The sequence below is a fragment of the Pyrus communis genome, chromosome 12, assembly GCF_041283825.1.
Source record: "Pyrus communis isolate YQ-2024b chromosome 12, ASM4128382v1, whole genome shotgun sequence".
In the NCBI taxonomy this organism is placed as follows: Eukaryota; Viridiplantae; Streptophyta; class Magnoliopsida; order Rosales; family Rosaceae; genus Pyrus; species Pyrus communis.
In genome coordinates this window covers 19793285-19857154 of record NC_142576.1, presented here as the reverse complement: position 1 = coordinate 19857154, position 63870 = coordinate 19793285, and the positions used below count along the sequence as shown (strand labels likewise).

The 63870-nt window shown below is 36.3% G+C and overlaps 7 protein-coding genes, 1 long non-coding RNA gene and 1 pseudogene across 10 annotated transcripts; 5 read left to right on the top strand and 4 right to left on the bottom strand.

Moving 5' to 3' along the window:
- Positions 1–5100: 5100 nt before the first annotated feature.
- On the bottom strand, positions 5101–16374 carry LOC137745225 (uncharacterized). The gene is made up of 10 exons (XR_015953875.1): positions 15991–16374; positions 15518–15678; positions 15382–15428; positions 14836–14970; positions 14303–14389; positions 14073–14163; positions 13288–13359; positions 7744–7829; positions 7117–7162; positions 5101–6546 (listed from the first exon to the last, which is right to left on the bottom strand). It is a non-coding gene; the product is annotated as an uncharacterized LOC137745225 (long non-coding RNA).
- LOC148692453 (uncharacterized) lies at positions 8066–12530 on the bottom strand. Its single transcript, XM_088680849.1, has one exon. The coding sequence runs from the start codon at positions 12528–12530 to the stop codon at positions 11649–11651; it is 882 nt and encodes a 293-aa protein (XP_088536975.1). The 3' UTR covers positions 8066–11648.
- A 4210-nt stretch (positions 16375–20584) lies between the features above and the next one.
- Positions 20585–21967, top strand: LOC148692452 (uncharacterized). The gene is made up of 4 exons (XM_088681947.1): positions 20585–20866; positions 20974–21029; positions 21153–21214; positions 21408–21967. Exons 1-4 carry the CDS (start codon positions 20719–20721, stop codon positions 21826–21828), a joined length of 687 nt encoding a protein of 228 aa, XP_088538073.1. The 5' UTR covers positions 20585–20718; the 3' UTR covers positions 21829–21967.
- Positions 21968–23966: 1999 nt separating this feature from the next.
- On the top strand, positions 23967–30204 carry LOC137745608 (uncharacterized). Of its 2 annotated transcripts, none has more exons than XM_088681421.1 (15): positions 23967–24174; positions 24550–24962; positions 25249–25342; positions 25973–26159; positions 26250–26508; positions 26887–27102; positions 27181–27267; positions 27353–27487; positions 27603–27716; positions 27852–28099; positions 28235–28315; positions 28593–28824; positions 29098–29196; positions 29292–29477; positions 29632–30204. In XM_088681421.1, the coding sequence occupies exons 2-15, from the start codon at positions 24609–24611 to the stop codon at positions 29728–29730; spliced, it is 2391 nt and encodes a 796-aa protein (XP_088537547.1). In that variant the 5' UTR covers positions 23967–24174; positions 24550–24608; the 3' UTR covers positions 29731–30204. The 2 variants fall into 2 exon arrangements, with proteins under 2 accessions (XP_088537547.1, XP_088537548.1); XM_088681422.1 differs by having other exon boundaries at positions 23977–24174; positions 24558–24962.
- Positions 30205–31380: 1176 nt separating this feature from the next.
- LOC137744500 (12-oxophytodienoate reductase 3-like) lies at positions 31381–33670 on the top strand. The gene is made up of 5 exons (XM_088680946.1): positions 31381–31436; positions 32206–32336; positions 32410–32592; positions 32685–33210; positions 33541–33670. The coding sequence occupies exons 1-5, from the start codon at positions 31381–31383 to the stop codon at positions 33668–33670; spliced, it is 1026 nt and encodes a 341-aa protein (XP_088537072.1).
- Positions 33671–36992: 3322 nt separating this feature from the next.
- LOC137745162 (chaperone protein dnaJ 10) lies at positions 36993–42698 on the top strand. The gene is made up of 10 exons (XM_068485063.2): positions 36993–37302; positions 37802–37861; positions 38181–38263; positions 38415–38574; positions 38707–38836; positions 40338–40496; positions 40811–40989; positions 41079–41159; positions 41249–41407; positions 42111–42698. The coding sequence occupies exons 1-10, from the start codon at positions 37216–37218 to the stop codon at positions 42219–42221; spliced, it is 1209 nt and encodes a 402-aa protein (XP_068341164.2). The 5' UTR covers positions 36993–37215; the 3' UTR covers positions 42222–42698.
- An 847-nt stretch (positions 42699–43545) lies between these two features.
- On the top strand, positions 43546–52198 carry LOC137745158 (uncharacterized). Its single transcript, XM_068485060.2, has 15 exons — positions 43546–43787; positions 43923–44027; positions 44567–44635; positions 44835–44924; positions 45026–45109; positions 45429–45593; positions 46331–46518; positions 48094–48166; positions 48867–48920; positions 49257–49514; positions 49893–50099; positions 50240–50343; positions 51098–51242; positions 51436–51570; positions 51703–52198. Exons 1-15 carry the CDS (start codon positions 43698–43700, stop codon positions 51877–51879), a joined length of 1944 nt encoding a protein of 647 aa, XP_068341161.2. The 5' UTR covers positions 43546–43697; the 3' UTR covers positions 51880–52198.
- Positions 52096–53351, bottom strand: LOC137745159 (Integrase-type DNA-binding superfamily protein). Its single transcript, XM_068485061.2, has one exon. The coding sequence runs from the start codon at positions 53286–53288 to the stop codon at positions 52431–52433; it is 858 nt and encodes a 285-aa protein (XP_068341162.2). The 5' UTR covers positions 53289–53351; the 3' UTR covers positions 52096–52430.
- A 4421-nt stretch (positions 53352–57772) lies between these two features.
- LOC137744499 (uncharacterized) lies at positions 57773–61818 on the bottom strand (annotated as a pseudogene). The gene is made up of 5 exons (XR_015953876.1): positions 61590–61818; positions 61258–61454; positions 60849–60956; positions 58229–60756; positions 57773–57971 (listed from the first exon to the last, which is right to left on the bottom strand). The product of XR_015953876.1 is annotated as an uncharacterized LOC137744499 (transcript).
- Between the last annotated feature and the right edge of the window lie 2052 nt (positions 61819–63870).

The following is a 63870-nucleotide window of genomic DNA, read 5'->3' as shown; positions in this document are numbered from 1 at the left end:
CAGGACCGTTGATGTTCTTATCTCCCCTTAATGGCTGAAGACTGTCTCATTGAAGTGACAATCCGTATATGAGCGATAAAGAAATCATAATCGACAAATATTCACTTCCTTCTTTGAGGACCCATATTGGTATGTTGCCGTTGCGCAATTGGCACATGAAATGCACAACCAAATGCGTAAATACGATATCAGGTTCATACCTAGTAACCAACTGTAACGTCAAATAAGTTGGGTGGCAATGGGTCTCAAGGCGAACCAACATAGCTGCATACAAGATTGCATAGCCCTAGGAAGAAACCGGAAACTTGGTGCGTTCACCAAGGTCCGGGCAATCATTGAAATTGCGGTTTTATGATCACTCTGCGAGGCTATTTGGGGTGAACATGGGAATTCGATGTTCAATTATAAACCCAAAAGACACGCAATACTTATTGAAAACTATTGATATAAACTCTCGGGTATTTATCCAGTCTCCCAGACTTTATGGGATAATTAGGGTGGTGAACCCTCAGAATCGGCCAGGAAGTTTAGTAGCAATGTGTCTGGACAAACATGTGACTAGTTTGTCTATTCATCAACCAAAATCATAAGTATTTATATGGTCCGCATTTTGGTTGGATTAGTCCACATATATTCCCTTGAATCCACTGTGAAAAAAGAGTTGCTTCGTATCTTTGCGATGGATGATTTAGAAAATCAATTTCCCTAATGAGCAGGCTTGGCAAAATGTGCTTGTAGGCATAAGATCCTTACTTCGGGTAAGGAGATGCGTTGTGGCATCATTGTTCAACCTAAGTGTCCCAAAAAGTCGTGCCAAGGCAAGTAAACTGCTCAATCATTAGGTTCCAGGGCGGCTACATATGGCGTGCTCCTAATTGGGAGACAACCCATTGGCCCCAAAACAAAGCTTCAGGCCCATTTTTGGAGGTGGTGCAAAGATATTCTACTCTATTTTCCATCAATGGTTTCATTCATGATTATTGTCATCTCGAATATCCTTAAGACTCAACGACGTTCTTTCGGAACAGGGAGAATATAAAGTCTCTTAAATGGTAAGTTAGTATCATTCATACAACTAGGAGCATTCCGATGTTCTTAATCAGGTTGGATTGACCTGCAATCGTTGCTAGAGATGTGATATAGGTGTAAAATTAGTGTGCATCGTATTGCATTCATCCAGACAACTAACTTTTCCACATTCATACCTAATCACGTGTTTAATTAAATTCGGTCATATGTTTTAAGAAACATGATTCAATTAACTCATATTCGAGGACAATATCAATAAGATTATCCATAACTAAAACAAACACCAAACGTGAATCCAAGGACATAGAAAAATGTTCACAAAGTAAATGAAGGGGATTTGACTAACAAGGCCATCTATGTCAAAATTCTGCTCTTCCAATGGTGTCCGATGGAGTAAAATTAGTCTCACATATTGATTACCCGAATAGTACTCCTCAATGACATTAGTATGGATACGAACAGGTGCATAACCAATGATCTATTCCATCAAGACGGAAATAGATTCTGCAAGATTAAGGTTTGGGAATACTATCCCTTATTCTTGAAATTTTAGGTCTTAAGTACCAAGGATCATGCTTCGGGCATAATGCCACACCTTGGTAGGCCCTGATTCTACCATATGTTGAAAAAACAAACTCAAAATTGGATTGTGAGAGAGACAGACCTAGACTTGGGTTCGATAGGCTCCAGCCGAAGCTGGACGGCTCTCTTCGATAGGCCTCTGCCAAAGCAGAGCAATACCATTCGGTGCATTTCTGCCGAAGTAGGGCACCACCATTTGGTAGGCTTTGACTAAACTGGGGCCATTCGGTAGACTTCAACCGAACTGGGTCTATACCTGTCTCTCACATTTGTGGTAGTAATCAGATCTGAGAATTTGGTAAACTTCCGTTTTCTACACTGCTGCTTCAGGAGTGAGTTAGAAATAAGGAATGAAGAGTATTCTCCAGTCAAAATTTGATCGGATTTATAAACTTCATAATCGTACTCATTCATGGACGTAATTATGTTATGCTTTAGGCAATGTCTTTCATGATTAAGCAGTCTATATGAGCGAGCCAAAGAGCCATAGAATCCTTGTTCGAGAGGTATTTCCATTTGTAATGTTTCGGGCATAAGTCTTTGAATGAAGAGCATGGCAGAGGCTTATTCAGCTCTTTCATGCCATTGTTGGCTACAATGGTTTCTTTGCTACTTGATAGTCAAATAGAGATTCACGTCTTGAACCCACGTAAAGTGGTTTCGGTCAAAAAACATCCAAATCAGTGAAATCGAACTTGTTACAGTTCGGCTATCCATTAAATGGAGGGAACAAGATTATGATTGGTGTTATAGAAAATAAGATATCCATAAGCATCAAAGTTAGAACATTTGGGTTCTAAGACATGTTTTACATGAAAAACGTTGGGTTTTCATAGGTGTATTGTTTTATGAAAACTTCGGGTTTCAAAAGCACTAAATTCGAAACTACAAGTTCGATTTAGTTTATGAACGTTCAATTCATATAGGGGTACTTGCAAGAACACAGAATACAGTATACAATAAATTGTAGTGACTTTGTGGATTGCTTCAGGAACCCAAGTATGAGTGCATCAGGACTATGAAAGATAGTCAATGGTTCAAAGAAACAAAATAATTTATTGAATCGTTAATGACAAAAAGTGGACTTCAGGCCAATAATTTTGGATTAATTGTCAAATTAATAGACTGCTGGTCACTTTTAATTAATTCAATAGATCGAGACATTTGGGGTCGATCGTAGAAGCAAAAGAAAATAAAGTTTTAAGCCATATTTTGGGGTAGACAGCTGCGGGCCATTCGAAAGAAAAAAGAAACCCAAAAAATTGGTTAAGGCCATGAAATTGGGCACCAAAAATATAGGTGCGAGCAGGCTGCAGTTGGGCCGCATGAGGCTGCTGCAGGTAGCCCATCAAAAAACAAGGTTGCAAGCTTGCTGCACTCACAGGCTGAAAAAAAAATCACAAGCAACAGGCTTTCTATTGCAACGCGGGCCAGGGAGCAAAAGCCCAGCAAGGTTGGCTTCTGATGAAGTGACACATATTGGTGCAAGCTACTGGAGCTACAAGCCCAACATCGACTGCTGCATGGAGAGAGTAGCGATTGGGTCAAGTCACGTGGATCCAGGGATGCAGCTGCAGGCTGCAGAGATAAAAAGGAGGCAGGGCGAGTGTGGGTTGAAGGTAGAAGCCCAGCAAAGCTGACTTCTTATGAGGCTAGCATGGATTGAGGCTGCAAGCCCAATCGTGAAGAACCCAGGCGTTTGGTCTAGTTTGTCATACGCGCAGCAAGCCCATATTTTTTCTCTTTTTTTTTTTCTTCTGATTTCTAAGGTTTGGAAAAACACAAAATTGTTTCTATTTTCTTTCAATTTTTTGACTCACAAATTCCACATAGCATAATTGCATATTGGATGAACAAATATATATATTGACAAAATATATGAACGTATATACAATATATATAATTGAAAGAAAAATATAAATATAGGGGGTTCATGCATCATGGGGAATGTTTTCATGCTTCATGGTCGTTTCAAATATCTTAATTTATTTTAAAAGAACATGATTGGCAGAAAACAATAGAGCTTTGAATTTGTAGAAGATCCGTCTCTGATAGCCGGAATTACATCTCCAATGCGTTGTATCACGTTCAACACAGAAAAATTAGTAGGACTGACAATTTCTTGAATAAATACCCTAGATACGTTAGGATTTACACAATCACATTCCTAATTTAATAGGACTAACAATTTCTTCAATGAATATTTTTCACTTCCATACGTAAGATTTACTGCCTATTGTCGGAAGACAAAATAACAAAACATCGCATGGTTCCTTCCAGAACCCTCTCTAGGTTTCAGGATCTTTCCTCTGTTTGAGGGTGCTTCTCACCTTCTTATGTAAGCAATCCCGATCGGGATCGTGCTTCCCTTTGTTGTCGCTGGTCCTAGCTACGGCTGGGATCGGTGGGTAGCTTTTTGTTTTTGTTTTTTCTTTCTTCTCCCCTTCCATTTGCTGCTGGTTCTTCCAATTTTCTTCTATGGCTTTCTCAATTCTTCAACCCCCATGGGTATCCCTTTTCATGGCCCTTCCTTGCTTCATTTTTCAGCCATGTTTTATGTTGAGTTCGTGTGTAGAGTTCCGGTGTTGTATATATGTGGCTCGGGTGTCTCCCACACCACCACGTTCTCCTTGTTGTCTGCCATTTTTGGTGGTGTTGCTTGGGAATTTCTCGGAGCTTCTTTCTGATGGTTGGCTTCTCTCTCGCCGACTGTCTCTTGTTGTTGGCTGTGTGCAGGTAGCGCCTGTGGAGGGGATGATATGCGGTGGATGGAGGATCGGATGGCTGGCTAATTCTCTAATCGACGATGACGACCACAGTGGATGATTCTCGGTTGTTCATTTTTGTTTGGGCTTCATTGTTGTTGGGCTCTTTTTCTTTGTTTTCTTTGTTTTTTGGCCCGTTCTTTGTTTGTTTCTAGGAATAAATTGGGCATTTGTTTGGCTTGTAAGTGTGTTTGTTTTAATAAAAGTTCGTCGTTGGTAATCCTTTTGGGATCCCACTTCCAAAAAATAAATAAATAAAATAAAAAATAAAATAACAAAACATCGCTGATATTAATTTTGATGATATAAAAAATAAATATAAAATTAACATCCTGAACTTGATTAAAAGTTCGTTTGGTTGCTTTTAAATAATTTAAAGCACATACCAAGTTCTGGTTCTAACTAAGTTGTAAGTTCTAACAAATATTTTCGATTAAAAGCCCTATGTAGATAAGGGTTTTGACAAAAACATACAAAACGGCTCTAGCAATAGAGTAAAATAATTTAAACATGTAAATTTTCTGTCCGAAACCCTAATCAAACCCTAATCCACGGCTATATAGCTAATCACCTTCTAATTATAATAAATTAGTGATTCCTTTGACTTGTCATATATGTTTGTCTTTTCTCTTTTGTTTAATTCAAAGGACTTGTCATATATGAAGTAGTATTAATCGAGTTTACGTTTCAAAATTGGCCGAGTACAACTTGTCATATGTTTGTCTTTTCTCTTTTCTATAATTCAAAGGACTTGTCATATATGAAATAGTATTGATCCAGTTTACGTTTCATAATTGGCTTAAGTACAGAAATCTTTGTCTGTTTTCTGCTTTTTCGGTTTACGCCACACACTATACATTGAATCTGACCACGACTTCCTGGCTGCAATCTTGAGTCCCAAGTATCAAAGATTAGTCTAACGATTTCCATCCACGTAGTCGGCCGGCAGTATACAGAGTCTTGGACCAGGCAAATCTGACCACGACTTCCTGGCTGCAATCTTGAGTCCCAAGTATCAAAGATTAGTCTAACGATTTCCATCCACGTAGTCGGCCGGCAGTGTACAGAGTCTTGGACCAGGCAAATGCCACTTTTCCCTTGGACCAGGCAAATACCACTTTTCCTGGTCCACTTTTCCTTGGACCAAATAAAAAAATTCTTGGAGCGGGACGTAAAATAAAAACTTGATTCACTTAAAGGAGTTTTGCTCCAATAGTACTTACTAGGAGTAGTGCCCGCGCGTTGCTGCGGGATTACAAAATGTGAGTATAATATAGACAGATATGTAAAGAATGATGAAGTTTGAATCAAATGTGTATAAAGGCTTGTGAAAATGATGGTATTCAAATGAAAGTCTGTATAAAAGTGAAGGAATAGAAAAAGAAAAATATGACACATACCATTTTTTTTACTTGAAAATTTGGTCTCATTGTTTAGGTATTTTGGTGCGAATGGCAGAATTAAATCAAACATGTTGAAAAGTGAAATGATGTGTAAAAAGATGGATCAGATATATCTAGTTTGGTGTCTCTTTACAATACAGAGACACAGTTTGCTGATGTATTTTAGTTCAATCATCACTTCCATCTTTTCTCTTCAAAGGAATTGGTGCTACCTATTTATACACAATCACTTTCTTCTTTTGACCTATTGTGAACACATGGCTAACCGGTTGTTTGTCCAATGAAAGGTTTAAGTTGGACATATATAAGTATAAATGCAGGTACTCTGATTGAAGATATACTTTATACATATGTCCAACTTAAGTTATCAATGGTCAAGCAAGGAATAATACTTGTATTCAGATTAGGTAAAAAGAAGACAGTCGGTATATACATTGGTAGTAGCCAATTCCCCTGAAGAGAAAGGTTAGTAAATATTGAATTTAAATGCAAACTCAGCAAGAAAGAAAATTAGGAAAACATACCATTAAATCGTTGTATTGTGATTGAGGATTTAGACGATACCTATAAGAGGTTTTCTGTAAGCTAAACCATACAACGAAGAAGATGAATAGAAATTAGTTTTTTAAGCTGGTTTTTTTGTTTATATTTTTATTTTTTATGCATGAGCAAGAAAAGGGTAATGTATCGTAATATTAGTGGATTAGAGAGTATAATAAGAAAAAGAAACATAACCTTTGTGGAGAGTGATGTAGTTTGTGGTATACCTGCAGCAAGGTTGTGTAATCAAATTTAGTTGCGAACATTGGGAAATATAACGTAGCATAGTTAATGGTTGTTGTAGTAGTTGTATAGAGAAAATTGTGCTGCTTCAAGAGTCGATAAGTATTAAAAAGATGCAATTGTTTTCTTATAGTTGGGTAGAAAACATATACCTTAAACTTTTCAATGTGTTCTTTAGGAGTGCATTAAGGATTCAATTGAATTTTACTTCTTTTTTTTTCAATCTTGCTCTCAGTTGTGCACTCATCTGCCTTCCAATCGTTACCATTTGTTCATTATTTGTATAAATGAAAACTAAAAAGGTATAATACTCTTAAATGAAATCCCAAAATAATTGGGTAAAAGCATTTTAGATCACTTCAATTAAATCTTAAATTGAAAAGAACACTTCAATCTAAGTAAAAGTACACAAAGAAAAAAACAAAGACAAAAAAAATGTTTAAACTAATCTAGAAGCCAAAATGATCGCCCAACCTCAGTAAATTAATAATAAAATTGTAAACCCATTTAAATTCACAGGAAAATCAAAAACTTGAAATCGGTAAACATTGTACCTTGAAAGGGGAATATGCACAAAGCTCTTCGAGACTGATCCGAATTCTGACATTGGAGATTAAAGTAGAGTCTGATTATCAAGGTTTTGCAGTAAGGATCGTAAAATACATTAGGATAAAACACTTAAAATGCAATTTATATGTTTAGACAAAACGCTATGAAATCAAGGCTTGAAGAAATTTGCCCCTCCTCCGAAGATGGAGGGAGGGTGCAAATAAAATCTAAAGTTATTTCGTTGCGCAGCATTGATTGAAACCAATAATGAAGACAACTGGAAAAAAAATAAGTGGAAAGCACACTGAGTTTGTCTTTTTAAAAAACGATTAAAATCTGAAACAATCATATACACCAATCACAACAACTGAAGTTTCCTTTGTTAAACAACGATTAAGATGTAAAGCAACCACAAATACCAATTAGAAGCAACGGGAAAGAACAACAGCAACTCAACCTGTATCAGATTATGTTTCAAACATGTACAATTGAGGAAAAAAAAAATTACTCACATGGAAAACCAATTTATTTGAACCATCATAAACACAACAGATAAAACCAACTTGGCAAGGCTTATTTCAAATAAACACAAAGTAAGAATCGAAAATTACACATAGTTGTTGTAAACATACCCAAGCTCAATGTGACTGTTTTATCAATAATCTGAAGAGGTAGCATATGAGCAGGCTCCAAATTTAACAAAAAAACTTGTTGCAACCTGCAGATTTGCAAAAAAAATAGAAACAAAGATTTGACATTTTACTTCAAAGGTGAAAAATGCAAAAGAAAGGATACAATGAAAGAAAAAAATTTATAGATGATAAAAGTTTGAATTCCGAATGGAGAAAAATGCTAAATTAAGATAAAATGCATTGAGCAATTTCTAGTCTCTGTTACTAAAGTATTTTATACTGATGAAAAGCTTAAACTGGAACAATGGCTTGGTTTCTCATATTTTTTGTTATTTTTGTTTTTATTCACCAATGTTAATATACAGCTACTTTAATCATGTTGCATAAAAAAATATAAGCATTTATATACATCTCACTTAAATAAACAATTTGATCACAAATTTTGCAAGACATCTTTAAAAACTATGTTTGCAGTATAGTTGTTTGCAATATTTTCTCCATCTGGAATCAAAATTTTGAGACCTTCTTTTGATGTAACTCTAGATAATGCTACATATAATTGTCCATGGGTGAAAACAGGTTCTGGAAGATATAAACCAACTTGTTTCAAAGATTGCCCTTGGCTCTTATTAATAGTCATTGCAAAACACGGTCTAATTGGGAATTGACGTCTTTTAAAAATAAAAGGCCACTTATTCTCTATTGCTGTAAGAGTGATTCTCGGAATGAATACTTTGTGACCAATATTGTTTCCAGTAAGTATTTTAGCCTCTACAATTCTGCTAAATAATTGAGTCATAATTAATCTGGTTCCATTACAAAAACCTAAAGACTGATTTAAATTACGTAATAGCATAATTGGCATTCCTATCTTCAAAATTAGGTTATGTGTAGGTAAACCATTGAAATCCAATTTATTCAAAAATTCAACAGGATATAATGTTTCCAAATTTTCAATATTCCCATTTGAAGAACACAAAGAATCATAGCTTAGAAACACATGTTGTTCTCCAGATAACAAATCTATTATATAATTATTTATATCTGTAACAGTTGTGTTTCGAGGTGTTATAATAGCACGTTCTCTCAAATAGGCAAAATTTTCAAAAGAATTTTCAAAATTGGGATAAGTTGCTAAAAAAATTGATAAAATTGGATTTCCAAAAGAATGAACTATCAAATCTTCAGGTATTTGAATCAAAAATGTGTCTTTATCATCTGAACTATTTTCACCAATTTTTCCATCACCTATTTGTAAAATCCAATTTGCGAAATCACTGATTTTTTTCTTTTCATCAATGCTTAATCCATTTTTTGATAATCTCATGTTTTTTGTTAAATAAAAAATTTTAAAATGTAACCACAAATAAGAACTATTCAAATAAGCATTTATTATATCTTCTTTGCTTCCTCCAGGTATAACAGGTAATATTTGGCGAAAGTCACCACCTAATAAAAGAGTTTTACCACCAAAAGGAATATTATTTTGTAATCCATTTAAGTGGGACATAATGTCAGAAAGAGATTTATCTAATGCTTCAAAACAATGTTTGTGATTCATAGGTGCTTCATCCCATATAATTATATCTGTCTTTTCGATTAATGTAGCAAGGTGAGTTTTATTTTTTATTGCACAAATTGAAGAATCAGTAAGGACCAAGGGTATTTTAAATCTGGAAGGTGCTGTTCTACCAGCTGGTAAGAACAACGAAGCTATTCCTGATGATGCCACAGCTAAAACAATTTTTCTCTCAGATCTAAACTTACTTATAATAGCATCCCATAAGAAAGTTTTCCCAGTGCCTCCATGACCATAAACAAAAAATAGTCCACCTTTTTTCTTGTCTACAACATCTATAACAGAATTATAAATAAGTTTTTGACCTTGATTAAGTTGCGATTTTAAAAGTGTTTTTTTTTTTACAATTCTTCACAATCATAATTTAATTCTTCTCTTAAAAGTTTATTTTTAATTTCTAACATTTTTTTTGCATCAGGCATTGGTAAATGATATTTGGCCAAAGAACTTGATGCATTATTAAAAAGTAATTCTAACTCAAACAATATAGAATTTTTTTAATTCATCCTGTGGTATGATCATATCAGGAATTGCAAAAGTTTTTCGCAAATTGTACAAAATGTCATCATACATGTTTTGCCAATGAGTATCAAAAAGAATTTGAGGATTTCCCACATCGCAGAACAAAATTATTGTAACAAATAATTGTCTCAATTGAGGAGAAGAAGTAACATTTATAGCACTTGATAAAGCCTCAATCCATTCTTTATCATCTCCTGATAATCCCAATGATTGACAGGCAGCATGATATGAAGGATGTATAATATCATTAACAGTTCTTATATCATCAAAGCTTAATGCACCTTTTTTCAAATTCAAAAGCATTCACAAATAATATAATTCACCAGATGCAGGATGCACATATGCTATTCTACCTATTAAACCTTTTTGTTTTCTTGGTTTCCAAATTTTTTTCCTCGTATCATATAAAAATTTGAAGAAATTTGTGCATAAGTGAGTGCGCGTGCTTTGTTATAAATTTTGTTAATTTCAAACCAACTTGTTAACATTGTATGGTCAGAAGCATTTTGTTTAAGAATTGAATGGATTGATTGATCCCCACTGAAAACAATATTTTGTTCTAATGGTAAATGCACCGGTAATCGTTCCACAGAAGGTTCCCTATGATGTATAGAATATTGGAACAATCTCCAAACAGCTTCATAAGGTGATATGTATCGACAGTTTAGATACGTTAATATTTCATTATTTGGATCCTGTTGAATGACTAACCGTGCTCTATCTGAACCTTTATTTACATATTTGAACAAATATTTTATAAGCATTGATTGACAGCAGGATTCAACATTTATGTGTGCATTATATCTTAAAAGTAATTCAGCGTTATAAGGAACCACAAAACCGTTATCAAATTTGATTCCATTTTTTATGACATATTTTGTATCATCATCACGACGCCTATAAATAGGAAAACCATTGTCTTCAAAAATTGTGTCATTTTTATATGGCTTAGGAAAGTTTTTGGAACACTTATTTTCCCGCATGCAAGGAGAATTTTGATTAATATGTCCACATGGCCCATGAATCATAAATTGGTTAACAATTTCATAAAGCTGAGGATTGACAAATTTGTCTGGTAATTCAGCAGAAATAATTGAATCTATATCTGATGCCATATAACATTTAAAATCCGATTTCAACCAGATTAACATATGAGAATGAGGCAAACCTCTTTTTTGAAATTCAATTGTACAAACATCTGTTTCCAAAAATAATTGTAACAAACAAACACCCAAAAAAAAAAAAAAAAGGGTTAGCCTGATGAAGCAAAAAAAAAGAAAAAAATTTCAGATAAGGGAAAAAATAAGTTTTTAGAAACTTACTTGCCTCAACCTGTCCAAAGGGCTTTCCAGATTTAATGAAATCGAGCATATCATCAAGTTTCATATTAAATATTCTAGAAATTATATCAGGGCTGTCCTCAGGCTTGTATCCTGGTTTTTTTTTCAAATTCTCTTATGATTTCTGGCCACTTTACATTGCATGTAAACGTTATGAACAAATCAGGATGACCATATTCTCTACAAATAGTCATAGCATCTTGATAATTATTAATCATATATCTAGGACTTCCTGTGTACGAAGCAGGTAACACAATTTTTTGGCCTAAATTGTTTGCATCATTTTCACCTCTTGACATTGCATCGTAAATTCCTTTGTAAATTTCACTTCTTAAATTTTTCTGATTTTGTCTAATATAATCCAGCCTATCTTCTTCAAGTGTTGCATAGGAATCTACCAAATATTGTTGAAAAAGTCTACCACCTTTTAACAGTGTAGTTAAGTATGGATCTCATTCTTAAATCTAGTAAGCTATATAAGCTCTCATAGGTATTCTTTGTCTCTTCGTTTTTGGACCATTATAATTTTCATTCCATTTTAAATCTGGTCTATACCCATCTTCACCGTATGGAAAAAGAATAGGATACCGAAGAGCCATAAATTTTGGATTCAATTTTGTAACACGCTTTAATCCTTCACTTTTACAATCTACAATATCTCTATTAGAGTCAGATAAACCTATATCACCAACTATTAAACCACCTATTTCATCACTTGTTGGTTGATCATATTGCTTGCTATCATTTGGTTGTCTCCCTAGCAACGTAAGTTTTAAATTGGTCAGACCATCAATTTCATATTTGTCTCTTGCTGTTCGAAAAAGTTTGACCAACTCATTTGATTCATCAAACAATTTAATCAAGTTTTCCACAATTTTTGAATCAAGTTTTTTATTTTTTCCATCACAATCAAAAGCTCTAAGACGATTCTGTATTTCATTATATGTATCATAAACATATAACTGAGCAAATTTTGGAGACTCATTATCAACAGGTAAAAGAGAACCCATCAAATGACAAACTTGACCACTAATTTTAAAAATGTAAGGACTTGATCCGTCATTAATTGAGTGATCAACTTTTGCTCCCATTGAAGTAAATGAAAACATAGAGTTGTAAGCTCTAATATTTTCTCGAAATGATAAACTTTTTTGACTTCCATTTGGATCAAGCAATGAATCTAAAAAAGATGGTGTTGGCTTTGGACTTGAAAATTTAATTTTTCCTTGTTGACAACAGAGAGTGAAAATTGGTTGATTTTTTGTCCAGCTTTGTTTAAGAGACTCTTTTAACCAAAAATATGCACCGCAATACACACATTTATAACTTTTATCACCCAAATCCATATAATCGTTCACAACCCCTACAAAAAAAACATATATAAAAAAATGTAATCACTATATGGAAGTAACTTAATCCTAAAACCAAGCCTAAAGAAAACAATTATTGCAAAAAATTCAAAACTACCATTTCTATTTTTTTGGAAAAATGCCTGACCCTTCTTCATGAGACAACAATTATCAGCATCTATGATTTTTTGAATTCTATTTTCAACATTGTTGAACAAACTCACAACGTTTTTCCCTTTTTTATCAGATGTGTACATGGTTTTTTCAAGCGGGATGACATCCAACATTTCATCATCATTAACAAGCTCAATCACACAGTGGTTAGTAGAAGATGTACTGGAGGAACATTGATATTCAACTGATGAATATTCGCAAATAAATGTGTCAGTTGCAGACATAATAACATCTTCAGAATTATGCATATAACTCGCTCTACACATTCTTTTTCGCTGATGACCATCGTCAACCAATGTATTAGATTCACTATCAGTAAAGCTTTTGTTTTGTTTTATAGCATCATTTGTTTGATCATTTGTACATTTTTCAGACATGATGGAAACAAACAATTGCGCAACAGATTAAGAAAAGAATGAAAAAAATCAATAAAAATATAAGATATATATAAAAACAATAAAGATCACACAAAAACTAATGACATGTCTGAATCAAGAGTTTCATTTCAATTTAACAAATGCAAAAGAAAACTGCATTGTTAAAGTTTTAATAAATAATTCCAAAACTTTAAATAAGTTACCTTGAGGACAAAATGCCTTGGAAGGTGAGAACAAATAGCTTTAAATCCAAAATACTCAAGATTTTTCAAATTCTGTTAAAAAAAAAAAGAAAAACACATCATCAGAAAACTCATCAAAACAAATAAACACTTATTTGTTCACATGAACTATCTATTGTAATATATGATGATAGTGCACAGTTGAGTGTTTAAGTTTATTAAATAACTGAAAGTTGGGGGTGGCTGGGTACATGTTTTCCTTTCGGTTTTTTTTTTTTTTTTTTTTTGGTGTTTATTTAATATCTCGAAGTGAACAGTAGTAGTTTCTAGGAAAACAAAAGTTGAGTTAGTTATTAAAACAAAGAATACCATAGTTTACCAATGTGACAGAGAAGCACTGTGTTTGCAAGATTAGAGATGAGCGCGGATGTACTTACGCTACCAAAAAATCCAAGTAGAATTGATTACTGACTTTAACAATTAAAATCAAATACAATTTTTCAAAAATAAATGCAAGCTGATGGGTACAGTTTGTCAATGAAACGATTTGAAATCATATCTTTACAAGTAGGAGATAGCAAATATTTGCATTGCATATCTTAGTAGAATGAGTGGTTATGAAGGAGAATTAGATTTATTCAATTTCGATACAAAGAGAATTAATTAATGCAGGAACAATATTTGTGCACATTGAGAATGAAATTAACTAATTAACTTACTAACCCCTACTGTAAATTTCACACCTATACTCAAAACAAATTTTGTAACCAATATCCCAAAAAAGAGGCAAAAGGAAAGAAAAAAACCTTTGTATGGTATACTGCGATGTTATTTGTGTAACCGAACTCAACCCAACAACCTTCTTGTATACTTGGAAATTAGTTACAGATTTTATGGCTGCAGAAGAAAATCAAACAAAAAGTCTTAACTTTCCTAGAAAATTTTACTTCTTCCTAAAAAATAGAAATCCATTTTTAATCCAACAATTATCAGTGCATCCCCAAACTGGAAAAAAGCAGAAGGATAGAAAACGTACCCAAAATATAACAGTAGCGTCATAGGTGCTTCGAAATGGTCACACCTTACTTTCTAACTCATTCGTATACTTGACTTTCTTTTCCTTCTACCTTAGAGCAAATTATCTATTAGTTAAAGACCACAAAACCAAAATACTGGAAAGCCACAACTTACAACCCAAGCATATAAGATTAAGAAAAATCAGGCAAAAAATAGCTACACAGACCAAATGAAATCCACAAAACTAAGCCAAATGTAATCTGTAAAGATCTGGCACAACACAAAGACCAATTTCCCCTAATTTAATTTTGATAAATGCAAAATGATCACAAATAACTCACTCAAAAATAGGAAAGCAAAAAGACCTAAAAACAACAAAATCAAAACCTCAAAATCAGAAAAAAAAAAAAAAAAAAAAAAATGAAGAACAAAAATCGCAAACCACATAAGCAAAATTATTGAAAATAAAAAATCAACATGCATTAAAGCCAACAATAATCGGCAAAAGCAAGGAAATCAATTAGGAAAAAAGGTTTTTATTTCAAAACTCACCAATTTGATCCTCTTAGCAACGACCAGTTGGAATCGGCAACGTGGAAACACTGAATTTTGATAATTTAATCTCCAGGGCAGCGACCCAAGGAGCAGAACCAAGCCTCAGAAATTTGACTTCAGCCGGTTTTTATCCTTTGACACACGCGGACAAAGCCAGAATCAGAGAGGGCAACACAAAATGAGAGACAGCAGTGGAATGGAAAACAAAAATCCACAGGATAAACTCGAAATAGAGAGAACCTCAACAACCCCTCTCATCTTTTTCCCAAAAACTACAAACCCATATAAACCCAACAATTACAAATCCTTGTACCAAGCAGAAAAAACAGAAGGGCAAAAAACATACCCAAAAAATTACAACAACATTGCAAATACCAGAAAATCCGAGATTCGCCAACTGAAGAACAAAAATACAAAATTCTCTTTTAACAGGGAAAAGCCAAGAGAACACCACAATTAACAACAAAAGGAAACGATTAAGGTTTCATCCAAACAAAAAAAACGAGAAAAAAAAAACCGAAAGAAAACGATTATAAAATATACCTTAGTCGAATCACACTTGTCCCACAACAGGCTGGAAAGACACCGCCCTTGAAAATAGTTGTTAATCAACAAAAAATCCGGCCACAGGCTAGAAATCCCAAACAGAAAAAATGGGCAAACAGCAGGAATTCTTTACCCCAATTAGAGATCTGAAACCCTCGGAACAACGAAAGGAAACGATTAAGGTTTCTCTTTCCCCATCCTCTGCTTCCCCAAATGACGCACCTAGACCTCTCTCGCCACAGGAGTCGACTCCTCTCACAATTTAAAACCCTAAAATCCATTCGAACCCATTACCTAAACAAAGAACATCACAAAAATTAAACGATGAACTGGGAAAAAAAAAACCCAACGAAGTCCACATCTCTTTAAACGCAACAAAAGAAAACCTTTTCACAGTTTAAAACCCTAAAATCCATTCGAAGCCATCACCCAAACAAAGAACATCACAAAAATTAAACAATGTACTGAAAAAACCCAATGAAGTCTAGATCTCTTTAAACGCAACAGAAGAAAACCCGTTTTGCAAACCAACATAAAAATCTGCAAAGGAAAACAAAAATCTAAAAGAAAATCACACACCACAGAGTTATCGGAAGAAAGAAGCACCTGCGACGTTCTGAAAACCACGGTTGAGAAGAACAAAACACAAAAGCGCACCAAAGAGAAGCACACAACGGGAACCAAAAGAAAAGAAAAGCTGAGAGCGATAGAAAACCACCAATGCAAGTGAGAAACAGAAACAAAAAGCAAGCAAAATAAACCCCAAAAGAGAATAGCACGATGACCGACACGTGTCACACACAATTCCCAACTTGTCCCTGCATGAACCACCAAAAACAATAAGAAGGCATGAAAAAGCTGAAGGGCAATTCGGCCACTGGAAAAGCACCCACCCAGCGCGGGCAAAGAAGGAATTTTACTATAGAAAAGGAAGAAACCAGCGCCAAAACCCAAACAAACCAGGGGCAGATCCGTCCGGACACTATTGTTGAACAGTGCCAGAACCCAACTGGGCTTTAGTATATATATTATCACTCAGTTATATAAGTTTTCTTTTATGTAAAATTTAACTGTACAAAGATTTATTAGATCTTTATATACAAAGATTAACAATTGATCTTTTTAATTGTGGTAAAAGAAACAAATTCTCTCTTTCTTAAGAAAGAATTCACATTGATGAGAGAAGTGACTTTACATGTGCTTATAAGTGGTTCGTCTATTCCTTATATTACTAATTAGTTTTATGGTGGAACTGTTAGAGTAGAACCTCAACTTTCTTTATAGTATCAGAGCTGATTATCCCACGTGTGAAGTCCAATGGCTACACGTACTCTACGTCACCCGAGTTGTATTGTCCACATGTTAAGCTTGAAATTTCACCACAAGTGAGAAGGCGTGTTAAGAATCAAACTCACATTGATGAGAGCAAGGATTTTTCATTTCATCAAACCTTTTGAAAGCCATTGAAAGTCAAGGGCCCAAGCACACACCCAACCATGTGGTCTATATAAAACAATTCGCGGCTCTCAATTCGTTTCCCTTTCGTTAATTATTTCCATTTCATTAAACCTCTTGAAAGCCATTAAAAGCCAGAGATACCTAACAATGGGCTACATAAAAGGTCGAAGGGAACCAACTAATGCATGAGAATATATGTGATTAGAAAGCATTGTAAACACTAGTCTCTCCTTTCTCTAAAAAGTTTCCCATTTTCCCTTATATTTTAGCATCAAATTCATGCATGCAAACTAAGTAGGCCTCCTTAATAAACATACAAGAATAAGTTCTCTATAAAACAGATAAGTAAATCACATTCATGTTTTACAAAACAATAACTGGATGTAATCAATTCATATTACATATATGTTCATGGCTTTGAATTCAGCTCTAGCTAAAACAATATTTGTTCCACATGTTCATCATAATTGAAAACCAAATTAAAACAAACATTGAACTAAAATTAAGGATAGAATACACCTAGAAACGCTCCAGCAATCCCAAAGGCTTTGGATGACAGGTGCGGCTCCAAGCTCTCATTCCTTACAAAGCTGCGGCACAAAGTGTTTAATTTCTCTGAATTTCTCTCTAAGACCCCCTCTTTATGCGGCAGATGTGTGGTGTATTTATAGGGCTAGGAGGCATGGCAAAGGCTGTAAAGGAGAAGGATTACATGGTACAAACTAAGAAGGAAAATGACCATAAAACCAATTAGCAATATGGGGAGTAGCCAATCTCTTATAAGCCCATGCAAGGTCCAACTTCCCATCAATGTCGAACTCATTCTCAACATATCTGAGGTTCACTTGTTGGTGAGAGTCGGTCTCAACTATGTTTCTACAATTCTCAAGGTGGTTTTCCATCGGAATGATGTCACAGAAACTATCCACTTTTACTTCCTTACCCATTTCAAATTCGTACATTCCTTCAACATTATTCTTCCATATTCAAATGTTAGCACTCCCTCTTTGTGGTCGCTACACACGTGTGTTCCACGTCACCCTGTTGTATTGTCCACGTGTTAGGCTCGAAAATTTGCCACACGTGAGAAGGCGTGTTGAGAATGTGTCTCACGTTGATGGGATGAGGGACCTTGCATGGACTTATAAAAGGTTGGGCTACACCCCATATTATCAATTGGTTTTATGGTGGAACCTTAACTTCTTCAAGATATAGCAAGCCTAAACCTTAACTTCTTCAAGATATAGCAAGCCTAACCCGGCAGATAAACGAGCCCCCACCGTCAGAAATAAACGCTTTGCTGCCCCGATCGCTTTCCAACATGATGAACCTCTTCCTAAGTGCGCTGAGCACCATAAAGAAGAAGAAGATGATGATAATGAATATCCATGGTATGCTAAGCACCAGAATGATGAATTAACATAAGGAAGCTTTTCAGCACCCGAATGAAAAACATGACGATAATGCTTCTCGGCACCAAAATGAGAATGAAGAGCATGAGGATTCTCCTTAAACCCAGCAAAAGCAAAAATCAAAACAAGAAGAACATGATGATGCCAGTTAATTGACGTATTGGAATCCTTTTTTCTTTCTTTTTTCTTTTGGCTAGAAGGATGAAAACTGATTTTGTATAATTTAATTAGTTACTTACTAGCTAGTTACATGTACGAGAAATTTATTTTGAAAGGATTTATAGAATAGACTTTTATTTAGTAAATACATGCGTGCAAACAGCTTTACAAATTACAACTTCATGCAAAAAGTTAAATGAGGAAAGTCCTAATTATCTACTAAAGTCGCCTTATTTTACTGTATAAATGTACTTGTCATATACTCAAAACCTTTCATTCTCTTTAATGATCATCGTTTAAAGGTCATCTCTAAAAAAATCATTTGATTTGGTGATAGTGTAGTTACTCATATGAATCAAATAAATTTTTGGCTTTTTAGCCAAAATGGTCCTGAGATTTGCACAACACATCACTTTGGTCCCTGAGATTTCAAATCAATAGAAGTGGTCCCTGAGATTGTCCACCATCCATCATTTTTGTCCTTCCGTTAAAAATTCCGTTAAGTTTCCTAGAGCTCTTAGCTGAAAGTTTGGGTAATTTTCAAAGTTTCGTAGCTTAATCATTTCTTAACCAAATTCGACCCATAATATATCAAAATGAAAATAGGAAAGTGTAGAATAAGATTATACCTATTTGGAAGCCCAATGATTGCCGAAGATGGTCGGAAAATAGCCTCAAGTTGACTAGTCCGAGGGAAAACTGGAAAACTCGCCGGAAACTGGGTAAACTTTAAAAGTCTATTCTATAAATCCTTTCAAATAAAATTTCTCGTACATTGAATAATATCGAAATCATCAAGCCGTGAAATATGAAATGTAAAAGCGTTTAATCAATTTTATTCTAAAAGTGTTCCAGTTATGGATAATAACAAAATAGACATTATGGTGGGGTTGGCGGCAACAATGCTTAAGTGGTGTTGTTGGTTGCAACAATGGTGGGAGTATATATGTTAGTAGGGGCGGTGGTGGCAAAGGCAGTTGTGGTGGCGGCAATGACAACATTAGTGGTGTCATGGCAATGGTGGTGTAATGATGGTGGTTGTAGGGGTAGGTGGTGGCATTCACTTATAAGGAAAACATGTGTGTGTAGAAGGATAAACAATGTATTTTTTTTTTAGAACTAATGAAGGTATTACAAAAAATAAAAATATTCATTCACGTTCAGCTCTCTTTTTATAAAAGTAGTTTTCATAAGCAACGTACTTGCTGCTTTTAAAAGTTGTTGTCCGCAACCATAACTTTTAAAAATAAGCAAGATTCTTAATTATTAGCACACTTTTTATTGATTAATTTTTTTATTGCTTAACTTTAAAGTGAAACAATTTTTCATCAACAAACGTGGCCTAAATGCAATAAAAGAGGCTTGGCTGTACTAACATTTAATTAAGAGTAGGTCCAAATTTTTTTTTTTTTTTTTAACAAACAATATTATTTACAGTAAGGGAGTGAGAGAGTGGGCTAAGCCTCACAATGGGCTAGCAATAATGTGGTTCAAATTCGCTTTTGACGATAATCGAACCTAAGGTCTCTCACTTACAAGTGAAGAGGAGTACTACTAAACCGTATTACTAAGTCGCGAGTAGGTCCAAATGTTAAAAGACCAAAATAATTCATTCGACTCCTAACCTTTATAGCATCAATTTTAATGTGGGAAATGATTAACACACATCTTTTTTAATTTCTGACAAACACCTATTTAATCTTGTCCGTTATTTTTGTGTAATCTATTCAATCTAACAGTTAGAAATGGAATAAAAATATGAGAAGCTAAAAAGTGTGTGAAAATATCCCCCTTTTAACCGTTAAATGTTCAGATTGCAATCTAACTCTTAGTTGATCCTAGGTTGGATCAGAATAACCCATAACCAGGTTTTAATGGGCCAGGCCGACTAATTCCAGGAGTGGGGATATCTGAATTTGATGGGCCGGCCCATGTTAAAAGTTCCCATAAGAATGATAATCCAAAAAGAAGAAGTCCAAAAAAGAGAAGAAGAAAAAAAAGGTCGCACCTCCAACGGTCGAAAAACGATTTAAAAATCTAATTGCTAGCTCTGTTTTCTGGCGTTACAAATCCCTGTAGCTCCTTCTTAAACCCCTACTGCTTTTCCCCTGCCTCAGTCTCTTACTTTTTCACCCTTCCGTCGACAAATCTCCACAGAATTTCTCGGAATCCGATCAAAATTTTACTCAATTTTCTTTAATTTTACATTTCTCCTTGCAAACCCTGTTCGATTCGTTCTTAGCATAATCCATTTCTAATTATTCTTTCTTTCTTATTCTTTCAAATTTAGGCTTCTCAAGAGAAAATGGAACCGGAGAACATTGACTGGAGCAGCGTAGAATCCGTGTTCGTCGAAGATGAAACGTACGAGAACTTCGAAGCGCCTAAGTGGGTCGACCTCTCTTCCCCAGATGAGCTCATGGATGATGATCAAGACTGGTTCTGCACTCCTGGTAGGACCCAATTTCTCAAAAATCTGTTTAGTTTCTAAGTGTGACAAAAAAAAATGACACTCAATATTGTCTGTTTCATGAACCAATGTTCACTTTGTGAGTTGCAGATTGCAAGCATTCGAAGGCTGCTGAAGATTTTGTTAAACCGGCACGTAATCTGAAGGTTGTAACTGATAAGAATTTCCTTTTCACTGATACAGCAACAAATAATGTCTTAATTGGGATGTTTATGTAATAATCGACTTGTGAAAAGTTTGCTAATTGGTCCAATATTTTTTTCATCCAGGTGAAGCTTATGAGATCTTTAACCATTTCTGAAATCCTTCCTTTTAGGGAAAGGAATCGAAGGTATGATCACTTACTCTTTATATCTGTTTGGTTTCCGAGAAAGTTTTAGGGAAGAAATTAGTGTGATATTCAACCAACATCACATGAGATAAATTCAGTAATTAACATTCGTTTACAAATGTGGCGACTGGCATTACACTTTCTTTTACTATTGCCAATATCAAGTGTTGTATTTCTATATCTCTCTCACCAGGGATATGAAGGCAAAGGGGACAAATTTACCAAATATGAAGACCGAAAATTCGAATTCTTTTAGCAATGTCCATGAAGAAAGTGAGAACAAGAATCCCAATATCCCATCTTCGATTCCGCGTTGCAAAACCAAATCAAAGAAAGCTTCAGTGAATCCAAGCAGTGAGAAGAAGAAACAAGTTGATGAGTCGTCATTTCAAGATTCATCAAAAAACGGCAGGAAGCCGCAGCTAAAGACTACATTCTCCGCGAGTAATTTGCTTGGCGGGCGTGAAATATTGATTCAAATCACAGAATTTTGTACCGAATTGAAGAAATTGGCACGAAGGGGTTCAAGAAAAGGTGCAAGAGAGGGAGGTAGTTTGAAGAAGGAAAGCGTTAGAGAGAGGATGCCTCTGCTTGTTAAAGAAGCGAAACTCTAAGCAATTATTCATATAAAAATATGTAATTTACTATTTAGTTCGAAATGCAAATTGCATTAGCAGTGGATCCATTTACAGTAATGATACAGAACATACTACATACAACATATATAGCAAATCATCGTTGACTAATCAATAATTTTGTATTAGCCGGTTTAACTTTCTTGCACAACAAGGAAGCATAAAGTATGAGACGGTGCAATCATATGGTTTAAAAGGGCAGCAGCTAACAGATCTGGAATATTGGAAATACTAGTATTCCGCATTGGTTTGATATGTCGGTCAGGATGCCTTGAGCCGATGTGGGTTGCAGCCTCTTTTTCATGGGGTGACATGTTCTCCTCCTGCAATACGAATACTGAAAGCAGATGAGATTTTAAGACCATCCCTCCATTAACATAATGACAAGATTCCGGCTTCCGAGAGGGGAATGTCTTGATTGGTACCTGATAAAATGCACAGTATGATCCAACACTTGCAAGCATGCAAACCCGTTGCGGCAGAAAAACGTTGTAGAAGATGGCCCCGCCTCAGCAAACCAGTCGAGAGGGAACAGGATAAGTAAGCAAATGGTTTTGGAATATCAATTCAGATTTGTCACTGCAGACAAATACATAAATGGTGTGAGATGATATAACATACAGGCAATTAGTTTTTACTTTTGAGAGGGAGGTTTTTGTAAACAAAGCTTCTGAGTCCTTGCCATCCCCTTTTGCATCAAAGGATACAGATATCTAGTGTTCGCTAACATCTTCGACACTGACACTCTCGGTTTCGATTGAAGCCGTTGAAATTTGCTCAGTATAGATTGAATCCAGAAGGCTTCTAAGGGTTATTAGACGGACGCAATGGGATCTTTGATGTCTGCGGAGCACAGCAAACCAATTCGAATTCTTCATGTTCTTGCAAAAACGGCCTTCCCTTTCCCTTCGTCAATACAAGCTTTAATACCAGAGCAAAAATCATACGTTCCAAATCAGAAAATCAAATTGACGATTGAACCAGTTTCAATAATTAGTGAACGAGCAATTGTGGTAGGTTTAATAAGTATTGAAACGTACAAGTTTAAAAATAGGATGACTCGTCGCAAAAGGAAAGTTGCTTAGTTGGAACAAAAGTCAATTCAATGGACCTCAATTAATAAGAAAAATCTACATGATTAAACCTAATAATTCAGTACATAAACGGTTTTACATCTAATTATCTCTTTAATATTTTAAATAATTAACCACAAAGGTAAATTTGTTCACAATGGATGATCTATAGAAGTAAGTTAAAATCTCATGATGTGTTAGGAATTTAGGACCCGTTTGAAAATGTTCTTTATAAAACATTATTGCTCATATATCAAATAATATATTTGTATCGATACAAACTTCACACCAAAATTTTTTCCAAATTTAGGCAGAAGTTAAAGCATGTAATACGACTACATTAAATTTTGGGTTCAACTATTTCTAGTGGTACCAAAACAATTAATTTATGTTAACATTTTTTTGCAGCTTTTAGTCCACATCCATTCCCTCTTTTGAAATTTGATCATCTCTGGACCTTCGAATTCGGAGCTTAAGGAATAGAACTCAAGAGAGATAAAAAGATAAAACTCTTGGTTATTGTGAGATGGGCCAACAAAATAAGTGAATGATGACCGTCTTTAATTTGAACAGTCCGAATTACCTGTTCATTAATTGTAGATTCAGAAAGAATCTCCGTCCCCTCTTTTGGCCCCCTTTCTACTTTCTAGAGCTAGTCACTGTACTTTGACATTTTTTTCTGCACCAAAAATTATTACAAAATGAAACAAAAGAAAATAGAAATGCTAATTTTGGTACGAAATATTTTCAGGAAAAAAGAAACAAAATTTAAAAGGAAAAAGACAGACACAAACGAGTACTTAACCGGAGAAAGACGTAAGCAAGTAGATTGACAGAAATACCCATGGGAAATCCAGCAGTCTCACCCTACAAAGATCAACTGAAAAGGGCAATTGCAGTCAATTTAACTGAATCGTGCCAGATCGTGTTTTGTTTTCTTTTGTTCAAACTTCTCAGCCAGAAACCTTGGCGGTGGCTTTTGAATTGCCGGACCACTCGCTCTCTTGTCTGTCTGTCAATATAAATAAATATATATATATATGTATATAATTCTGTCTAAATGTTATAAAAATAGTGGGGAATTCAGATTTTTATATTGCAGGTTTAGCTGGAAACTCAGAAGAGAAGAACGATTTCTCTATCCCCCCCCCCCCTTTCTCCGTTGAATTGAATCTGAACCCTCCATTGAAATATTTCTTTGAGCTCATCAGGTTTTGTTTTTGCAGAATTTCCACCGTAGATCTGAGAAGAGGTCAGTCAATGCTCTCTGTGATTGCTAATCTGCTAAAACTCATTCGTAATCACTCACTTTTTATAGTTTCTTGGATACAAAAATTAATTAGTTAACAGTTTGATTAATGGAGAAGTTCTATTTCTTATGGAAGATTTGTAATGGTTAACTTTTACATTTCTGTGATGGAATTTGGAATGGTTGACTTGTTACTCTCTTTGCAGTGATTTGTTTAATGCAATACGCCATGAATTTCTTGCAAAAATTGGGTTAACACGATCGATTTGAAAAGTTCAATTCTCAAGAAGAGAATTTGAAAAAAAAAGAAGAGGTTTTTGATGTTTTTCATATCTACGGATTCTTATATCTATAGATTCTGATTTGTATTTGTGTTAGTTTCTTAGGTGCTTGAAGGTCAAAAGTATGGAGATATAGCAGAAGAGTCTTCTAAGATAATGCTTTCCATTCAGAAGTGGAAATGCCCAGGGTCTCAGATAGCAACAGTTACTTCTGTTGTGGCATTGGTATCGATTGTATTGGTTTCAATAGTTCATCTGTTCTGGTTTCCGCTGGTCCCTTCTTTTGCTTACTTCAGTCAAGCTCAGAACTCTTGTGTCCCAATTAATGGATCGGCTGATTCAATTACGGATCACGTAAAAGGAAATTTAAAATCACCTATTGACATGGATCGTCAGTTTCCATCTGACCTACACAAGGCAGTTGTTTTTCGTGGTGCACCATGGAAGGCTGAGATTGGCCGGTGGCTTGCTGGTTGTCATTCAATTTCTAATGAAGTTGACATTGTTGAGGTAATAAGAACAACTTCATACATTACATTTCTGTTTTATTCTAAATGTGTGAATTTATTGGTGAGAAACGCCATGGGAGGATTCTGGTAAATAGAGGACGGAAGAGAGGGGTGGGTGTGCGTTGCACAAGTTATTATATGAAACCAGACGTAAAAACTGATCACCAAGCAAATTCTTTTTCCTTTGTTAGTTATAATCCCTTCAGAAATTACAGGGTTGAGGTTGGTACCAATTTTTATTGGAAGAGTATTCATCTGTTTATAACTTTAACTAATTACATTGGCAGATTATAGGTGGTAGTCGGTGCAAAAATGAATGCAGCGGTCAAGGCGTCTGTAACCATGAATTGGGAGAATGTCGGTGCTTTCATGGATACAGTGGTCAGTGTAATTTCTTCTTCTTTCTTTCCTTTAACTTGATCAAATACAAACTTGTCAGTGAGTAGTAGAAAACGTATGGAATAATTCTTAATGACAAATATTTCGCAATCATTGCTCAGTGAGATGGAAGAATTCTAATATTTGACATTAAACCGAGACATGTATGTCATGCATTGGTGAATCTTTTAAAGAGATTCTATGGACAATACTTGCACAAATGTTCTGTAGAACCAACTTTAGGTGCATTTCGGAACATTTGATATCTTTACTTGGTAGAAGACATTCAAAGCTCCCTTTACTTTCTCCCCTATCCCGGCTATTGAGCATTTCGGTAGGTTGCAGTTTCACCATTTGTGTTGTTTGGCTCTAATTGTGGCATCACTACAAACGAAAAAAGCTTGTCACTGTATCACTTTCAAAGAGTTTTCCCAATCGTCTCCCTTATTCTAGTTGAGAATTTAGACTCCCTGCCCGCCAAGATTAAAAACAAAAAAAAAAAAAAGAAGGATTAGCGAACAAAGATTCTGGTTTTCTCTTTCTAAACAGTCTGTTATGTTGCGGGAAAAACAGAACTAGTTGCTCTTGTCGGATGAGTCATTTCTGTGATTATAACATGAACTAATTTTTCAGGGGAAGGATGCTCTGAGAGACAGCAGCTGGAATGCAACCACCCAGCAACGCCAGATCTACCATATGGGAGATGGGTTGTCTCAATTTGCTCCGCACATTGTGACACAACAAAAGCAATGTGCTTCTGTGGGGAGGGCACTAAATATCCAAATCGACCTATGGCAGAGTCATGTGGCTTTCAAGTGAAGTAAGTTTATCAGATCTAAACTAGGCTTCCGTCAGCATAAATAAATTACTAAACACTGTACATGCCGCTGATCCCTGACATCTGTTTCAGTTTACCTTCTGAACCTGGTGCACCGAAACTGACTGATTGGGCAAAAGCCGACCTGGATAATGTTTTGACAACAAATAGTAGCAAACCAGGATGGTGTAATGTGGACCCTGCTGAAGCGTATGCTCTTAAGGTGAAATTCAAAGAGGAATGTGATTGTAAATATGATGGTTTCTGGGGACGGTTCTGTGAAGTGCCTACAGTATGTACTTGTATTAATCAATGCTCTGGTCGTGGGCATTGCCGCGGTGGATTTTGTCAGGTAACAATTGGTTGCTTATGCATGAATGCTAAGTGTTGTTTGTTGGAAAGGGGGAAAATTGTTGCTAGCCTTCTTGTAATCATATACATGTAGTTGTGGACAATGAGGAACAACAACTTTAGGGTTAAGATGCTACCAGCATATGGAACCAAACTGTAGGCTATAAGCTTGATATACAAGAAGCGGGGGCGGGTGAATGTTTGTAAGTTGCGCAGGCACTCAAAAAAGAAACCAGTTGATGTATTTTGGTGACACTATATTCCAAAACTTTGCATTTTTCCCTTGCAAATTCCTTGTAATTAATCAATAGATGTGTACTATGTCATAATATTTGCTCTTTTGTCAATATGTACTGACTTAACTGAGTGTACCTTCCAGTGTAACAATGGATGGTTCGGAACTGATTGCAGCATTCCATCCGTTGCATCATCAGTTAAAGAGTGGCCCCAATGGCTTCGGCCTGCTCAGGTTGATGTTCCTGATAGTTCGCATCTCCCAGGGAAAGTTGACAACCTCAATGCTGTGGTGAAAAAGAAAAGGCCTCTTATATATGTTTATGATTTGCCTCCAGATTTCAACAGCCTACTTCTTGAGGTCAGAATTAGCTTAAACTATGATTGTTTGATTCATCCTCAAAAGCAAGTTTCTTATTTTTCTCGATTTCCGGTGTAGGGGCGTCACTTTAGGTTAGAGTGTGTAAACAGAATCTATGATGACCGAAATTCAACATTGTGGACAGATATGCTGTATGGTGCCCAGGTATTACTTGAACTGAAACTGGTAGTCGACTTGTAAATTCGAAGCATGTTTAGGATTATGCATCAGTCTTGTTGCTTGTTTGCAGATGGCACTTTATGAAAGTATCTTAGCTAGTCCGTATCGTACCTTAAATGGTGAAGAAGCAGATTTCTTCTTTGTTCCTGTACTTGATTCATGCATTATAACTCGTGCTGACGATGCTCCTCATTTGAGTATGCAGGTATGCTTTATCTAACTATTAATATATTGGTGAAATTGCAATTTCACGCCTGGGTTTGCCAAGTCAATGTTTCCGGATTTGGCTTTTGTTCTAATGTGCTTACTGAAACTTTTAGGAACACAAGGGCTTGAGGAGCTCTCTCACTCTGGAATATTATAGGAAGGCTTACGATCACATCGTTGAACAGTATCCCTTCTGGAATCGCTCATCTGGAAGAGACCATATTTGGGTATGATGTAACTGAGAGAATTACTTAAGGCCAGTGAGAAAAATTGAACAGAATGAGATTTTTCCATCTTCTCGTAGTTTAGATCATTTTGTAAAGTGTACATGCTGATGATGTTGTCTCCATATCTGAAGGCAGTTTTTTTCATGGGATGAAGGTGCATGCTATGCTCCCAAGGAGATATGGAGCAGCATGATGCTGGTTCACTGGGGAAACACAAACTCGAAGCACAAGAATTCAACGACAGCTTATTGGGCGGACAACTGGAATGATATTTCTTCTGATAAAAGGGGTAACCATCCCTGCTTTGATCCTGATAAAGATCTCGTACTTCCTGCTTGGAAAAGTCCGGATGTCAACTCCTTAAGCTCAAAACTTTGGTCCAGGTGCACATCCGATGGAAAGCATACTCATATTGCCATGATTTTTTATTCTTTGAACTTTCCCCTTTGTTTTCCATGTTTTGTTGATCTAGTCAACCATGATAATTAATCAATGACAGTTCAACACTTTATTTTCAGATCACGAGAGAACCGGAAAACACTGTTCTACTTCAACGGAAATCTGGGACCAGCTTACCCAAATGGAAGACCAGAAGCTTCGTAAGTTAACGAAAGAGCTATTCATTTATCTAATTGTGGGGTGGGTTGAATTTAATTTTTCTGTGGACATCCTGTCAACTGTCAAGAATGTGCTTGCCGACACTTGTTTCCATTTTTATCTTACACATTTGGAGAAGATTTACAAGCTTTAAATTGTTTGGAAAGTGGAAAGCAATTTTCTTTGGTAGTTTGGACTTTCAATTTCCTGAGAAACTACCGATACTATATTGCACAACTTACAGAAGATCTGATATAAGATTTTGGGGTATTTATGCAGCTATAGCATGGGTATCAGACAAAAACTGGCAGAAGAATTTGGGTCAAGTCCTAACAAGGAAGGGAAACTCGGAAAACAACATGCAGAAGATGTGATTGTTACACCACTAAGATCTGAAAACTATCACTTGGATATCGCCAGTTCTATTTTTTGCGGGGTATTTCCTGGAGATGGTTGGAGTGGTCGTATGGAAGACTGTGTTTTGCAAGGGTGCATTCCTGTTGTCATTCAGGTTGTTAATTCTCTATTTCGTTTCTTGGCCGTCTTATTGGAGTCTCGGAACATTCTGTTAGTTCATCACTTACTTTAAAATGCTTGTTAGACAGTGATTGTTCTCATCTTCTCATATTATGGGACGCGTAACCCTCTTCTGTTATTTACGTTCTCAAGTTTTTAAGCATTTTTGTCTTTCCTTGTCGTGTTTAGATGCTTTATCACGAACCATGATATCCAAATGATGATAACTTACATTCGTCGTTCTTCTATTTTGTTTCTTCATGTTTAGGATGGGATTTTCCTGCCATATGAAAATGTGCTCAACTATGAAAGTTTTGCTGTCCGGATACACGAAGATGAAATTCCAAATTTGATAAATATTCTTCGGGTATGTTGTTACTTTTATGATTGATACAATGAAGCTTCTGGTTGGAAGTTTGAAGGCGTTAAGCTGACTGATTTTCGGAATCCTGAATTCTGCAGGCATTTAATGAGACAGAAATAAAGTTCAGGCTGGCTAATGTCCAGAAAATTTGGCAGAGGTTTCTGTATCGTGATTCTATTATGCTCGAAGCTGAGAGGCAAAAAACAGTTTTTGGTCGTATGACAGAGTGGGCAGCTCAATTCTCGCAGCTAATTGAAGACGATGTGTTTGCAACATTGATACAGGTAAATATCCTCCTATTCCACGTAGAAAGATGCTTAATACTCAAACCATCCTCCTTCAACATTTGTTGTTAGTTGATAAAAAGTTATGGAATTACTTTTCTGAAACGTTTCAAGATGGAATCGCTGACCACTTGCTCTCATGGATCTTAATCAGGTTTTGCATTACAAGTTGCATAATGACCCGTGGAGGCAAAATGTTCATGTAAAAAAGGAGTTCGGGTTACCTCAAGAGTGTTTGTTTAAAAGCAACTGAAGAAACAAGCTTACTTACTGCTAAACCAATTTGTAGAGATGATCATTGCTGCATCTGAAGAGCTCATCGCGTAAGAGGAAGCAAGCACGGCGACAAATTGTCATTCAAACGAGAAGCTCATCGTATAACAGCATCCGGTTCGATACAGAAAGCCAGGTGCTCTGAACGTTGTACTCCAGTTTTGCTCATTTTGTCCAAATGGAAGGACCTTAATCTTCTTCTCATCCTATACTTATTTACTGTTAACATCTTGGCCGGAAGTTGTCCGCGCACACATGGGGACTGCCGTTTCTGATCCGAATAAGCGGAGACGGAAGCACAAACTTGTTCTATGTTTTCATATGATCTTGCATACTGAGAGTTATACATGTAAGATACAGGTGATCGTATAAGACCTTGGTTCAAAATTTGTCTTACTTTCAATTTTCTCATGATATAAAGAAAAAACTTTGGTATGTTGATAAAAATATAAAACGAGACGTCTTATATGCCCATACAGAGTCAATAACATGATATACACAATTTTCACACTCTATATAGACATAAAAGTGTACTTGAGCGATACGACTTATAGGCTCATACAAAATCATAAACAATTGATAGTTTTTGCTTCATTGTACTTGAACAATGACGCTTGTAGTGACACACATGACGTTTTCTATGTCCTTAAAGAAGAACATTTAAAAAAAAAAAAAAACAGGGTGGCTTGTTTAAACATTAACGACACTTCTTCAATGTCATGATACCCTTTTTTTTGGGTCAAATAATGTCATGATACATGAAACGCTTGTTCTTTAGGGTATGAACTATTCCAGATAATGGGAAGACCGAGACCAAAACATTATCTCCTAGGCCGAGTATTTCATGCAGACAACCAAACTATGGGAAACTTGTTCTCTCTTAATGCCACAAAGACCACGCCATCCAAAAAGACGATGGACAACATGATAGCGTACAAACCTCTCTGTACGTGATTACGTTTGTCCTCAGTCCCGCTGAAGGATAAGAACGATGATTTTCTCCACAAACCACTGTAGCTCCCCGTTTTTTCTAAAAAAATGAGTTTTTTTTTTGTGAGTCGTAGGAGGTTGATTGGCTGATAGATTTGATAGGATTTTAAAGGATTTTAAAAGTGATAGATTTGATAGGATTTAAGAGAATTAAAAACTCCTACAAAATTCATATGGATTTTAAAGAATTTGAATAAATTGTGGTGGATTGTGGTGAAAGGATTTGAAATCCTAGAGGGTGGGGTTGGATTCTTTTTACCTTGGTTATTTATACTTTTTACTCTCAAATCCCACAAAATTCACAACTTATTGAAATCCTGCAAAATCTTAATTTTTTGAATACTTAGATTTGGATGGATTTTAAAATATTTTAAAATCTTTTAATTGACTACACCTAGATTTGAATGGATTCTAAAATCCTTTAAAATCCTTTAATTGACTACACTAAGATTTTTAAAATCATCTCAAATCCGAGTTTGACTACACCCCTTAATGACAAGTTTTGGATCTGCCATACTTTAGTCAACTCATAACTCTTGTGCATTCCCTCAATTTTCCGAATCATAGGTCTTGGAACCCTACAATACTTTGATAAACCCTCCACTAGGCTAGCGTTTAATTGTTCTCCAACTGGACCAAAATGGCTCTGACGCCGCAGACAGCAAGCACTGCTTCCTTTTCACAGAAGATAGCCTGGTTTTCCTCATGACTTCCCCTTGAAACCTGATATCCCCAAATTGAAGAATAGTTAATTTTGCTTCAATTTCAGTAGCTCTACCACTTCCATCAACTGCACACGGGAGGGCTTTGAGTGCTTCTTTTATTGGTTCCGCTACTACATAGCCAGCAACCCCTTGAGACAGAATGAACAGATACACTGGACTGCACCGTTGGAGACGGAAAAATTTAGCTCTAAAGTACTCTTTAAAATATTAATTTAAGAGAACTAAAACATAACTAACGGCTATGTTTAGCACACCTTGACTGGAGACGGACTTAGGGTCCGTTTAGTTGAAGGTCTAAAGGGAGGTTTAGATTAGAAAATGAGTTTTGGAAATCCCAAAACCTATCTACCTTGTTTGGATAAATTTTGAGAAGCCTTTGTTTGGATAAATTTTGAAAAAACACGGGGCCGAAGATTAGGTTTGAAACGGGAGATCAGTTACCCTAGAAGCCAAACAATCACACGCACTTCGCATTACCCGGCTCGTTTGTGTTGTGTACATGTTAGGCTTAAAAATTCACCATAGTGAGTGGCATGTTTAGAAACAATCCTACTGATTACAAAATACGTCTTTGGTTTACAATCTAATAATGTAAAATGTCACATTGTTTTTATCAATGCCTCAATAAATTAGCTTTGTATTTTGAACTCTTCCTTATCAAGAAATCTAGTGTTCTTGTGAAAACTAATTTCTTCTTTAAATGGTGTCTTATTGATAAATAATTATTAATGTCATGGCAGGATGCCCCGTGTTCCTGGGATTTACAACGACGAACAGGTGGAGGCATGGAAGAAGGTGGTGGATGCAGTTCATGCCAAAGGCGCAGTCATTTTCTGTCAACTTTGGCACGTTGGTCGTGCATCTCATGAAGGTAGATTTTTTACCTATTACGGTTTGGAGCAGTAGGCTGATTTTTTTTGTTCGTAACATGGTTAATGATTTAGTTTATCAACCTGGTGGGGGATTACCGATATCTTCAACCAACAATCCCATTTCAAAGAGATGGAATGTTCTGTTGCCGGATGGCTCTCATGGCACTTATCCTAAGCCTCGAGCCCTCGAAACCCAGGAAATTCCCCAAGTGGTTGAGCATTTTCGCCAGGGTGCGTTGAATGCCATTCGAGCGGGTCAGTTTCTTTTCCCGTGATTTGATTGCTCGTGTTGTGTCGCACTTTCTATACAACTTTTGAGTCTTATGATCCATTTTCATGTCGTGTAGGTTTTGATGGAGTTGAGATTCATGGGGCACATGGCTATATCATTGACCAATTCCTGAAAGACGGGATCAATGATCGAACTGATGAGTACGGTGGATCGCTAGAAAATCAGTGCAAATTTCTTATTCAGATTGTTCAAGCTGTGGTTGCAGCAATAGGTGCGGATAGAGTTGGGGTCAGAATCCCGCCGGCTATTGATCACTTGGATGCCATCGACTCCAAACCACTTATCTTAGGCCTGGCAGTGATCGAGAGGCTCAACAGGCTTCAACAGAATTGGGGCTCGAAACTGGCTTATCTCCATGTGACACAGCCTCGCTATTCAGCTCATGCCCAAGCGGAAGCTAGTAAACTCAGCAATGACGAAGAGGAAGCTGTGTTTATGAGGACTTTAAGAAATACATTCACAGCTAGCGGAGGATTCACTAGAGAGCTTGCAATGCAAGCAATTGCTTCCGGCGACGCTGATTTGGTGTCATACGGACGCCTTTTTATCTCGAACCCTGACTTGGTTTTGAGATTTAAGCTTAAGGTATCGTTTGGTATGCAGACGGGACGGGACGGGACAGGACAAAACGGAATGAGACGGAACGGGACGGGACAGGACGGAACGGAACGGAGCGGGAGCAAAGATGCCCTCGGATGGAAACAAGGAGGAAGAAGAAGGAGACGGAGAGGTTATAATTTTGTGTTCCACGGATGTGGAACGAATCGTTCCAGGGGGGTGAGGTGGAACGAAAATTCACCCAAAACTCGTCCCGTGGAACAGCTCGTTCCATCCGTTTTAGGCGCACCAAACGTGGGACGGAACACCTTGTCCCACTCTGTTCCGTCCCGTCCCACGTACCAAACGGTACCTAATGCCCCCTTGGCGAAATATAACAGGAAGACTTTCTACACACAAGACCCTGTTGTTGGGTACACAGACTACCCTTTTCTGAACAAATCCTATTACGGGGATGAGGAGAAACGGCTCTCCCGTCTATGATTTCGTTGTTTTGGAAATTCTCTAATGTTCCTTAATTTTGGATACTGAATTATAATCTGGTTCAAATAAACAAGTTCTAGCTTGTAGTTGCAGTAGATAGTTCAAACTCAAAAAAAAAACATCGGAACTTTTCTTCCATGCTCCTTTCTTCCCATAACTAACACCACTCGAACTTGTAAAGCTAAAGTTCGTAAACTATTATAGCTAGCTAGGTTAACATTGCCTAAAAATTTTCATGTTCGTTTCTCCCCGTAATCATTTTTAAGTTAGCGTCTTCTGTCATGTGTTAGTGTCGGATGCTATGGCACCAAGTAAGTGTTATTTTGCCAAAAGCGTACCAACGAGGCCAGTTAACACATGACTGCGTCGTGCGAGATGGATAACTTGTGCTCTCTAATGTCACAGACTGCGTCGTGCGAGATGGATAACTTGATAGCGTTTGCCCTCAGCCCAGTTCAAGGATAAGAACGAGCTGGATGCTCTCCACAAACCTCTATAAGTAAAGGTAGAGACCTTGACGCTTAGAACCTTTGTCAAATTCAATCTCTACAATATTCCCACTAGTATATAATCTGGTTTTTGGTTGTTGATAATCCACCCCTCGGACAGATATCATTTTTTTGTTTACATGTGAGTGTGAGCTTCTCTACCAACCGATGATAAAACACTCGTATTAATGCAATAATGTGGTTAACACATGCATTGCTTACAAAGCAGCAAATTCAACCTAACTTTTTCGAACAATACTGCTACTCAAAGGATGGGTAGGAGTTCCTACTCAAAATTATTCATCGTTGATTCGTAGAACATCAGAATCGTCCTTATTATATCCAAAATCTATAATGGATAGTGTAATTGTTCTTCTTCTACAGTTAAAAACGTCAAAAAACAATTAACCCAGACAATTAAATACATGAAAATCAGTCAATATTTGCCTAGTAGCTAAAATAGGAACGGAAAAAGAAACATAACGTTTCGTGATCAAAGAATTTTATGTCAAACCAACAGCACTTTCCGCATCCGTTGTGATGAGAGATTTTTTAGTGTGATCGGCAAACGGGATGGTATATCACGTGTTATTATATAAATAGTATGATATATATGTGTGTTAAAAAGTTAATAACTTAAAAAAATAAAATTTTCCATTATTTATATAAAAACACATGGTGTACTATTTGTATTCCCGTTACAATAAAAAATTTCTCCACCATGACCACTTGCACTGTAGCTCCCCTTTTTCCTAAAAAAATGTGTTTTATTTTTTATTTTTTATTTATTTTTTATTTGGAGGTTAATTGATTGGTTGATAGAAGAGTACGAAGAATAATAATCTTGTGAAGGCTAATCAATGAAAAGAGAGGGTCTGAATTTTGGATGCGGATGCGGAGGGGCTTGGTGGTTTCGGCGGGAAGAGGATAATTTAGTTGCAGGCTGTTAATTTTGGAGGGAGACTAGGAGTCTCTGAATTTTTAATTCAATTTTACGTCTGTAGGCATTGGAAAAGTCAGAACATCAAGAGGTTGGAAAAGTGTGAACTTAATTACGGTTATTACATTTCTAGGGTTTTGCTAGTAAAATAAAAGTTAATACTTTTAAGAAGTGCATTTTTGTTCATCACTATTTAGTGTCGTGTATACTTATCATCCTAGTTATCATCGTTATATGAGTTTAAATTTTGAGATTTGTGTATTTCCATTACACAAATCTCGAAATTCAAATTTATCTAAGGATGATAAATAAGATGGTGAGCAAAAATACTTCCCACTAAATGGTGGTGAGCAAAAATGTTACTATCTCGCTATTGGTCACATGCGGAGGGGCTTGGTGGTTACGGTTGTTACATTTCTAGGATAAATCTTCAGGCCAAGTTTAGTTTCACAACATGCATCATGTAGCCGAAAGTAATAAAATTATAGAATTTCATGGTTGAAGATGAAAAACTTAAGAGCGTTGTCCTTGTCCATCTAGTAAAATATGTACCTAGATCAAAACACAATAATGTCATGTCCTAAACTCCGAGACATGATACCATATTTAATTTTAATTAATCTTAGGGCTACATCTAACCTTCGAATTAGATTGCTTACATACCATGTGAAGGGATCAAACCAATTATATTTCATTATTCATGCGACAAAAATCAACATATGCTATGTTACATTTAGATGTCGTACTTAGCGGAAATGGATATTTCACTTAACTATGAAATAGAGTGACGATCGGCAGGTTCAGCCTGCTAGGCTCTAGCAAGCCTCTAGTGATACTAATGTCAATTTTCCAGAATTATTCGGGATATGTTGGCCCCAAGTCAATCCTCAGTTAAAATGGTTTCTATTAAAGTCAACCACCATAATTATTCTCATTCCATAAGACCCGCACATTGGATTTACAACCTATAAGTTTCTATGGCCAACACATTACTATTACGATAACATATTACAATTTTATAGTGATCCAATGGTTGGATATCCACCTATTACAAATTGAAGTGACGGTCACTCAAGGAACTGTGTTCAATTGATCGATTTTGAAGAAAGGGAGTACGGATTTAGAATCAGCACGTCGGAATGCCCTAGGAGGGGTCCCGGGCTGAATCCCAAAAAGATCAACGGTCAACATCGAAATATTCTGTCACTGGAATGGAATATTTCCTTACAAAATATTCCTTGATATATTCTGACCTAGAGTTGGGTTGGGTCAGATCTGAATTTGGATCTGGGTTTGGGATGTTTGATCTGTACGTTCGGGGTTGGGTCAGATCGACCATGCTCCTGCAGCCGCCAGAAAACCTCACTGGATTATGGGTTTTCTCACCGAAAAACTCAGAGATTTCTCTAACTCATCTTCGCCATTTCTCAACCATTTCACGCAACCCATACATCAAATTTAACTACTCAACGAGATAAACGCATTGATGATAGTTAGAGGTCTCACCTTGCCCAGAATTGATGATGAAGCTTGCAATGAAAGAGGTTGTTCTAACTAAAATCCCATATTTCGAACTCTCATCACAATTCTAGCAAAAGTGTGCAAAATACAAGTAGTCACCACTACCTTTAAGCATTCACGAGATCAATTTTGATGTAGCAAATAGACTAACATACAATAAGATAAACTTATTAATTGACGTTACATGTACAACACATCAACTCAAATTCAAACGCCCACTCGATCTACAAAACAATTATACCTTAAAACTTCAGTAATAAGTTAACTACGTCTCAAGCAAAAAGTCAACGCCAAGTTGTCCGTGGTTATTGTATTAATCAAATTAAATTTTAAATATTTTTGGTCATAATAAAGATTAATTAACTTAATTAATGACTTAGGACTTAGAAGGTAGGTAGTAGCACGACAAAATAGTATTAGGCAAACATTGCGTACCTGCGTGGGGACGTAGAAGGGGAATCTTCTTATTTTCTCTTATCCTCCTTTCTTCTTCTTCCACCTCTATTTTTCTTCTCTTTTTTATTTTTATTTATTTATATTATTTTTTGGCTCCTCCCTGCAAACTGCGAAGCGAAGATTTTGACCGATCGGACAAAATGGTGAAGGAAACGGAGTACTACGACGTTCTCGGCGTCAGCCCGGCGGCGACCGAGGCGGAGATCAAGAAAGCTTATTACATGAAGGTCAGTTAGATTTTAGCAGAAACTGAGAGATTATCGTTATTTTGGCTTTAATTTTGATTAAGCGATAATTAATCGGAAGTTTTGATTCGTAATCAGTTGCTTCTTCCTCAATCGATTATGTGATAAGCTTAATAGATCCAAGCCGTGTTCTATAATATCACTTAGAAATGTGAATTGTATCAGTTGTATATAATTATTGTCCGTGTGGAAATGATTTTAGATGATCAAGAGCGCTTCTGACAATGTTTGGAAGAAGCACCCGCTATGGGCTTCTTTCAGGAAGCAAGCACTTCAAGTGCTTTTCTAGGAAGCACTTCAAGTGCTTTTCTAGGAAGCACTTCAAGTGCTTTTCTAGGAAGCACTTGCATTTTTGTTAGTTTTTTTGATGTGGTTTTAATAGAAGCGCGTTCAGTCTGAGCAGAAGTGCTTTTCTAACAAGCATTTCTAACACCTATAAATTTAATGACTTTGGTTTTTGTGGGTTTTGTGTGGATCGCAGGCAAGGCAGGTTCATCCAGATAAAAACCCAAATGATCCACTTGCAGCACAAAATTTTCAGGTGAGATTTGCTCTTGTTTTTCATTTAAATTAATTCCCATCAAATTATACATTATGATCAATACAGTGTATTTGTGACATGAAAGACTTGCTATCTGCTTCCACGAACTTGTATATTAGAAACTACAAGTTCTCAATGCTGGATTCAGAGCCCCTTTCCTCAAACGGAGTGTCTTTTATTCTGTCATTTTCGTTTAGTATAGTTCTATTGTGGGAAGGTTGTTTTGTGGAGAGGGGGTGGACTTGAATTGTTAGTAATTTCTTTTGTTGGTCTAGTATAGGCTTACCAAGTATATATGCATCTTTTTCATTTGATTCAGGTTTTGGGAGAAGCTTACCAAGTGTTAAGCGACCCAAGCCAACGCCAAGCGTATGATGCTTATGGAAAATCAGGAATTTCAACGTTAGTTTTGTTCTCTTATTTCATTAATATATGAGTTCTAATATCTAAAGGGTGGCTGATACAAGACACCTTATGGATTTCCTGTGCGTATCGCAATGTGTGTGTTTAGCTGCGTGCTTCTGACATTTTCAAAATGTTACTTTGATTTCAGCGACGCAATTATTGATCCTGCAGCGATCTTTGCCATGCTTTTTGGTAGTGAGCTCTTTGAGGAATATATTGGACAGCTAGCCATGGCATCAATGGCTTCCTTAGATATTTTCACAGAAGGGGAACAGTTTGATGCAAAAAAGTTGCAAGAAAAAATGCGGGTACAGTTTTGTTTAACTTTTTTCGCTAACCCAGTTTACCTCCAATTTTCTTTGATGGAATGGAAAGAACTAGTCCATATCATTGAAGAATGCTTACTGTGTGGCAAAACTGCCAATATCCTTTTACTACAGGTTGTTCAGAAGGAAAGAGAAGAAAAGCTCGCAGAAACACTAAAAAATCGACTCAACCAATATGTGCAAGGCAACAAAGAGGAATTTGTTAGTCATGCTGAAGCTGAAGTTGCGAGGCTTTCCAATGCAGGTAATTCATTACGTGTGGTGCTTTTGGGTGACAAGAACAGAATATTTTCAACTGCTTTTAGGTCGGCTCTTGTGTAAATGTTGATGAGCTTTGGCTGGTATCTATCCTCTTGAATTGAAGAATAACTGAAGAATAAGCTAGCTCTTTGTAAATGTAGGTTGGGACCATACAAGATGAGATCCTGAAAACACTCTCTATGAAGCATTGCCGTTTTAGGGCCTACATTGATTTGTTCTTTCCAAGGATTTCAGTATTGTTTTCAGTAGTCGAAATGTAGAGAAATATCGGAAGGTATCGATATTCAGTAGAAATATCGATGAAAAAACAAAATAATAAAAATTAGAAATAAAAACATACAAATTATCTTTGAAACTTCTAAAATCCAAAACTAACAAATGACACTTCATTTAACATATAAATTTTGCAACATGGTTAACTCATAATTACTTTGCTACTGCAAGTGATGGAATCCTTGGTGGATGGGGATTTCCTCTTCAACCTACTGCGTCTCGGGTTCAAAACTAACAAATAAAAACCTACTGCAAGTGGTGGAATCCCTGATTTTAGCATATTATCGACCAAAATATCAGTACTATTGGCTATTTTAGTTCCTTGGTTCTTTCTATAAATACATTGACATTTAGTTCAGATGTTGATTAATGCAATACAACCATCATACTGCTACTTGGTAACTAACAAGTCAATAAAAATATAACTGTAGTATCTTACATCTGTTAATTTAGGTACTCATTGTGTAATTTTATCATGGATCGCATTTCTGTCAGCTCACTTAATTCTATTACTGCATCCAATTTCGATGGAGATTATGCAGCGACACAGTTAATAGGGACTAGCAATCCAAGTTATGCCCAATAGTTCATCATTTTTCAAAGTTAAAAAAAGAAATTGCCGAGTAATAATTCATTCAAGTTGTAGGAACCATAGTTTGAAATTGCATCGCGTAAGGCTTTGTGTGGGAGGTTTCACTATGCAATGTCACGCTATGTAGTGGTTTCAATGTGTGTGTATATATACTTGCACCAAAACGCATATCATCCTCATCAAGAATATATTACCTTGCAAACTATAAGCACCGTCACTATCACGTCTTTTATTTTCCTCTTCTTCAATTTGTTGCAAAATATCATTAGTAGTGTAGTCATTTTCATTGACTGGATGGATGTAGTGATTGTCGTCAGCTAAAGGAACATCAGACAAATTAGATGTGGCACATAACGCAATATTGCATAGAAACCGAACGCTTTTTTGGACCATTGTGATATTTTTGCATTATTTCACAAAATGTCTCCTGTGATGCGACATGATATAGTGCACTATATTCCCCAATATCGTGCGTTTTTCAAACCATGGTAGGATTTTACGACACATAATGTGGTTAATGCCTTATAAATCTGTTTTATGATTATTGTCTAAGCTTCTCTCATGATTATTGTCTAAGCTTCTCTCTATCATTTTCAATGATATTGTCTATTTTCTACAGCTTATGGTGTTGATATGTTGAATACAATTGGCTACATATATGCCAGACAATCAGCAAAGGAGCTAGGCAAGAAAGCAATGTATTTGGGTGTGCCATTTGTTGCAGAGTGGTTTAGAAATAAGGGGCATTTCATTAAATCTCAAGTAACAGCAGCAACAGGTTAGTGGATCTTTCTGAATTCGGTCATTGACAGTTGCGTCTAAATCTTTGTTATCATGGTGACAGTAAATTTTTGTTCCAATAATTAATTGAGCTATGGACCTAACCAGGGTGTGGGGACTGATTCTACCCAAACTAATAGGGTCCAATCCACTTCATCCATATATATTTAAATATTTGACAGGAAAAGGAATATTCATGTGTTTTCTGTCTTTCTTTTTTTGCATATGTAAGGTATAGTTTTCACAAATGCACACAAGTTTTCTGGCTAAGCCAATACGTGCTTTTGCTTAATGGACTGTTATTTATTTCAGGTGCAATTGCTTTGATCCAGCTGCAGGAAGACATGAAAAAGCAGCTAAGTGCTGAAGGAAATTACACAGAGGAAGAGCTCGAAGAATACATGCAATCTCACAAGAAAGTGATGATTGATTCCCTGTGGAAGCTTAATGTGGCTGATATTGAGGCCACTCTTTCTCGTGTTTGTCAGATGGTTGTTCACTGCCCCAATGTTGTATTTGGTAATTTTCAAAACATGAATAGAAATCTGGTCTGGATTGTAATTTTTCATTTCATCTTTAGGTTCTTCAAGACAACAATGCCAAGAAAGAGGAACTCCGTGCACGAGCAAAGGGGTTGAAAACTCTTGGCAAAATCTTCCAGGTATTGTTTTCTTAACCTATATTTATGATTTTCTGTTGCTATAATCCCCATTGTCTAATACATATGGAAGCTGTGACATTTTCGTATAGAGAACTAAGTCAACCGGTGGGAATGAGGGTGAAACTCCACAAAATAGTAGAGTTCATAAACTGAATGGAAGTGAATTACGCTATGATCCCTCTTCTCCTATAACAACACCAAAGTCCTCAAAGCCTGAAGAGCCATCATATACTGCATTTGAGCCGCAGGTATCTTCTCTTTTAATAAATCCATTTTATGTGTCTGACTCTATCCTTTTTGAGTTTATATCAAATAGCATTCCAACATGGCCTAGAATGCATAAGTTTTTGACATTTGGTATTCTCTAGTTTTGGGACATGACCGTTTGTACGTAATTTTAAAGATATGCATTCCTAACTAGGTATTACTTGCCTGAAACAAACAGTTAGAAGAGTATCGACTCATTTGACACCATTGAGAGAGGTACAAAATCACAAAAAGACAGAACAGTTTGATTAAACTCAAGATTAGAACCAGTACTTGTGCTCCTGAAAAGTAAAAACCACTGTAAATTTTAGTAAGTTCAGCTCTTCGATAACAACAAAAAGTGAAATGACCTTTAAATGGTGGTTAAGGTAATGGATTTATACACTTCTAATGGGTTTTTTTTTTTTTTTTTTTTTTACAACAAACACAATTTTTTTTATTACAAAACACATTGAAAATGACCAGAATAGAAAAGAAGATCACTGTAAACAGGTGAAACACACGAGTCGCAAGACTCCCAACTATAATAGAGAGCTGAAACTACATTTCTTGTGTTCGTCCCAATTCTTGGGGGATGGTGAGAGAGTTGAGGACTGTGGAAAGAAAGTGGGAAGTAGAAACCCTTGCACGTTTGTTCTTTTCTTAATGCGTTATCCTTATTTTTTTTTCTTTTCGATTTCACAGAGCCCCTATGTGGAAGCCCCCCAAATTGCAGGAGCGCAGTTGGACTATCACTTCCCAAGGCCAACTGCACCACCTGGTGCCCAGAGACATTCTTCCATTGGCAGGGATTAAGGGTGGAGATTGGGTTTGCTCCTTGCTTTCCGTCTTGTAGTAAAAAATTGTGACATATCTTTTGTATCAATATTGTGACTGGTTTTGCGGGCAAGGTTAGCTGGATGTGTATGCTTGAAGCGGGTAAGGATTGTGCTTGAAAGGACAACTCACCTCCAGCTGCGTAGGCCTCGCTCATTCTTATGGGGAAGACAGATTTATATACGTAGGGAGGAAGATAGATTGTTGTGGAAGATAAGATTCCGTTGTCACCAGTTGGCTGGTATAGTTTGTCTAGTTATTTATTCGTGTATTTTTTGGGAGTGACGGATTTAGTTTCGAAGGTTTGAATTTTAGGCCCAGCCCTATGTTTTTGTCGATGTGAAGATTCATGTTGATTTGCCCAGATAACAAGCAAATATCAAGACTGTAATGTACATTCGTTCATGGGGCCATGTTATGTGATGATGGAGTTTTTCTCTATCCTTCTGTTGGTCATATTACTTATGTTCAAAATTACAGTTCATTTAAACTACTGCCATATAAAGCAAGGGTTATATCCGGTAACCAGATTGGATAGGAAAATGTAGTGGCGGGCGCAGTTCGGTTTGATTATGTTCGACACAAAATATAACCGAGTCAACTAAAATTAAACGGCTTGGTTTGGTTTGGTTTGATTTTGACCAATGCCACTATTGAAATCAAACTAAACCTTTGTTAATCGGTTTGGTGCGATTTGGTTTGGTCGGTTTAAGCCTCCAACACGTCAATACAATGTCCAACATTTTGAGTTTCAATTTTTTAAATATTCACACATTTCAGTTTCATCAAAAGTAACGTTTTTTGAAACATAAAAATTTTATCTAATCAACTAGAACCAAGTTTCAATTAAATAAAATTTCATGCTTGCAAACGATTTATTAGTTGGTATCACATAAGAATGAAAGGCAAATAAAATCTCTAATTTTTAATAGCAATTAGAACTTATAATATGCGATCACTTATACTATGTGTATACTAAGACCTCAAATGAACACATAATATGTTGACAGGTGTAAAATAAATAAATTTAATAATTAAAATATAAAAGATATATGATGGATTTGGTTTTGCGGTTTCAAAATATGAAAACTGAACCTAACAAAAAAATAAATCGGTTCCGTAAGTTTTTAATTTATTTGACTATTTTTTCTCCAAACCAAACCAAACCAAAACCACCAAAACACTTCATATTGGATGGCTTGATTTTCACTCCTAGAAAAACCTCCCATTTTGTACCAAATCAGGCGATAACTTCAAAAATCTCATTTTATGTTTTAAATTCGTAGAGTATGATTTTTGAAGTAGTAATGACAATTTTCACGTTGAATATAACAAAATAGAAAAAGGAAAGGGAAACAACCTTTTCAAAACGGTGCGTATAACAGTCTCACTAAACAACGTAAGCCCCTCTCTGATTAGCAAGTCGGCAGAACCAGAGCAGCAATAGCTGCGACAATGGAGGGAGGGAAGACGAAGGAGAAGTCACCAGCTCTCACCCTCCAGCAGTTCATCTCCACCACCGCCCCTCTCATCGACCTCGAAAAAGTTCTCTCTCTCTCTCTATAACCAATCAGTCATGGCGTTTTATTTCCCTGCTTTTGTTTAATATGCACTTCAATTGAATGTTAAGATGCCGCAAAGAAATGGAATTTTATGGAACTAACATGCTTTGGCAATCAGGAAGCTGAGATATCTGCTTCCATTACAACTGGGTCCTTCAGAAACTTGGACACTGCGCAGAAGAAGGGCTCCACCATTCTCAATTTGAAATGTGTTGATGCTCAGGTACCAAGTGTTGCATTTGCTTTCCACTTTTCTATGGCTTCCCAGTTACTGCTTTCGAGGTTTTTTCGACTGCTTGGAAAATCAGAGGCAACCCGAAAAGAGAAAGAGAAAGAAATGCTTAGGCCTTGGTTTGTTTTGATAGAAGTAGCTTTTAGGAAAATGCTTTCCACAATATGTTTTGCTTGCTTTGCTTTCACTTTTGGCTTCAATGCACATAAGGGTTGTAAAAGGTTTTTTTTTCTCTAAACGCCAGAAAAAAATTAGAGCTGTCTTCTGGCTAAACAAGCAGGGCTTTAGTTTTTTATACTACAATCGTTTACTTAAAGAGAAGATATGAAAATTTGTCTAGTGTTTATGTCAGTTGAGGTATTCTTAAAACAATTTAAAAGAGTGCTGATAGAAAGCATAAAACTTTCCAGGTGAAATTTCTTTCCACAATTGAACGCATTCGGTCAAAACAAACAAGTTTTATTGGCATGTGTAGCATATAACAATAATAATGCCCTCCTAACTTTTTATGCCTTTGGTTTTGAGAATAGACAGGACTCATGGGGAAGAGTCTTCTTGAATTTCAATCCACCAAAGCAGATGTTCTTCCTCCCCACAAGGTGAGAAATCCAGAATTCTTGCTTCTATGCTCTCAGTGAGTTTTATTGCAATGTTTGCTCTTCGTGCTATGTTGTTAATACCTTCAAGACTAAATGTGATTATTTTAACAAACAGATTTAAGGAGTTCCCGGCTCCAAACTATACCATACTATCTGAAGTTTGTCCTACTAATTTCTTTTCTGTTCTTTTAATTTGCAGTTTAGCACCCATGATGTGGTTGTTCTAAAACCAAATAAGGCTGATTTGGGGGCCCCTGCTCTTGGACAAGGTGTAGTTTATCGGTTAAAGGTAATTCTAGACTGGGATGTTTGCATTTTTGATCATCATATTTTAGTTTTGAGGATCATGCTCTTACTTGTGCTGGTGGTTTGTTAACGTTTTGTGAACAGGACTCATCAATCACTGTTGCTTTTGATGATGTTCCTGAAGATGGTTTAAATAGTCCTCTACGGTTAGAGAAACTAGGAAATGAGGTATGAAATTCAAGTTCTCTAAGTTTCGATATTTTTTCTCCAAATTTCCTCAATTATCACATCCCTTTAGAGGCTACAGTTCAGTTAATCTGGTTATATGATTCTTAAAGCTTTCCCACCTGAAATCATATTGGTCATTGATGTGGAATATTATTTAAAATTTGGTTTCTATCATTAATATTATTCTCATCAAGGAAACAATAGAATTTTTTAATCGTAGATTGTCTATGCAGGCATTACTAAATCTTCTATTTCACATGCCCTGCCAGATTAAGATTCATTGGAAAAAAATGCTGAAATATTAACTGTGTCTTTTCAGGTGACATATCGTAGGATGAAGGATGCCTTGATACAATTGAGCAAAGGTGTGCAGAAGGGCCCTGCGTCTGATTTAATTCCTGTCTTATTTGGAGAGAGGACACCAACAGTGTCCAAGAAGGATGTCATGTTCACTCCATTTAACAAAAACCTTGATCACTCTCAGGTCCCTAACCCTAATACTATGAACTTTTTCTTTGCTTTTCCCTTTTCTTCTGAATCATAACGGTGTCACTCACGATGTGCCATTTTGATTAACATCACACATTCTATTGACGGTCTTCCTCTGAATCAGCGGCTTCAAAGAATGAAAGCACAGAAACATGCATTCGTAAATGCATGCATGTTTTGTGCACATAATGTCATCAACTACAGGTTTTCAGAAATTAAGCATTTTCCTAGTGAACCTAAAGAAAAAGAATAAATAGGTCATTATGATCATATATAAATTGCTCCATCTGAGGTCCTGAGGATATCATAGCCTCTTCTATTTTATATCATTTTCTTGTATATTATTAACAATTATGTTTTTGAATTTCATAAAATTCTTAAGAATAAAACTGCTATTATGTGTTAAATAATTCCACCTTTAGATCTCCTCAGTGAGATTAGGCAAATTTTAGCTGATAAGTTATATACTTCCTTCATGTTACTTCTAAATTTTAGTTGACTGATATAGTACCATGCCTATTGTTGTTGTTTTGTATATCTATGCCCCTTTATTTTTATGAGCATTTGAGTCCAAAGTTTGCTTTTCATGCATATAGTATTTCACTTAGTAATCCTTGTTTCATTTCTCAGTAACTAAAGCACCTTCTACATTTCCTTTTTTTATTTTTTTTTATTTTTATTATTATTATTTATTTTTATATTAATTTTTTTTCTCTTTTCTTTGCTCCACAGAGAGATGCCATTTCAAAGGCCCTGTCATCAAAGAATGTATTTTTGCTGCACGGACCTCCTGGCACAGGAAAGACCACAACTGTGGTGGAAATTATCTTGCAAGAAGTTAAACGTGGATCAAAGATTCTTGCATGTGCTGCTTCAAATATTGCTGTTGACAACATTGTTGAGCGACTTGCACGCCACAAGTATTTCACTGCCTTTATATTTAAGGATTTCAACTTTTACTTGATGATTGAGTTTTAGCTATAACAAAGAAATATCAAGGTCCTGAACATAATTTATTTGCTGGTCTCCCAAAAAATTCAAATTAAGGAAGCTTATGAGTACATAAAGAACCGATTTTGATGTTGATATATGCATTTCATATCAACTGTTTGCAGTACGTCCTACTGTGATTGCCCATTTTATACAAATTTTAACACCATTTTACACAAATTTTAACCGAAAGTACAAAAAGTTTGAAGACTTTAGAGATCTACACATAGACCTCGGTGGAGATTCTTCCTTGTTTGGGTTCAGTGGTTGTGTTCGGGTTTAGCGGTTGAGTTTGATGGTGTTGAGTGAGTGGATACACTATGTTTCTAGGTAACTCAGATTGGGTTTGTAATGGGGGTAATTTGGGAATGCTATGGGTGTACTCATTAGTTTTTATACTTTTTTTTTCTAAAAGAGATGGGTCAAGATATTAAAATATGTGAACATATTTAAAAGTTAGGTGCCAATAGAGTGTTGGGTTTTACGGCTCAAAATTAGGATGATGCAAAGAATTAGGTTTGTGTTACCTATTTGGTTTTGGTGTCATATTTGGGTTTGGATTTTGACTTCTTAGTTGGTTTCCTTGGTGGAGAGATTTTGTTAATTACCTATTTGATTAGGATTTGTATTTGCTTCCTATTAGGATTCTTATTGTAACCTAAGTCCTATGCACTATAAATAGGACCTTAGGGTTAGTGTATTTTGTGTGCCTCACCATGGCTTAGAGAGTTTTCTCTAATTGGGTTTTGGGGTGGAGGTCACCGTCTGGAATCATGAGTGTGTGGCAAACACGTGGCTCATTCGTGTGCCAATTTGGTGAGAGTCAATTTGTGAGTTTGTGAGTTAGAGAGCAATTTGGGAGAATCTTCTCCGTTTGTTTGGGTTCTCTACTCGTTTGGTTTAAGGTTTGTAATTTGTGGGATTTGGGTTGTGAGAGTTTAAACACTCTTTTGTAATCTCCGTTTCTTTAGTGAAATTCCTCGCCGTGCTTCGTTCGTGGATGTAGGCTTTATGCCAAACCACGTAAATCTCTTGTGTTAGTTTGAGATTGTTTGTTTTAGTTTTCACCTATGACGTTGATATTTGTACTTTGTTAAAATTCACTTCCGTTTGCGCATAAAAGTACAACATAGAGTCACCCTTACTTGAATGCCATATGTCAATTATGAATTTCTTTCTTCAGTAGACATATTCAGATAGCTATTCCGGACTAGCTTGTTGACCGTTGACTCAGTTGATTTATGACCAAATTTATAGCTTGTATGGATATTAAATTAACGTAATTAACTAAAACAATAATTTTGATATTTTCATCATCCTATCTGTTGTGCCCCAATGTGCCAAGATCATCTGTTTAACTTATGATATCTGCTGTTAATTTAAGTTGGTCATGGTGATACCTTCTCATCTACTAATTTCATTTCATCAAGTAGACAGTAGTTTAGTTAGTTTGAGGCTTCCTGCATGCTTACTACCTGGTTACTTATTTCTGTTTCTTTATTCAGAGTAAAGTTAGTGAGATTGGGGCATCCTGCACGTTTACTACCACAAGTTCTGGACAGTGCACTGGACGCACAGGTATGCGAATTCTTCAAATTTGTAAAATGAAAAGAAAATTAATTCTTCTCTTTTTAATGGAAGATTTAACTTCGTATATAAATATTGAATACTTAATCTGATTAGCATTATTGTTTGATATCTGTGCATTCTGCAACACTAATTTTCTTTCTCCTATTCTTCGTTTGAGCAAGCCATGGATACTTGTCTTTCTTTGCATCTCCTCTTAATATGCATAAATGTGTACACACACACACATATAGATATAAAATATACCTCTACTGCAACCCTCAGTTGCAGATACTTTCTATTCTGCTTCTGTTATTACTGATAGTGTTAGCATGGATATGCATTTCTAAGTAGATGCATTGCTTTTTTATGTTATGGTGCATATAGGTCAAAACTTCTAAATAGGATGCCTTTTTATAAGAAAAGAAAAGATCACATGTGGGGATTAACAATGTGGTTTAATGATCCAAACCGTCTAAATATTAATCACTCCTTAAAAGATCATCCTTGAAAAATAAACCAAATCAGAAACCATTAGTCCTCTAAATTTCATCATATAAAAAGATAAAGTCAGTGTTATGACAAACATCAGAAATTGTCATGATAAGATATAAAAAAGAACATACTCTTTAGAGACTCCCTTTATCATATAATTAATCGCCTATATTTGTTTGAAATGTTGTCCTTACCGTATATTGTTCTTTGCTGTCAGGTCTTGCGAGGGGATAACAGTTCTCTGGCAAATGACATTCGGAAGGAAATGAAGGTAGTTATGTAGAGTAAATTGAAGCCTGAACTTGATTAAAATCTATGTCTATATGCAAATTAAAAAAAAAAAAAAAAAGTTGCAATTCATTTTTTGTTGACAAGAGATGCTTTACCAAACTAAATTGTTAGTATTCGTATATTTAGTGGCACTATTTTGTTCGGTTATATTGGAAGGGGTTATGATCTATCCCATTCATAGCCATTCGCCACCCCTCCCTCAACACTTGGATTTATTTAGTAGGTCTTAATTATGGGGTTTAATTTGCTGAAGACTGAACCCTCACTGATCACTGCATGGCTTAACCATAGGAACTTGCACTTTGCATTTTTCCAGGCATTAAATGGGAAGCTGTTAAGGACCAAAGATAAGAACACTAGGAGGGAAATCCAGAAGGAGCTTAGGACTCTTTCTAGGGAAGAGCGAAAAAGGCAGCAGCTGGCTGTAACAGATGTAATAAAAAATGCAGATGTAATCTTGACAACTTTGACTGGGGCATCTTCTCGCAAGCTTGACAATACTTCATTTGATTTGGTAATAATTGATGAAGCTGCTCAGGCACTTGAGATAGCATGCTGGATGGCTCTACTGAAGGTAATGCTCTAATACAAAGGTACATACATGAACATTGCATATGTATTTCCATGAAATGCCTGTTTATGTCCTATGCATTCACATTGTAATGCATGCTGGTTAGTGATCTTCAGAGAAATGTTATGGGTGTGCTTTTAGAAAGTTGGTCACCTGAGGACTCCAAAATTCAAGACAAGAATAAGTGCAATATTGAAATTACAGCTGCGCTCTATGGAAAAGGACCCTGTTTATTGTATGATTGCAAGAAAAGAGAAGGTCTTTAATAATTTTAAATTAACGAAAACCCAAAACCAGAAAGTTTTATTCTGAGCAATTTTCGTTATACATGTACGGCTTGTTCCAAAATTCACTTTAAAGTATCTGAGTTCATTGTTTTAGGGTTCAAGATGCATACTTGCAGGCGACCATCTTCAGCTTCCTCCTACCATTCAGAGTGCTGAAGCTGAGAAGAAAGGTCTAGGAAGGACCCTCTTTGAACGCCTTGCAGACATATATGGAAATGAAGTCATGTCTATGCTCACTGTCCAGTACCGCATGCACGAGCGGATCATGGATTGGTCATCAAAGGAGCTTTACAACAGTAAGGTGCTCAGAGCATGCCTGGATGTTGGCTTACCGAGTAGACCTATATCGTCAATTGACTATGTTAGAATATAAAAGAAAATTAGATGAAAGTCATTACATTAGATTGTGTTATATTATTTTGTGGTTTAATCTCATTACAGATTAAGGCCCATTCAAGTGTTGCTGGGCATATGCTTTTGGATCTGGAGGATGTAAAGACAACCTCTTCTACAGAACCGACGCTTCTTCTAATAGATACAGCTGGGTATGCCGTGTACTCTTGCCATATACCCAACATTCAGTGTGTGTTTTTTTTTTTTTTTTTTAAATACTTTGTCTCTCTTGGTGGAGGTTTAGAGTCATATGAAGTAAACCACAACAATATCCTCTTGAAATTTGGTTTAGAATGCCATTGTGCAGTTGAGTGAAATATTAAACATTAGGAATACCAGCAGGCTGGTAGTAGAAAACTGTCAAGTAACACCTAGGGGCACCACTTCGTGTTTTTGGTGTTTTGTTCCAAATACTGAAATGACACTACGCACACACAACCAAAGACACAAACACGACAGACAAGGTATGGTGTTATTTAGGCCTGAGGTAAACATAGCCTACTTGTCGAATGGATGACACAATACAACATGAGCAATATGCTTTATGTTGAGATGGTTATTTTACCATTTGTTTGGTTATTTCATGCTAATTTCATCTGAAAATGCTTGATACAAACACTTAATGGAAGAAACACAATCACTTATTCGAAATTACTGCCAATCCTACGTAGTGTTGTGAGTTGTGACATTTTATCATGTCGTTTCAAAAACTATCATTCATAGTACCATGGTAACGCCACACAAAGTGCCATTATCTTAGCTTAGTGTAGGATTCACTGCTATTTTGAAGGTTGTGAGAAATGAGTAGATATTATACGACATTGCCTTTACAGCCTTCCTAGTTTGTAATAAAAGAAACGCCTTTTTGTATGACTGTTGTGACCCGTTCATGCTGATTGGTGTCAGGTGTGACATGGAAGAAAAGAAGGATGAAGAAGAAAGTACATTGAATGAGGGTGAAGCCGATGTTGCTATTGCCCATGCCAAGCGGCTTGTTCAAAGCGGTGTTCAGGCTTCTGATATTGGAATTATCACTCCTTATGCTGCACAGGTACTAAAGTGTCTTTTCTTTTGCCTATGTTCTTGTAAGCAATAGCTTCTTTCTGTGAGCTTTATTTCTCTAAATAAGGTGAAGGATTACAATAGCTTCTAGATAAATGAAAATCAAGCATTCCATGAAAATACTAGTAGCAATGGCATCGATTTTGTCTGTTCTTTTGCTTATATCAAACCCAGTATTGCAGGTTGTCTTACTCAGGATGTTGAGAAGCAATGACGACAAGCTAAAGGATTTGGAAATCTCAACAGTTGACGGCTTCCAGGGTCGGGAAAAGGAAGCCATCATTATTTCAATGGTTCGGTCAAATTCAAAAAGAGAGGTATTCTTGTATCCCTGGTATCATTGCTAATGCAATTTTTCATATTTTGACGGTAGACATCTCAGATTCTCATTTACCAAAATATTCTATCATATAAGATAATAAATGTTGAACTTTTTCAAAATAATTCAGGTGGGGTTTCTGAAGGACCACAGGCGAATGAACGTGGCTGTAACACGGTCAAGAAGGCAATGCTGTCTTGTATGTGACACGGAGACGGTGAGTAGTGATGCATTCTTGAAGCGTTTGATAGAGTATTTTGAGGAGCATGGTGAGTATCTAAGTGCCTCAGAGTATAGCAATGAATGACCATACAAACCGGCCGTGTTTGGTGATCGATACCATACCGCGGGGATGTAGTTCCCCTAAGATCTTCCACTGCTTTCGAGGCAGAGGAAAACTTGCACCTATTAAACACAACTTACAGTTCTTAATGGTATTTACCGATTGAAAATTTGTTTAAGGCACTTTTTCTTCTCTAATTATCTAATGTTATGGTATGCGATATGTTTGAAATTTGTATGATGAACTCTGTAAGCATAACGATACTTTGATTCATACTAAAGGAAATCGCACCTCTGGTTCAGCCCTTGCAACTACTAGGGCAAGACTGAACTAATTTTTTCGATCCTCGACATCTATACAGTCATGATCAGAAATGTCACTGAAGAGTAATGGATGGAGAGGATTAGCAAATTGACAGTCTAACGACATAACATGCTGACTATAAGGGAAGAACACATTACTCGCTAACCTATAGCCTATGAGCAACTACTGATTGCCGATCTCTAACAAACTCCTCCAGTGAAAGCACGTCGTACTCTTCCAACTTGTTAAACAAGCTTATTCTTAATTTTCTCTTAGAAGTTCCAAATGGAAGTGGGGAAGGAAAGCTCTTCATTCGTATCATAAACTTGAAAGGCACCAGCATCTGCTCCTTGGTTTGAAATCCCGTGCATCTCAATCAATGCATCCCAATTGATGTTATTGCCAGCCAAGGGTCCGAATTCATCATGAACTTCTCCGATTGAAGATTCCGGAGCAGTAAAACTTTCCGTTGTCTCGGTTGCCTCTGATTGTGTCTCCTTTGTCAGTACTCCCAGTTGCTGAAGAAACTCATTGAGATCCATCTGTGGCTTCTCCTGGTGGTCTTCCGCCGCTTTTTCAGATGAAATTTCGACATCTTTCTCCTTCTCTGCAACATTTCGCATCTCGGTTTTGTCACTCAGGATGTGAGCCTCAGGTTTTGAATCACAGGAGGAAGAACTAGAGGAAGGGGTGGTGTGACCAAGAACCCCATTTTGCTTAAGTTCTTGGAGCCTCTGATGAATAACATGAACACTCGGCTGCGCATTGATGTTGAGCAAACCGCACGAAGGAAACATGGAAATGAAGTTGTGGGAAGGGAACCACTTGAATTTTTGAGATTTGAGTGAAGGATTGGAGCTGGGCTGAAGGTGAGGAAGGTTGAGAAAAGCTTCAGGGCCGTAGAGTCTCCTGGCAGCATCGTCATAGGCCATGGCAGCTTCCTCAGCCGTAGCAAAAGAGCCCAGCCACAGCCTGGTTCTCTTCTTTGGCTCTCTGATTTCAGCCACCCATTTGCCCCAAGTTCTTTGCCGAACGCCTCGGTACTCACACGAGGCGTTCTGAGGGCCGCCTTTGCCTCTCGTGGGGCCTTTCTTCCATGGCTTCAACGGAGATTTTCTGCTGTTATCCATGGTGGTTTTGGGGGGAGGGTTGGAAGAAGCTCAGTGAGAGTGAGAGAGAGTGAGAGGGAGTGTGAGTGTGTTGTATAGAATGGTGGGAAAGGCGCGGGATATGTAGTGAATGAGAGTGCAGTTTGGTTTAAATGTTGTCACGTTTGCGCAAAGTTTTCAAGCTCATGCATGTGACCGTTGTTCTTCTCTTACACTAGAGAATGTGATTTTAAATTTCTATTTTTTAATTTTGTTTTTCTCTAGCCCTTTTTGTTTGACCTTTGGCTAGCAATTCAATTAATATAAAATGGCATCGTGGCAGTATATGATGGATGGGTTGGGTAGGAAAATGTTCTCTCGAGGCCGACTCTAAGATTTCGAGGGCTCTAGACGAGTCATATATTTTAATAGTGAATGGCAATAATGTATTATTATTATTATTATTATATCAAATAAATTCATCAATACATAAAACCTTTTTTTTTTTTTTTTTAATTTTTGGTAACAAAGATTTTAGGGGGAGATTGACTATTCTTACATTTGTTTTTATAATTGCATCAGAACAAAACTTAAAGTTTACTCATCGTACATTTTAGTGGAAAAAGTTCTAACTAGTTTCACACAATAGTTCTCTTGTTGAACATGACAAAATAAGACGTTTATATTATTAGACTGTAAATGTGAATTATAATTTTTTAATTTTATTTTGCAAAACAATATTTTAAACTGATACTATAATCTACAAGCCTACATCTAGAAATTATTCATCAAGTTGATCCTCACATGAATGAATGATACAAATTCATAGTTGGACACCATAAATTTTGTAAGAGATACTTGAGGTATAGTGGAAGGATGGATCATGATTAAAGGTGACAAATCACCCATTGAGTTGTTAATATATCATTAAAATGACAAATCAAACTAAATCGGTAACTATTTAGGTGGCAAATCAAATTAAATGAATCTTAATACTTACCCATTATCGCTTAAAAAGCATTTTTGTGTCTTAATAGAATTTTCTAATTTTATGACCCAAGAAACAATATAATTATCAAATATTTCTCAAATTTTTTTATTCAACAGTTGAATATCTCCAAATTGTATGTCTACCTTCTAGCCCCTAGTTCAAGTTATACTATTCTAACTTATAGCCTTGTTTATCATAGAACAAATAAAAAAATTGTGACTAATTTTGAGGTAGAAGGTAAATCGCTCAATAAGAAAAGTTATTTAGATACAGGAGACCTATTCTCTTATGAGAGTCTCCAGCCGACATGATCAAGTAGCTCTATTGAAATTTTTTTTTTTTCCCCTCGAAACAAGGGTGAAATTCCATCGGGCTAGATTGGACTTAGGCTCAACCACAAAACAACGCAACGTCAAATGATCACACAATAAGAGTTTGATACCAAATACAATCAAGATCAAGTTTTAAAACAAAATAAAATGTCAGCAGTACTGAGGTCTAATATTATTTTTTTTAGGTACATGTGAGAAGTTTCAAATTCGACTCGATTTGATACCTAATAAGGTTGTCAATATGCTTTTAATGTTGCCTAAGATTGAAAGTTGGATGATTTTAATGTTGTGGTGGTGATCGGAACTATAGGTAAAGCTAAAATGCTTTGACTTTTATAACATAGAATGTGATGGAAGGAAGTGAATTCTTTGAATGTAGTAATTAACAGTATTGACTGTCTCCTCCCTTGGATTCTGTTTCTGTGGGAAATTAGGAAGCGGAGGAGTTTGCTTCTTTTGTCCTACTGGTTTAAATTCAGAGAGACAATATCCACCTCAAAACATTTTCCATTTTCACGAGCTCTATTTCACATGTTTTCCTGCCATTCACAACCTGATATCCGGGACTCTACTCACCTTTATCCCATGCTGCTTCTCCTCCCTCTCTCTCTCTCTCTCTCTCTCTCTCTCTAGAAGAAGAGGGAGCAGCATGAAGTTTGATGTTATGGTGGTACATGATGATTTTGAGAACCATATTGTACGTTGAGGAATGCACGACCCTCTCATTTGAACTTTCTAAACTCTCGTTCACATCCTAAAATGTTGCACGGTGATCTAAAGCGTGTAATTTGCAAGCCACGCCTTAAAGGCATTGTTGAAATGACTAAATCTAAAATCATTTAGTCATCAAACAATTATCCAATAAATAGACAAGCCATGTTATTAGGTTAAACATTGAAATTTTGACAACACTAATCCTACCATTAAACGGGTTCTGATGTGGATTATTTTTTGCAAAGTTGACATTCAAAGAGAGAACTAGAAGTAAACGGTTTTGATGATCATGCAACATTGCATATTGAGAAGAACAACCCCCGAGAAGATTGAACAAGAAGATTTGACTGAAAAGTTCAGTAGCATTCACCTTGGACGTTTTGCTTCTCTTCAATATTCAAAAGAAGAATAAAAAGAGACAGTCTTGTGATTATTATTATTAATTTTTTTTTTTTTTTTTTTTTTCAAAATAATTATGGCAACAAGACAGTCTTGTGACCTGTTGATAATATTTACATGCAGTTCTATCAACAGATTGACAACATCCCCAAAATAGCATATCAGCACAGCATAAATAACATCAAGGGCTGGCAATGATAACTCCTACTTCCTCAACGCTGCCCATCATCCCCTTTGGCATAACAAAGATAATCTCCGTCGCCCGTCCAACTTGGAGGAACCACAAAATACCAAAACACAAAGCTAACTGCCACAAAACTGCCCAAGACAAGTATCAAGTTGAATTCACAAGGAAACAGAAATAAAATAAGCTATCAGATGTTCCTGTCAATGAACGGAGGATTCTCAGTTCTTCAAAAAAATTAATTCCATAGTTGAGTTCAAACACATGGTCCCTTCTTGATTGGCAATTCGAACATATCAGTTAGCGTATGATTTTGTTATCCACATTCGCAGTCAAGTTATGAAGTTGTATATCTTCATTCGTGATCACAACAAATCGAGAAACCTTTCGCAATTCAAACCTGAGATGGATGTCATTAGTACAGTTTTTCCAATCATTCCCGAATCTTGCTACGAACTGAATATAAGTTCCCTGGCCAAAATGGTCCAAACACTGGGTTCTCCTTAAGAGCACGCTGATTTTTTTAAATTGGAAACTCTACTAAGATCTTGGATCCTGTAAGAATATAATTTTCACTTCCCTTGATTTTCTTTACACATGATCGAAGTCAACAACTCAATATTATTTGTTCCATTAATCATACATGTTAACATCACAGACAAGGGTGGCGGGAAATTATGTTTAAGTCACTTCGGTATATGTATCAGCTTGTCAGGAGGAATGGCTCCTCGTCGTGTTCTTCATATAATTTTGTTTCAAAACTTTTCGATATGTTCTATTTCATAGAAAGCATTAGAGCATTAAAATTTAAAACTAACCAGCTGTGTCAATCATGTCATCCTCTACAACTGCTACTTTTTATGTTCTCTTCACCTATCAAATTCGTCACCTGCAATATAGATGGCATTTAACGTAGAATTAAGTAGGGGCAAAATAATTCTGCTTGGAACCAAAAAAGACAGTAAAAAAGTAAAATTGAGAATCTGTGACAAATCAATTAAAATTTTTAAGAAAATGAAAAGGAGTTTGGTTTGAGAATACACAAACAATAGGGCCACATTCATCGTCACTTTTTCAGAAACTGGACACGAGAGTTTTCCTGAGAAATGTTATATTAAACGCCAAGGTGGTGGGGGATTTGACTGGCTGGGAAAAGATGGCAGACATGCTATCAAGCAATCATACTTTAAGGACAGAGAACCATGGCTATGTCAAGGATTCAGAGCAAGACCGAGGTCAGATTGAAAGCAATAGAAGGTTGAAGTTATCATAAAAGGGTAACATCGATAAAATAGGATGACACAACAAATGAAGCGATGAAGGAGAACAACTATTTAAAAAGGAGGGTTAGTTTTCGAGTTGATTTCAATACAACTCTATCAATTGGGAATCCTAGATCATGTGTTGGAATGGAAATATTCTGGAGGAGGCAGCATGGATTAACAGGTATTGAAGTCAGTTAATTATTCAGTTATAAACTTGGCATGAGATCCCTGATGTCAATATCAAGAGGAAATTTAGCATCAAACTATTTGGAAATGAATTTGTAGGATATAAAGATAAAAACCAAAAACTAGAAATTCAAGTTTGAGTTATAAAACTAAACGAGTAGAAGCTAAGTCATTGCCTGTTTCAAAAGTTCCCAGTATTCATAGTTTCATATGAAATTGGTACTGTGACAAATGAAATTTCAGAAGTGGACCAAAATAAGAGAGCATATTCTTATATGTAACTGACCACTTCAATTCAACTTCGGACATCGCCTACATATGTTCCTCCATTTATTCTTAAGTTCCACTGGGGTACGACTATGCAGAAACGCAGAACCACCAAATTCCAATATTTGCTTCCATGGAAGAGTTCTTTCATCAATTTTTGAAAATGTTTGAACTCCCTTCTGCAGTAGTATAAAAGAGTTGTAATCAAATATTTTGAAGCAACGTATATGCAATTAATTAACTACAACAGGTAATAAATGTGAAATAGAACTTTAATATAACTTATAAAGGTAAATTAGAAAGAAACCCAGGAACCTTGATCATTTCTTCCTCCTCAACGCTCCACGGAACTTTTATCTGCCTTAACTGAGAGATGGTAGGGATGTGCTACAAGACACAAAAAAGTGATTATTCTAAATTAACAACTACTGCAATCAAATTCTCAAATCGCTGCTTTCTAACCAACAGGTAATTATATGGTTTACTGGGGAAAATACAGGACTGCAATTTAAGATCCAGGTAACATAAATACTGACTTTATTCAGACATTATTTGAACATGTAGCCTGTACTTTACATTTTATAAGGCATGAAGGTAGACACTACAAAGAAAATAAAAATGAAAACACTTTAACAACAACTTACCAGGGATTTTTCGTCCGGAGTCTTGCGTTGTAATTGGAAGTGCTAGATATTCGAGCACCAGCTTGCTCGGAATCAATATTAAGTGAATGGCCTTGTACCTCTTGTGCATTGGTAATGTGCCACTGCATATCTTCCTGCTCAGTTACTACAGCTTGTCTTTTGTCAACAAGGAGGCTTACTGCATTTTTGCTGGACAAAGTATCACCTTTAGCTGGTACTTGGTTCTGACATCCATCAAGCCCTACCACAGATATGCACGTCTGTATCACCTTTTCTCTCCATTCTTTTTCACCAGTTGATACATCAAGGTTTATACCAATTAGAGTTGCACTTTCATCTCTACACTCTGAATTGAAACGAGTACAAGAGCCAGAAGGTGCTACTTGTTGCTCAGTACGTGTAATATTCTGCAATTGAAGGTCATTGATTTCATTTGCACGTTCTTCACATTGCTTTTCAAGATGTTCTACACTCTTTCCCAAATGCCCATTCTGATGACCTTTCGTTTTTGGCATTAAGATCCTCATGAAATATTCTCATGCAAATATTCTCTTTGTTGTGCTGGCTACCAAGGCGTTCCTCTTGTTGATGTTCCAGACTATGAATAAATGCATCTAGGTCTTTTTTTTAACATTGAGGCTCTCTTCTTAGAATCAAGGTATTCAGTAAGATCAAGAGTATATGAACAGAAGGGGCATTTAAAGTTACCATTCTCATATAAAATGGCTGAGGAACTCAGCCCGTTTTCATGAACCATAACAGGGCAATTACTGGTATTACAAATCAACAGACCGCCTTCATTAGGCTTCTTACAAAGATTTTTGGTTGTCTCTGAGGAATATTGACTGGATGTGGATTGAGAGCTCAACAAAGCATGCTTCTTCATGACAACATCAATCTTCTTCGTCATGAAATTCAACACTATCAGTCGAGATCTCTGACTCATAATGACATAGCCAATCCAAGAGCTCTCTCGCTTCATCAGCAATACTCTTCTCCGGGGACTCATCTGTAGATGCAGGATGTGCTACTTTAATATGAGAATCATTCTCACTGCTAGAATCATGCTGGGTTTCATCTAGAGAAACAATACTTGATGCTCTTGGTTCAGGAAAATGTTCATCGTCTTTACCTTCATCAGCAATGCTTTTCTGTTGGGGTTCATCTGTGGATGCAGGAAGTGATACTTTAACAAGAATACCCAGCTCACTATTACGGTTGAATACTTCAGCAGAAACCTTATGCAGGGTTTCATCTGGAGCAGCAACACAAGATTCTCTTTGTTCAGGATGAAGCCCCCCATCATCTTTCACTTCATCAATATGTGTATATATAGGGGCTTCATCCTGAAATGTGTCTCGAGGCAATGAACCAGTATTACAGGGATTTTCTGACTGACTTTTATTGACTGCATGGTCAGTGCTTTGTCCACACCTCTTTGAGGTAGTAAGATCATGATGACCATCCTCTATGACCTTGCCTTTGGCCATCGTTCCCTTCTGACTTTCTGCCAAGTCACACCTTTCTCTCTCCGGAAGTGGAGCATCTCTTTCAGATGAATCTTCCAACAGTTCTCTTCCATGTAGAGGAATTTGCTTCTTCTCTATACACAGTAAAAAATATGAGGGATCCCACTTCACCTTCTTGGCAATTACACGGCAATCATTAGAACCAATTACACTTTTATGGTTTTCATCTGCCAGATTCTTCGCAACCAAGCCATTGTCATTTTCAGAAATGCTCTTCTCTTGGGGTCCATCTGCAGAATGAAAATTGTGCTCACTGTTAAAATTGAATACTTTAGCAGAAACCTTGTGTTGGATTCCATCTGGAGGAGCAATACTTGATGCTCTTGGCTCCGGATGAAGACAGCTATCATGTTTGGTTTGATCAGCACATGAATATTGATGGGCTTCATCCAAAGATTTATCTTGAGGCATTGAAGTGGCATTAAGATGATTTTCCGACTGACTCTTATGGACCGCATCGCCATTGCTCTGTCCATATCCATTTGAAGAAGTACAATCATCACAACCTTTCTCTAAGGCCGTGCTTCCATCCATCGTTCCCATCTGATTTTCTGCACAGTCACACCTTTCCCTCTCAGATAAATCTCCCAATAGTTCTTTTCCATGTAAACGAATTTGGTTCTGCTCTGTAGACTGTAAAACATAAGAGGCATCACACTTCATCTTCTTTGATATGATATTCCAATCATCAGAAACATTTACACTACTACGATTTTCATCTGCCATAATTCGAGCATCTGAGGCAATCCTATTCCTTTTGGAAGGCAACAGATTTGCATTATCTGGGTCTTCTTCCAATTGTTTACTCTCATGCTCAATATTCAGAGGATCTGCGCTTCCTTTGATTCCCATGTTTTGAGCATTAGAGCAACTCTCATTGAGCCTAGGATTACTCTTTCCCAAAGGAACTCTATCACCATCACTTCTAAGTGTTAAACCGCCCTTTTTTCTCAAGAAATCCGCATGTGGATGTGTACCAGCAAGGATTGAATCTTTCAGCTGTTCATAAAGAAAATCCAGAAATCCATTTGTAGACTATATAGAAAAATCGATTGAAGAGCAAAATAAGCAAAGAAATTCTACAGGGTTACCTGTTTCAATGCACATTTAGGCAAAGAAGCTGTTTTGTGCATAATGAAGGGGTGAATATCCCATTTTAACACCCCCGGTCCGCCCGTTCTCAAATCAGATTGTGGTGTCTGACAAAAGAAATATTTGATGCTTAACATTTAAACATACCCACTTCCAAAATTCCTGAAGAGTACCTTTTTGCTCATCCCCTTTACTATGGTGTAGCATTACCCCACTCTAGAGTCGTGCGGATCGTGCCGCAATTTTAAAGGGGGCTAAGGCTACACCAAGGCTAGGGAGTGAGCAAAAACGAGACTCAATCCTAAAGGGTACGAATACCAAAAGAATATGGATTGCCATAAAAGTTACCCTTTTTATCTACTCATCCAAATTACTTGCATTTAAAAGCCAAAAAGTTGAGAACCTTACCTCATTTACAATGCGTTTGAGAACATTTTCACAAGTTTCCGATAAATTAAAGCCGATTTTCGAATGCTGAGAAGAAGGAACATCACTGCTCATCACATTACAAGGACTAAACAAACTCTCCAAACATTTCAAAGCAACCCTTTCCGTTGCATTGTTCCCAATATCTTCAGGTAATGTTGGAGCCATCGCAATTAAATCTGAAAAGGCAACCAAAAAGTACCAAACACCATAAAAAAAACCTAATCTTGTGCAATCGAATCACTCACACACATTGATTGAAAAAATTACAAAGAATCAAACATTGAAGTGGGAATGTGGGTTTGTGAATATACCATGTAAAAGCGATGCATCAACTTGTTTGAAGATGGCGAGGGCTTCAATGGCCCAAAGCCAAGCAATGGCTCTCTCATGGTCGTTCATGCCGTCCATGGGAAACCCTACGCTGCTGTAGAAGAAGGTCCAGAAACCAAAAGACTGGAGTTTTTTGCTTGAAAAGGGAGATCTTTTTTCTTTCTTTTTTGTATTTTCTGGATATTCAGATATTTGAATATATTGTTGAAGTGGCGCCCAATCCTATGTAATGCTCGGTGGGAATGCCTTCTATATTTTTAGAGTTGCTACTATAAGCTATCTTGCACTCACTTTTACGACAATGTATGACTGAGATTAAAAATAAAACTTGTAAATCTAACAGGTGTAGGAAATTTTTCAAAAAAATGAAAAATAGGTGTAGGAAATTTAATGACTAAAACACTCGTAACACTTAGTTGTAATTCTCAACTCCATCCTCATGGAGAATTTGAAATTGAGCTCAAGTGTAAGAGAGATTACTCTTACCCAACTAAGCTAAGTTCCTTGAAACAAATTTTATATATTTTTTTGCTACAAAGGGCCATGTCGTCAATAACATTTCGTATCGTAAAGCATTGATGGCCTTATTGACGTCTCACCTATTCACATCCCCTTCTCTCCCTTCCTCTTAGAGTTTTCTTTTTCTCTCTCTCTCTCTCTATAAAAAAATCAATACAAGATGTTGACGTAATTTAATCGTGACTGTTTAAATATGAGGGGAGGGAATGAGAGAAAGATTAGGAGGGAAGAGAATCCTCCTTCAATTTTATAAGACGTCAAATAAGGTCATCAATGCTTTATGGTACGAAATGTTGGGCAGTTAAGCATCAATACGTGAAAAAAATGAGTATAGAGGAGGTGAAACCGCTTTGTTAAATGTGTGAGCACACGATAAATGACTAGATCGAGGATATTCGAGATAAAGTAAGAATAGACACAATTGAAGATAAAATCAATACAAGATGTTGACGTGGTTTAATCATAACTGTTTAAATATGAAGGGAGGGAAGAGGAGAAAGATTAGGAGGGAAGAGAATCCTCCTTCAATTTTATAAGACGTCAAATAAGGTCATCAATGCTTTATGGTACGAAATGTTGGGCAGTTAAGCATCAATACATGAAAAAAATGAGTATAGCAGAGGTGAAATCGCTTCGTTAGATGTGTGAGCTTGCGATAAATGACAAGATCGAGGATATTCGAGATAAAGTAAGAATAGTCATAATTAAAGATAAAATGAGAAAAAATCAGTTAAGGTGGTTTGGACACATGAACTGAAGACCTATAGATGCTCCATTTAGAAAATGTGATTAAGAAACATAGGCTTAATGCAAAATGAGTAGAGGAAAACTTAGAAAGACTTGAAAAGAAACTCTAATAAAAAACATAAAGTACTCAAAACTAATAAAACACTTAACATAAAACTGAGCATATTGACATTCTAAGACTAACTTCATGCTAAACTAATCTTAATTATAAATTGGTACTAGAGAGACCTTATAAGCGCTTCTAACGAGAAATAATATCTGGAAATTGGAGCTCGAAATCTTGATGAAAATCTACGAAGGAATCTCTATGGAATCAATTGCACGTCGGGTAATTCGTTTGAAAAAGGTTGAACGTGCGGCTTCTAGCTTTGAAGCATCTTTAGAGGCCCATAATTCTTAATATCATTTATGTTTGAATAAAGGGAATAAACTTAAAATTTGAATTAAAATCAGAATTTATAAATTAACATGCATCAATTTTCTTGTTTGAATTCATAAACATAGAAATTTAAAATTTCTGCATTTGGAATTTGGGATCTCCAATTCCCAAGTTTAAATTCCATATGAATAGATGTCATTTTTCAATTTATATGATTGAGAGTTTAAAAATAACAAATCTCGTATTCAAATCCATTGTTCTTTTAGGTTAACCAAACAAGAAAATTTACAAATTTTAAGAAATAAAATCCCATCATTTCAATTTCCGTCATTTTAAAATTCCTTAGTAATTTTAAATTTATTTATCCAAACATAGTGTAAAGGTTATTTTCGTGCTCTACTTTTATGGTATGTTTTGAATATCTATTGTATCTTTTTTTTTTCTTTGTTAAATAATAGATTTTATTAGATTTGATATTGGATTAATCATCGACAAGATTTGAACCCACATTGTCATACAAAGGCACAACACCTTTCCACAACTGCGATAAATGGCCACTTGGAATATCTATTGTATCTGAAAACCAACTGATTGTGGTTTGGAATATAGGAAAGGAA

Bases quoted from the DNA above. Each gene is read 5' to 3' on its own strand.
- LOC148692453 (XM_088680849.1), bottom strand. From the start codon at position 12,530: ATGGATTTGGGTGATAAAAGTTATAAATGTGTGTATTGCGGTGCATAT.
- LOC148692452 (XM_088681947.1), top strand. From the start codon at position 20,719: ATGGAACCGGAGAACATTGACTGGAGCAGCGTAGAATCCGTGTTCGTC. The intron at 21,030-21,152 runs GTTGTAACTGAT...TTTTTCATCCAG, and splicing joins AACCGGCACGTAATCTGAAG to GTGAAGCTTATGAGATCTTT. The intron at 21,215-21,407 runs GTATGATCACTT...CTCTCTCACCAG, and splicing joins TTTAGGGAAAGGAATCGAAG to GGATATGAAGGCAAAGGGGA.
- LOC137745608 (XM_088681421.1), top strand. From the start codon at position 24,609: ATGCTTTCCATTCAGAAGTGGAAATGCCCAGGGTCTCAGATAGCAACA. The intron at 28,100-28,234 runs GTGCACATCCGA...CTTTATTTTCAG, and splicing joins AGCTCAAAACTTTGGTCCAG to ATCACGAGAGAACCGGAAAA. The intron at 29,197-29,291 runs GTATGTTGTTAC...TGAATTCTGCAG, and splicing joins ATTTGATAAATATTCTTCGG to GCATTTAATGAGACAGAAAT.
- LOC137744500 (XM_088680946.1), top strand. From the start codon at position 31,381: ATGGCTCTGACGCCGCAGACAGCAAGCACTGCTTCCTTTTCACAGAAG. The intron at 31,437-32,205 runs GTTTTCCTCATG...ATGTCATGGCAG, and splicing joins TTTTCACAGAAGATAGCCTG to GATGCCCCGTGTTCCTGGGA. The intron at 33,211-33,540 runs TAAGGTATCGTT...CCAAACGGTACC, and splicing joins TTGGTTTTGAGATTTAAGCT to TAATGCCCCCTTGGCGAAAT.
- LOC137745162 (XM_068485063.2), top strand. From the start codon at position 37,216: ATGGTGAAGGAAACGGAGTACTACGACGTTCTCGGCGTCAGCCCGGCG. The intron at 40,497-40,810 runs GTTAGTGGATCT...TATTTATTTCAG, and splicing joins TCAAGTAACAGCAGCAACAG to GTGCAATTGCTTTGATCCAG. The intron at 40,990-41,078 runs GTTGTTCACTGC...TTTCATCTTTAG, and splicing joins TTTCTCGTGTTTGTCAGATG to GTTCTTCAAGACAACAATGC.
- LOC137745158 (XM_068485060.2), top strand. From the start codon at position 43,698: ATGGAGGGAGGGAAGACGAAGGAGAAGTCACCAGCTCTCACCCTCCAG. The intron at 45,110-45,428 runs GTATGAAATTCA...GTGTCTTTTCAG, and splicing joins TAGAGAAACTAGGAAATGAG to GTGACATATCGTAGGATGAA. The intron at 50,344-51,097 runs GTATGCCGTGTA...GATTGGTGTCAG, and splicing joins CTTCTAATAGATACAGCTGG to GTGTGACATGGAAGAAAAGA.
- LOC137745159 (XM_068485061.2), bottom strand. From the start codon at position 53,288: ATGGATAACAGCAGAAAATCTCCGTTGAAGCCATGGAAGAAAGGCCCC.